This window comes from Triturus cristatus, chromosome 4_1, assembly GCF_964204655.1.
Source record: "Triturus cristatus chromosome 4_1, aTriCri1.1, whole genome shotgun sequence".
Classification (NCBI taxonomy): domain Eukaryota; kingdom Metazoa; phylum Chordata; class Amphibia; order Caudata; family Salamandridae; genus Triturus; species Triturus cristatus.
This window is the reverse complement of record NC_140585.1, coordinates 1239843526-1239915614: the sequence shown is the minus strand read 5'-3', so window position 1 is coordinate 1239915614 and position 72089 is coordinate 1239843526. Positions and strand designations below refer to the sequence as shown.

Sequence of the window (72089 nt, the reverse complement as noted above, 5' to 3'; positions counted from 1 at the left end):
TTACCCAGACACCCTCCTACAGTGTTGCCCCGTCGTTGTAACTTGCCCTGTCCCCCTCCTGCATTGTTGCATAACATTGACCCCTCTTTACCCAGCCTTACTCCCCGTCACTACTTCATGGGCATTACCCCATCATTACTTTGTCCTTCCCTCCCCTGCCCCTGTCGTTGCTTGCCTAATCCTCCCTACTCATTTCCCAATTGTTGCTATGCCCCTCATCCCCATTACCAGAAAAAAATATGCAACATCAAGGCCAGTGCTGGATGCATAAAAACTTTTTTTTCTCTAACATTTAGCCATGCTGCACAGCAGTTACGCTGCTCTACAACTTGGCTAAAGCAAATTGACAAAGCATAGTGAGACCATTTTAGCTTTGTCAATGCCTGATATCAAAATATTTCTACACTCTTCACTTTTCTGGAAGTCAAACCAATGGTAATCTCATGAAGCTATAAAAATACTAAACTGGCATCAGAACAAACTGTAATAGAAGGCACTTAAGGAAAAGTATTCGCCAAATGGTAACTACAGAGACCCAAAAATACCAAAAGGAAAATGAGAAAGAGACCGAATACAGCAGAAAGATTTGGGAGTAAGATCAAAACTGAAATTCCATAGACAGCCACAAAATCTTCAAGTCACATTTGATCTTCAAATGGTTCAAATGGTGATCAGTAGCACTTAGACGAGATGGCCTCAGTATGAGAATCAATTGAATTTGAAAGCGTAAGAGGTGCTAATAAAGGTTGATGGATGCTTTCCCAACCACATGATGAGCATAGTGCTTGGCCAGTAACATGAGGACAGATGTCTGCATCAACTCGTCTTCTTCTAGTCTGAGCTATTGGTGGAAGGATAAATAATGTGAGGATTTCTGATTTTGAACTCATGATTTGGTTAGTAGAACACAAAGACAAACTGAGTGGAAGAAAATTGAGATAAGTAACAATACCAACGATGCCCAGATGGGAACAGTAGGCCCGGGGGACTTAACTTTTGGCCACCAGACCATTAAACGTACTGCACTATCTATCCAAGCTCAACAGCTCTGATCAAATGTCTAATGTTAAGAGACAGATGTCATGTGATAGGGAGCTCGATATTTCATATGTTTACTGTTCTAGTTTATTGTTCATTGTTGACTTGATTTAACAATCGAGGATGCAACAGAATAGAAGCAAAGTTTTGAAAACTGAGATTGCACTACAGCTCAGAGAATGAGAAATATGTCACAAACTTACCACAAACTTGGGGAATTAAGGTAACAAAGAAAGCAGAAAGGACAGTGCAACAATGTAATCAACATGCATCCTAGATAGACCACTATCAATTTTAATGATTTGCTAGAGTAATAACTGAATTATCTCTTACACCTAAATGCCCAAGGTCTTAATTCTCCAGTTGAAGTTAAGGGCCCCTTGAAATGGGTTTGTGTAAAGGGCACAGATATCATACTGTTGCTGGAGACCCACCTTTTAGTGCAATACCGCTTAACAGCAGCCACAAAAACCTGTGATATGGTAGTAAAGGGTTAGTGATACTTATTAGAGAAAGGAACTCTGTGGGAGGCTAAATGACAAACCCTTTACCGTAATAATTATATACTGCCCTTACAACAATAAAAGGGCTTTCTTCTCATAGCTATTTCCCACATTTGCAAGCTTCTCACATACGAACTTTCAGAAGGAGGAGATTTTAATGCAGCGTTAGACTCTCCACTCAATAGGACATCCCAGTTGTGGCAGCCTGTTTATAACCATCAATCTTTAAAAGCAGGGATGGATGACATGAATCTTGCGGACATCTAGTGTAACACACAATCTGGTGACAGAAACTATACATTTATTTCTCTGTTCTTAAGTCCCACTTACAAATAGTCTTCTTCCTTGTTTCCAGAACACTGATTGAGTTGGTCAGAACCTTAGGTGCTGAAACACAGTCCAACCATGCCCATGTATCGATGTTTCATGACATAGCCCTCCTGAACTCCCACAACAATTGAAAATTAATTAAATAGCATTTTGAGGCCTGATACTAAGAAATAAAATCCAGAAAGCATTAGAAAGATATCTAAGAAAAAATGAAACAGAGGAAATATCATGGGAGGTCATATGGGATGCAGCTAAAGTAGCAATGAGAGGTGAATAGCCCATACCACAACCTTCGCAAGACTTGCTAAAGCGAGATGGACAGAATTACAATATGAAATCTCTCGATTTGAGTAGGAACACAAGATCAACACCTTTAGGTGAGTATATAGAGAACTGCGTAGGACTGGAGATAATTATCAGCCTTATTGTCTAAATATGCTACTCACAAGCTGCTCAACACTAGACAGATCTATTAACAAAAGGGGGGTAAGGCTAATACGTTTAAGTTATAACTTTGACAAGCTAGGCCCAGCATTTTCATACCTAAAATCTAAAATAAATAAAGAACAGTCCAAAAAACATACTAAGGAATAATGGAGACATTTGAACTTTTATATGGAGCCATGTGATTCCCAATTACAAGATGAATATTTACAAAAGAAATATTCAGTTCTCTGAAATTCCTGAGGAGATACTAGTCAAATTAGATGAACCGATAAAAGAAATTAGGCAAGTTATTCACATGCTCCCACCAACTAAGCTCTCAGTCCAGACAGCTTCACAAACTTGTTTCACAAAGCATTAAATGAAATAGTAACACTCCCATTAACAAAAACATTTAGCATATTTTTGGAATCGACTCTATAACCCTCAGTATGCTAGAGATTTTCACTTTGAAACTGAAACCAAAGATGGATCCCGAAATCTGTAGTTACTATAGATCCATTGCCCTTCTGCAAAGGGATGTAAAACTAATTATCAAGATTGTCCCAACAAAAATCAAAAACAAATGGGCTCCCTAATTTCACCATATCAAGCAGGCATCATAAAAAGATAGACATACTTTGGATTAAATTAGATAAGCCTGTTATGTCGCCGATTTAGAATAAAAGAGAACAAACCCAATTAGTTCTTCTTTCACTTTACTTCAAGATGATAACATTTACTGGGAGATTTTTTTTAAAGACCTTAACGAATACTGGTCTAGATCACAAGATATGTTCACTCATACTTGCCAAGTTCAACACACCATTTTCCAAACTGAGAGTCAGAGGCCAGATATCAAGTCCAATTACTCTATTCAGGAGGATAAGACAATGGTGCCCATTGTCACTCTTAATATTTGTATTGACTATGGAACCATTCATCTAGAAGGTGATGGCTAACTAGGCAATTAGGAGTTTAAACACAAAGGAAGTGCAAATACAAGTAGCATTGATTGTGAATGGCACCTTATACTTCCTGTCCAACCCTACAACCTCCCTCCCTGCCATGGTGGAAGAGCTACATGTTTTCAACAAAAGTAGAATTTTAATTATAAAACAATCCGAAGGGATGGGAATTGAGAGGTGAAGGATATTAGTAGAAAAGTAATCAACAGCAACGGTTTGATTGTTTGCAAACAGTTATCAATTACTTGGGCATAATGCTCCACCCTACGCCACATGAAGTATATACTAGTAATGTACAACCACTACTAAGCTATTTAAAGATCTGAATACATGGGGAAAACTTGAAATCTCCTGAACTGGAAGTATAAACCCAGTGAAATTAATGTTATGCTTAGACTAATATATTAAACTAGGAATCTACAAATAGTTTTGCCCTTTGGTACCATGATAAATGTTTTATAGAAAGTGTGTCATTTTTTTGTGGGTTAATCAAACACCCTCAAAATTGCTACTTTATTAGATCTCCTAATGCAGGAGGTTAGGAAACCACATTTATAACCAGATATATTTTAGCTACAGAATGGACGTCGGCACTCACTTGGTTCTCATTTCACAGAGAAAAACCATGGTACTGTCTAGAACAAGAGGAATGTAAAACTCCACTGAAACTCCTACTCCGGCTACTACAGCGCACCTATAGCAAACTAGGAGCCCGATGTATTATTCTCATATGCAAACCAGGGATGTCCATTTTGCAGACCAACTGCTATGCAATTGGGAATGCAAATTGCAATGCGAATGGGACACACTCCTCTTTGCGAATTAATTGCCACCCCTGGGGGTTGTTAATTCATTAATAGTTTGAGACTGCAGTTGCAGTAAAAACAAACTGATACATTCATTTCAAACTATCAACTAGGAGAAGGACACCTATTTCATGCCCCCCCTCCCCCCCCCCTATTTTGCGATTTGCAAAGAATAGAAAAAGCCTTGCCTTTTTATGGGTCTGAAAGAATTTTCTGACTCATAAAACAGCTTTTCTACATTAAGGAAACCCCATTTGGAGTCCCAAACCCTGCCTTTGTGCTAATCGCATGGTATGCGGTCGTAAATGGGCTTCGTACTTTGGGCCCTAGACCACCTGCTAACATTCACAAAACTAAGTTTGATTCATTGGAATAGAGCATTTGAATAGAGCAGTCCAGACAAAACAAACCATGACCTATCCATCCCTCTTAGCCTCAGTTATAAGGAACCCAGACTTCGAGCTTAGTATAAGACAGATAGAGGATACTCCACATGGACTGAAAACTCACCCTTCACTTTGGCCTTCTTTTTTGTTCAAGGGGCCCTTAAAACTAGCGAGTGCTGTGCCACTGACTGTCAATTAACCACAAATGTCTTTATAGAGTATCTTGATGGAGCGCTGAACCTGTCTTGCCATTTATCCTGCGAAGATGAACCTTTTATGGGTGCCTGAGAGGTAAAGGGGGATTAACATCCATCAAACTATTTAAATAACAGTGTAACTCATTTGGCCACCAGGAATTGATGTAAAGTTAGTAAGTAAGTAAAGTTGAATGAGTGTTATCACAAATTAAGGGCCCAAAGTAACATATATAAATCTTAAAAACATATTATAACGAAACACAATCACCACAGGTATGCCACAGCGTCAAATGAAATTAAGTTTTGGTGGCATAAAGCATACAAGGAATTCAGTTGTGGCAATATAGAAAACAAGAAATAGGATTTGATGATCAGCCTACAGATTTGTATCCTCCTGTCTATGCATGAATAAATCTAAAGTCACCTAAACTAATCCTAAACTAAAGTTGAAAAACTAGGGAAACCTAGTTTAATCAGAGAAAGCAGGAAGGTGTCAGCATAGTGGAGACTTCAGTAGAAGTTCTCTAGATCGAGGAGTCCAAAGGGGATCTGCTCTAAAGACTAAAGTGTTAACACCAATTAAACCCACAGAACATTCATGATTTCCATGTCATCGACTCCAGAATACAGACTAAATGCAAAACATTCATAAATTAATACATGATTACATGAGAATGAAATTTCAGCAAAGGCAGAATAACTCAAAATGCGCAAGTGTAAATGTGAATGTGAACTGCAATTTCTAACATTATAATGAAGGTATTTTTGTTTTGTACAAACTGTATTGGCTTTTTTCAATCACATACCGTAGGAGAAATTGTTGCAGTTTTTATCTTTCAATACGGACCACAGTGTCTGTTGCTTATATATATCTTGGACAACATTCGTTACAAAGTAATAACTGTGGTATAAATAGTACAAATTTCAATACTCGTGCTGTTTTGGTGCCTATTTGTGCAACATTTGTAACCTTCAATGAAAAGGAACTGCAAACTCCCCTTTCCCCCTCCCCCTGTCACTGGTAGTACCTGTTTTCTAGGAGGGGCATGGGTGATTTCAGTGGTATTGTCTACATCACCCTAATGGAGTCGATAATCACAGAGTCTCTGACACAGTATAGCCTGTAGGAGTGTCCAGGGTGGTACCCCAAGGCATGTAGGGGAAGAAGCAGTAGGTAAGGAGCGTGTATGTGCATCTTTCTACTCGGATGCGCAGTATTATGGCATTATGCCTATTAGTCAAGCTTTCCCAATGACCTACTAAGCCATATGATTAGTTACAGGGCGATAGTGTGAATGCTCAGCTATTCGGAAGATCCAGAGTCTTGAAGCCTTCCAGGAGAGTGCCCCATCCCATCGCTATCGGTACCTTCCGCAATCCCCTGTATTCCTCTCTACAGAGCACCCCGCTTTCTGCCTTTCCCCATTGTAGAACATCGTCTTGCCAAGTCGAGATACTTGGAGGCAATGCTGATTTTCACCATTTCATTATTAAGCGCTTCGCGAGAAGAAGTATTAAGTCCACAAACCTTGTCAGTACGATGTGATTTTTGGGAGCACAGATACAGCCCCAGTAAGCATCTTTCTGTGGTATTCCAGTTGACTTCGCCACCACTCCTCCCAGAGCACTTGTTACTTGTGCCCAGTAGGATGAGAGGGTAGGGCAGGACCACAGCATATGTAACAGATTTGCATCTTGTTTGCGGCACCTGGGACATGATGACGACACTTCGGAGAACACAGCATGTAGCCTGTGTGGTGTAAGGTAGACCCTGTGTAACACCATATATTGTAAAAGTTTTAATCTGGAATTATGTGAGATTTTCCTCGGAAATGCTAAAATGACACTTCAATCCTTGTCCTGTAGTTCCCTCCCTAGGCCTTGTCCCGACTTAGCTTTTAAATGAGTCAGGGGTACTGATAAGTGGGATTGCAGTCCTCAGTATAGCCAGTGCGTTAAGTGTCTGCCGTTGCCTATTAGGTGTACCTAGTGTATATATTCATGTGTGGCAGGCTCTGTGCCCTCAGGGGCCCAGTGTAATTTTACGTATCGCACAATATTTTCATGTGTGAGAAATAGAGAGTCCGAAAGACCTTGTGTGTGCACATAGTCTGTATGGTTCAGCAGCATACCATCCCCAAACAGTGTCCTGAATGATACCTGCCAGCACAAGGAGGAAAAACATTATAATGAAGGTTTTAGAGCACACATTTCTATGAATGACTACTTTCTGAATGAATACACTCCAGCAGTTATTTAGAGCTACTCTTTACACTAATAAGTTTAAGGCACACAGTAGATATATTGTACAAATTCATTTACGTATTGCTCCTTAGTGGCATATAGGGGTGGAGCTTAAATTGTGCGTCTGTAATCCAAACTCAACTTCTACATTGGGCAGTACAGCCATCAATCTCAGAGAGAATTATTAGGGACAAAATCAAAGTTGAAAATATGTTTGCAGAATAGGTAACTGCATGGGTGTTATCGCATATATATATATATATATATATATCAGCAGAACGCTCGCTCTACTTCTCCTTGCTGAGCTGCTGGAAAAAAGCGAGAATGGACCCAATTTGGTGCTTAGTAGATTTTAATATGCAAGCACACCTTCCACCATGACGCGTTTCGGCAGCTCCTCTGCCTTGATCACATGATCACGATATATATATATATGTCATGAGTGATGTAATATGTGATGTCATCAGCAGTGCATTGCGGGGGCGCGAGTTATAGTTAGCTGAACTAACTATAACGGGGGAATTTCTAGGGTTTTGTACGAGGGAAATGTCCAGCTAACTATAACGCCCCTGAAACCTATGTTTTTTTAGGGAATTTCTAAGGTTTTTTAAATGCCAATTCCTAACTATAACGCCACTGAAACCTTTGGTTTTTTCAGAGAATTTCAAAGGTTTTTTAAATGCCAATTCCTAACTTTAACGTGCATGAAATCTATGGTTTTTTCAGTGAATTTCAAAGGTTTTTTAAATGCTAATTCCTATCTATAACTTATCTCTGAAGATATCATGTTTAATGATTTTGATTGGATTTCTATATTTTTCAAATTCAGTGTGTCAATTTCATTAATTATCTTTTTTTAAAATACTTTTTTATCATCATTTTTTAAACTTCTTTTTTCAATTAATTATTTTAAAAATTAAAAAATGTTATTTGAACTTAATGGGTTTCACAAACATATTTTTTTCAAAATCTTTTTTTAACTATATGTTCAAAACTGTATTTTATATATTTTTTTCAATGTTTTTAGATCCGCGCACCCTATGCGCACCGTTCTAGATCCCTACGTGATAGCATCCGCGCATGGTACGAGTTCGGTACGTGTTTAGTGCGCGATCGCAATGCTCAGGTACGCGACTCCCAGCCTATACGCGACACGTTTGATGTACGTAACGCGACGTTTACGCGCTTCCGCGATGCGTCATCTGCGTCTATGACGCGGTGGGTGTGCGGATCCCGCAAAATATTTAACATTTAAAAAAACATATATATATGTATTTCATGTGAACATTAATTGAAGACAAACTCTAAACTAGTCTTAAAACTAATATATTTTTACATCTAATCCTAGATTTCTTTTTAATTGAATTTTGCGGATGCGCGCTGGGTGCGTGCTGCGTAAGCGCAGGGTGCGCGGATCCCATGTGACCTGCAAAAAAAGAGATTTGATTGGTTCATTACACTTCCTCTTCTAACTATTGAAAGACCCCACCCATTTCAATCATTCTTCTTTGACCTTCTTTAGAGCACCATCTCTTTGGAGAGAAGAAGATTTTTTAGACTAAGTTTACACTTAGCTCTAACTTTTTTCAACCAAAAATGGCTTCAGGGCAGCAGGCATCACCTGCATCACCTCTTACTTCTGAGGATGAATTTTTGCCAGAGGCACCACCCAAAAAACATTTTTCTTCAGTGGTGTGGACATTTTTTACTTTTCCCGAGGGGCAGAATAAGACCAATGCCACCTTGGTCACGTGCAAGATTTGCAAAAGAGTCCTATCGAGAGGGGATCCTAATAAGAAATACTCTTGCGGCACAGCAAGTATGATGAAGCACATGAGGACCCTTCATCCGAACAATCTTGCACGAGAAGAGTGCCGACGGATTAGAAACACTCCTGCTCCTGCGCCATCCACCTCATCGCAGCCGAGCACATCAAGAGTGCATCCATCAGTCCAAACCTTGGACATCCGTCCTCAATTTCAATTTTTAAAAGTGCTCTGCACTAACTGCAATAAGACTTTGTGCTATGGTGAGCAGTCGATCGATCTGATCTGCCGCCAGCAAGAAAGTCACATTTGCTAGTTTTTTTTATTGTTCCCTGAAGTTCATTGTTTGGTTTCTCCTGTTTTGTTTTTTGTTTTTGCAGAAAAACCCAAAAAATTTAAAAATTGTTCAGAAGACCCCCAAAAAATTATAAAAGAAGCAAGAAGAAAAAAAAAAGTTCTTGTAAGAACGAACTTTCCAGGTTTAAAAAAAGAGCTACATTTCTTTGTTAGTTTAGATGAATGTATGTGTAGTATGTAATTGACTGAATGAATGCATTAGTAGCGTATGGTGAATGTTTAAGTGCAGAACTATGAGGAAGTGCTGCAGCATCACACAGTAAGCTCTTTAACTGCAGTGTGCTGTAGTACTTCCGAAGCACAGGGATGCAACATATGTACATAAATATGTTGCAAATCTATGCTTCTCTCTGCACGGCTGCTTAAACTGCAGCCATGTGGTGACACAGGCACCCTTGCACCATAGTGCAAGGATATCTATGTCATGTGCTGTTTGTTTTTCTGCAGGAAGACACACCTTCCTGCACAAAAACAATGAGAAAATGCATTTTTCTTCTTCAATGTATGCTGAACATTTCAGCATGCATTGAAGATATAAAAATGTGGAGAAATTAAAACAATTCTCCTTGTTGTGCTTTCCTACACCAATTTTAGAATGGTGCAGCATTCACACTCATATCGAGATTTATGATTTCTGATAAATCTAGACATGTGTCTTGTTCTATGAGTATTAAGTGCAATCATGCACAACAACACTTATAGAACACCCTTTCAACACAAAGTAGTGTGCATGATGAGGTTATATTTACATGGAGTATAAAAAGTGCACAGAGTGCCTTTTCCTCTCTTTGTAAATATAAAAGAGTATCTTGCACAATAACTATGTTACAAAAAGTGACATATTTCCGTTTTTAAATTTCCTTGCGAATGATAGAGCACAGAGTTTTGTCTGCAAAGATGTTCAAAGAAGAATGATTGAAATGATTGTGGTCCTTCAACAGCTAAAAAGGTGAAATATTATGAACCCCTCAAATCTCTTTTTTTGCAGGTCACATGATATCTGATTATGGTCAGATTTCAAAACTACATAAACAGAGTGTTTTTAGAAACATGTTTCAACTTTGTAGCTTCTTGCAGGCCTCTTCATTCTGCATATTGAGACTTAGTTAAACTTACCTTCACAGTAATAGGAATAAAAAATGGTATACATTTTTTTCTGTTTTTCATTCAAATATAAATTCATATAAATTGCTTATTTTAAAATTTGGATCTGTGAAAGAAAAGGAAAAAATAATTATAACATGTAATAATACATTTTATACAACACAGCATAATTGCCACAAAGTAATTTTTTTGCCTTTTTTGCTGTTCTCAGAATATATTAAATTTCACTAAAAATAGTGATTTCAATCGTACTCATCACTTAACAGCGGGCAAAAAAAACACAATCTCAAAGATTGTTAAAAAAAAACAACATGCCATTCTCAAAATACAAATCACAGAAATATAAAATGCACACAGCTAACAAAATGTTTTAACTTTAACTTACAAAAACTGTAAATGATGTCGCTATAAAATATTCACCAAATCTAAAGTTGAATTTTTGGAGGATGCACCACGCCCACAACGTTTTCCATCAGTGATGTGGAAATTTTCTACTTTTCTCGTGGGGCAAACAAAGACCAATACCACCTTTCTCATGCACAAGATTTTCAAAAGAGTTCTGTTACGAGGGGATCCTAACAAAAAATACTCATACTGCACAGCAAGTATGATGAAACACCTAAGGACCCTTCATCCAAACAATCTTGCACGAGAAGAATGCAAACAGATGAGAAACACTCCTGTTGTGTATCTCTAAAAAAGAATCACAAATAAATGTATTTTAATAACTTTTAAAATTCTACTATTCCATTACTGTACAAACACATTTTATATAAATACTGACTAAGAAACTATGGGGCAGATTTATGATAACTGGCGCATCCCTGCATATCAGCAGGGATGTGCCAGTTATTATACGCCACAGCTGCGCCACCATGGATGCGCCGCATTTATAATGCGGCGCACCATGGGGCAAAAACGGCACAGATGCGTGACGCATCTGTGCCGTAAAAGTGGTGCATTGCTGGAGTTGCGTCGCAAGCGCGACGCAGCTCCAGCAATGTTCTGGGGGGCTCTATCTGTACAATGCTGCATCAATCCTTACCCCTGCTTCAAGCAGGCGCAGGGTTTTGACGCAGCATGGGCCTAAAAGTGACTGAGTGAAATCTTGTAGATTTCCCTCAGCCACTTTTAGGAGGCGTTCCTGCGCCGGAACGCCCCCACCTGCCCTGGAACGCCTACATGTGGCGCAGGGCTTTACAACGTGACGCATCTCCCAGATGCGTCACGTTGTAAATACCCCACACCATGGCGCAGGGTTTGCGCCGCTGCTGCGTCACAAAAGTGACGCAACGGCGGCGCAAAAGTGGCGCAAGTGCAACATAAATCTGCCCCCTATGTCCCTGAACCACAAGTGTGACGATGGTTAAAACACTACATGCATAGTGCATACTACTTTGAAGCAGTTCATGCCCTAAAGTCTACCTCACTAAAACTCTACATGCTAACTGACTAAATGATTACAGTACTATAAGGAGACACACTGGGTGAGTGACAGGGTGTTTGCTATAAGAGTATGAATACTAACTAGGGAATGGAAGGTGTGAAACACAACTGTGTAGGTGATTAGAGGACTGCATCCATACTGCATAGGCATTTAAAGCAGTCCATGTGCTAAGGCCTGGCTCACTGCATGACTACTTGGGTACTGACTGAATGATTAGAGTACAGCAAGGAAAGTGCCTAGGTGAATTTATAAGTGCTAGGCTTTTCGCACAGGGAATGGATTAGTACTTGGTACGGAATGGGTCACTAGAGGAGTGCAAAGGCAGTGACAAGAAGTTTGCTGGACTGTATGGATACTGACTAGGAAATTAAAAGTGTGAAAGACAAGTGTCTAGGTGGTTAGAAGACATGCATAGTGCATAGGGGTTTCAAGCAGTCCATGTGCTAAGGCCTGGCTCAGTGCATGAATACTTAGGCACTGACTGAATGATTAGAGTACTGCAAAGATAATATCTTGGTGAATTTATAAATGTTTAAGTTTTCGAACAGTGAATGGATTAGTACATGATGCTGAATGGGTCACTAGAAGACTGCAAAGAGAGTGATAGGGTGTTTCCTGCAAGTGTATGGATACTGACTAGGGAATTGAAGGTGTGAAAGACAATTGTGTAGGTGGTTAGAGGACTGCATGCATAGTTGATAGGGGTTTGAAGCAGTCCATATACTAAGGCCTGGGTCACTGGATGAGTACTTGGGTACTGACTGAATGATTAGAGTACTGCAAGGAGAGTGCCTGGGTGAATTTATTAGGGTTTGGCGCAGTGAATGGATTAGTACATGATGCTGAATGGGTCACTAGAGGAATGCAATGGGAGTGACAGGGTGTTTGCTGGAAGTGAATGGATACTGACTGGGGAATTGAAAGTGTGAAAGACAAGTGTGTAGGTGGTTAGAGGACTGCATGCATAGTGGATAGGGGTTTGAAGAAGTCCATGTGCTAAGACCTGGCTCAGTGCATGAATACTTAGGCAGTGACTGAATCATTAGAGTACTGGAAAGAGAGTGTCTTGGTGAATTTATAAGTGTTTGGGTTTTGGCACAGTGAATGGATTAGTACATGCTGTTGAATGGGTCTCTAGAGGACTGCAAAGGGAGTGACAGGATGTTTCCTGGAAGTGTATGGATACTGACTAGGGAATTGAAGGTGTAAAAGACAAGTGTATAGTATGTTAGAACACTACATGCATACTGCATAGACATGTGAAGCAATCTATTTGGTACTTAGAAACTGACTAAATAATCAGACTACTTCTAGGACAGTGCTTATGTAAAACTTTTAAATTTTCAGTTCTGCCACAGTGAACAGAATAGTACATGGTACTGCACCTTAGTGTCAAACCCTGACTCGTTTTATCAATGCATAAGCAAAGACTAGCTTCTAATGCTACTAAAACTTGACAACATGACAGGTTTTAAAAGAGTTATCTGCTAAAAAATACACGATGTTACCAAATGCTTCTCTCACAGTGGTTCCCAAATGCACACAGACTCACAGTGTGATTCTAGACAACAACCACTATACCTAGGAGTTTACCAAAAATCATTCACTACTGTGGAGGTGGTAAGGGAACTGCACACAATCTTCATATTTCAGGACTGCACTTTTTTGTCAAAGCCTGACTCATTTAATCAAAGCATAAGCAAAGACTGGATTCTAATGCTACTAAAACTTGACAACATGACCGGTTTTAAAACAGTTATCTGTCAGCAAATACACGATGTTACCAAATGCTTCTCTCACAATCCTTACCCAAATGCACACAGACTCACAGTGTGATTTAAGACAATCAACACTATCCTAGGAGTTTACCAAAACTCATTCACTAGTCTAGAAGAGTTAATGGTACTGAACACAATCTACATATTTAAGTACAACACATCAGTGTCACAGCATGACTCATTTAATCAACGCATAAGCAAAGACTAGATTCTAATGCTACTAAAACTTCACAACATGACAGGTTTTTAAAAAGTTATCTGTCAGCAAATACATGATGTCACCAAATGCTTCTCTCACACTGATCCAAAATACACACTAACTCACACTGTGATTCTAGACAAGCACCACTATCCCTAGGAGTTTACCAAAACTCATTCACTACAGTGCAAGTGGTAAGGGAACTGCACACAATCTACATATTTCAGGACTGCACTTTTATGTCAAAGCCTGACTCATTTAATCAAATCATAAGCCATAACCGTCTTCTAATGCTACTAAAACTTCACAACATGACAGGTTAAAACAGTTATCTGTCAGCAAATACACGATGTTAACAAATGCTTCTCTCACAGTGGTTCCCAAATGCAAATGCAAAGATTCTAGACAAACAACACTATCCCTTGCACTATACCAAAACACATTTCTTCATCTAGAAGTAGTACTACATTTTAGTATAGAAACATAACATAACTCATTTCACAAATTCATAAACAATGACTGGTTTCTAATTCTACCAACATATAAAAACAGCACAGTTATCTGTCTGCAAACACATGAAAAACACAAATGCTTATCACAGAATGGTTTCTGCATGCACACACACTGTCAATAAGATTGTAGAGAAAAAAAATACTCCCTACACTTTAGCAGGAGAAATACATTAGTCTGATTAAAATCAAAATAGTCTACATACATCCCCTCACAATTAAATAACTCATCTTTAGAGTTCTTTTGTAGATTAAGAAGTATATCAGTCACTCACCATATTTTCTTTTACAGAATGTCTGCACTGTGTACCTCTCAGCAAAAACAAAGAATGGAAAAGTTTCCCTTTCATTTTCCACACATATACATGTAAACATCAAATCACAATCCTTCACACATAAACTCAAAAGCAAACACACATTTCTATTGGTTAAACATTTCAACCCTTTCCAACTGAAAGACTTTTCAACCCTTCCCCCAATCTGCCTTCTGCCTGTTAGCATAGAAACAGGTCATGGAACACTGCAATAAGCACACAGGTCAGAAGTTCAGCACACAATGTTCCTACACAAGAGAGGAAGTGTGCTTGACTTTTCAACATATCAGCTAATCATATATAATGTTCCTTACAATTTGTTTTTGTTAACCAATAAGAATCATACCTTTAAAAAAACAGAAATATACACCCTACCTTTCAGTGTACAAAGTAGTCATACAACCAATGATTTCTTGTCTTTTTAAATAAAAATTCTGTGGATCCGCGTACCCAACGCGACAGGATGCGCGCATTTTGCCGTTTTTTTTTTAAAGGGGGCCCCAGGGGGTCCTTCTGGGACCCCCTAAGCACCTCTAGAGGGTCAGAGTATTTCCACTCTGCCCCTTTATATGTTTTACACACTTATTCCCCTTGCTTCTTCAGCCTCGCTTCTACTGAGGCAGAAAATGGCCGCCAACAGTTCCTGGTTTCGAATGTAGAGAGACACTCGACAGCCAATTAGCATTCAGCGCGCGATCGGGAGGGTGCGCGCACGCTTTAGGGAGGGTGCGCGTACGGTGCGTGTACGGTCCACGGATCCTCCGCGGCCATAGATATTTATGTACATTTAACTCTAATTTTCTCAGGAACTACTGAACGGATTCACACCATTTATGCAAAAGGCACGAGTCTGAACTGAGGACTACCTCTTTGCCAAATTTGGTGTCATTCCGTTCAGCGGTTCGGGCTGTAGCTGCGACAACAGATCCTATGGGAAATTGCATGGGGAAAAAGTGTTTTGGGACCCCCCTTTTTTCTCAACCCCCGCTTGACGAATCACCACAAAACTTTCAGGGTAGGAGCGGAGCGGAGCTGGCCAAAAGTTTGGAAAATTTCCGAGGATTCGTCAACCGGCGCCAGACTTATTGGGAATAGAATGTTGCAGATTTCCTATGGAAAATAGGTCCTAACTATAACTACCTACTGGCGACCGCCAGTAGGTAATATATATATACATATATATATAAAACCTCAAACAAAATCAGCCCTTACAAGATTTATTCTGCACCACAAAATGCTCAGAAGACCTTGAAACAGCATTAATGGAAAGTTTATGGATTATGAGTTGGCAAGTAGCTAGTAAATAGTGTTTCCGGGCACAATACAAAGTAGATGAATTTAAGGTAATGTTAAGATAGTACCTGGCTACCTTCCAGGATAAGAGCAATGCCTGGTGGCACCAACAGATTTTGGATGGGTTGTGTATAAGGGGGTTCCTATATTCATATGTGATAGAAGTGCGGGCTGGTTCGCAATTTTTTAGAAGAAATTATGGCCGTATTATCAAGGAACGGCAATAACATTATCGCCGCTTTAGTGGCAGGAAACTGACGCTAAAGCGGCGATAATGGGCTTGATAATATGCCCTTGTGAATTCCCATAGAAGCCCAGGTTCTGGTGTGAACCTGGACTTCTTTGGGAATTCACGAGGGCATATTATCAAGCCCATTATCGCCGCTTTAGCGGCAGTTTCCTGCCACTAAAGCGGCGATAATGTTATCGTCATTCCTTGATAATGTGGCCCTATGTTGCATACATAAAGGAAATCGCCAAAGTGCAATCAAGGCCGGACTGGCGTACCAGGCATCGGGCATTTCCAAGAGAGGCTGCAAGGGTGGAGGGGCCAGTTTTGTTAGTGGATGTCAGTTCAGTTCAGTTCATAAGGCTTTATTCGGAGCTTAACACAAAGTCCATAAAAGCACATACATTACATTTTTTTTTTAAAAACCATCATTTAAATACAAACAAAAATGATAGACCCTAAAAAACATCCTTTATGCTACAGGGTCAAACAAGCGATTAAAATACAGTTGAATAACAATTAAAAAATAATACTAGGCCTTGCCTTAATGGCTTGGAGAAGAAATGTAGCAGTAAAAAAGCAGACATCAGGTGGGGGGTTAAATAACAATTTCATGGTGTCTTTAACTGTCCTAACTCCATATTTCTTAAAAACAGGTTTTAAAAAGGCTATACGAAAGTTGCCATAGAGTGGGCAGAACAATAAAAGGTGCATGGTGCTTTGTGCGGTAGTGTAATCACAAGGGCAAGGGCCAATCGGGTGCTTTTTGATACTTGGGAACGCCACTAAATGGTGAACAATCCCAAAACGTAATCTGGTCAGAACGAACCGATGGGAGGGTCTGGTTACGAAGCTCAAATACGGTTGGTAACCTATTGAATCACAACAACTTCCGTAGAGCATACAAGTAGTTAGGTTACTACTGGCCCTCTCACGTCGCTCAGACTTTTGGGTCATAAAAACAGATTTCATCTCGCTTTTGGTCAAACTAGAGGCGACATAACTATCCTCAAATAAGTTAAGACCATAAATCTCCAAAAAACTACTCGTGACAAAATTAACCCATGGAATCTTTAGATGGTTATCAATCGTGAAACAATCCTTAATAATATCTCTATTTAAGGAGGTCTCTTCCTTTACCCAAATTGCACGCCACAACAGAAGTGGTCTAAGGGCGACAGAATCTGAGAGATGTTGGATTCCGAACTCCCTGTGCACCAAATCCGTAGAAACTGAAATGGGCAAACATAATAATCTTTTTAGGAAGAGATTTTCCTCCACTTGTAGACTCCCGGTCAAAACGTGCCCCCAAACACCCGCTCCATAAAGAGCAATTGAAAGACACCTCATCTGGTAGATTTTCAACATATCTCTAAGCCGCTTATCCCCAATTTTTTAAGCGAACGTAAACACCCCGTGGGCACATTTCGCCATTCTAGCCCTAACATGGGTGATTTCACTGGACCAACTACCTGTCTTGGAAAAGGTTATACCTAGGTAGTTAAAAGTGTCAACCGTTTGGACCTTATGCCCTTCGATAAAATAAGAATGCGGTTTTTTACGGCCCTTACCACATTCCATAATGAAGGTTTTTAATTTATTAATCATCAGCTTCCTTTCCTTAATGAACAGAGAAAACCTGTCCATTAGGCGTTGTAGGCCGATAGGGGTCCTAGAAAGAAGAACGGCATCGTCCGCATAAAGTAAAACTGGAACATGAAAATCGAGGATTTTTGGTGCGTCTGCCACAACAGTCTTTAAAACAGAGTCAACCTCATTAATAAAAAGTGTAAAAAGTAGGGGGGCGAGCACACACCCCTGTCTGATACCGCGCCTAATGAGAAACTTTGGGGTGCACTCCCCTCCAGGGCCGTATCGAACACTTGAGCTAAGGTTAGCATATAACCTAGCCAGGAAATAAACAATGCCCTCCGGTGCCCCCATTTCAAGTAATTTCTCCCATAGGATCTTGTGGTTTACCATATCGAAGGCACTGCTTAAATCTGCAAAGCAAAGAAAAAGGGAGCCTTTCTTGGCCTTCGTATATTTCCCTATGAGTAGTTCTAGGTTGAGGCACTGTTCTACTGTCCCTCGTCCCTTCCTAAAACCGTATTGGGAATTTGCCAAAATGTTATTCGATTCGGCCCATTCTTCTAATCTGACAAGAAGCACCCGGCTCATAATTTTCACGGAGGAATCTAGAAGGGAGATTGGACGGTAATTCTTAGCATCCCTTCTCTCCCCCTTCTTATAAATAGGAATAATAATAGATTCCTCCCAGGTATGCGGGACACCGTAACAAACAGCTGCATTAAATACTTTGGTTAATAACGGGCCCCATATCTCAGGTTCTTTTTTATAGACATCTATGGGCACCCCATCAGGTCCCTGGGCCTTCCCTCCTTTACTAGCAGAGATGCAATCCTGAACTTCAGATGAGGATATATCTAAGGGAATGATTGGCCAGACACCTCCCCCTGCATCCAAAGGTATAGCTGAATCAAAGATCAAAGAAAAGTGAGAGACCCAACTTTCCGCGCTGACGTTTGCCGTCAGTACAGGCATCTCCTCGTTCTTTAAGAAGGGACAATTGACTGTCGCCCAAAATAGGGAGGAATCAGATGTTTCAGCAGCCTGATCTAGCTTGTCCCATGCCTCTTGTCGTAGTTCAGCCTTTCTATTAGTAACTGCAGCCTGGTAGGTGGCTCTAAGCTCCCTAATCAGGATTTTGTCCCTTGGTTTGACTGCCAGAGCCTCTTTAAGGCCCTTGAGGGCGATGGTGCTAGCATGGTCGAACCACCCCCTTTGCCGGCATGACTTACCCTTAAGAGGCTTGGTAAGTTTAGCTTCTATACTGAGATTAATATTAATAAACTTGTGCATGATTACATCAGTTAATTCTCTGCTCTCTAAAATAGCAACAATTTCGTTAACGCAATTAGTAATAATGGAGTTGGACAGGATATCCGCCTTATCCCCCTTCCACCTGATTCTGGTTCCGTTGGGTCGATGTGGTTCGATATTAACTACTATATTTGGTTTAGGGCCATATTTTGCCTTCCAGAGGACGGCCTCCATAGTCAGGCAGTTGTGATCACTGATTAGATTATCAACTACCAGGGGGACTGTACACCATGGGTTAAGGCTAGAAGAAATACAAATAAAGTCAATAACGGTATTAGCATTTCGGCCCGTGAAAGTAGGGAGGGTTTCGCAAATGGCGCCTTTCATATTTCCCAACATCTCCATGTCATAAGTCATCATAATTTCGTTTAATGAATCACCATAGGGATTATGGGGAAAATGAGGGACGCCCTCCCCCCATAAATTTACAAAACCACAGACCCTATTTGCAGAAAATGGGCAAGCAGAAGTATTAAAATCCCCTAGCCAAATAAAATCAAAGACAGTATCATTTCCCGAAACAATGTTTGCCAGAGCAGACTCTAAAGCGAACACTACCTGTTGCCTAGTATTATCGAATACATTATTATAAAAATTGATTAAAAGGATATTTCTATCCGGCTCCTGACAAAGCCATAGAATCTGGGAATGGGCCCCAATCAGAACATGTTTCTTTACAGTAAGTGGTACTTCCACTGAGATCAGTGTCAAAAGCCCACCCTTAGCTCTTCCCGAGTTGGAAGCCACAGCCGGCAGTTGGTAAGAAACAAAACCATTATAATTGATGGGGTCCAGACTCCAGGAATCCTGAAAACATATTATGTTAAAAAGATTGATAAAATCAAACCAACCTAAACAAGCGTCCTTATGTGAGAGTCCCGCAACATTCCAGCAGGCAATTGAGCACGGGCCACAGATAGCTGGAGTGGTGAGCTTATTTAGTACTGTCCAATCCCTATCATCGGAGACCTGTCTTTCGGACTCACAATCCACTGGGGAATCAATAAGGCTACCACAAGTACCAATAATATTGATAGGCTCGACAAGATCAGGTACCCCGGGGACCATACTACGCCTCCCCTTTCCCAGGGAAGCGTCCTCGATCCCTATATCAGCTAAAGGGGATACCAGTCAGTCGTTACAATCAAGCCCACTCAGGGGCTGGAATCTGTTGAACGTAGGGATAGTGGGGCCAGCACACAAGTTTGGGTCTCTAAGCCTCCACCGGTGACACTCAGCATCAGATTGGGTAACAAGGTCTCTATAAAAGTACCCAAGGGGGCGTAAAGAGATACCTTGGTCACTTGTAGGGAGAGATGCAGCTTTAATCAACACAGTGGAGGTAAGTTGTGGGTTTCGAAAATTAATGACAATACAGTCTCCCTCACAAGTCTTACGAGATTTGCCAACCCAATTGGTTCTTCTAGTGCTTAAGATATCCCTTGATAGGGCTACAGGGAAGCCACACTGTCGGTGAAGCCAGTCCACAGTCTTATTCTTTAATGACGAGTGGGATTCACCAAAGCCATAATTACTACCGGACTCTCTAACAGGGGGAACATTTGTCAAGACTGCCACGAAAGGTGCACATGTCGGTGGCAAATCCGGTTGAGGGCTACTAAGACTGTTAGTATTTACATTGGGGCCCATCTGCTTCCCTGGTGCTAAATCAAAGGGTGGTTTAATGAGACCCGGCCGCTGGGGGGGAGTATTGGGGACAGCAGATGGTACTTCACCGACATTCCCAGGACAAAAATTAGAGTTTCTACTACCGGCCGTTAATGGGATTGAGTTAGAAGTAATTGGGATTACCTCTACAGGTCCTTGTTCATTAACATTAGTTTTGGCTCCTGTACCAGCCTTAATAAATGAGTCCAATAAACCTCCCAGTCTGGCTACTTCATCTGTGATTGTAGCGAGTTTAGTCAAAAGGGGTTTAACCAATAAATCAAACTTGACATCTATGGCGTTAATCAGGAAATCAAGTTGCTCATTATCTAGAGTGATCTTAGTACCATCCAATGATGCTAATTGATCTCGTTGAATATTGGATAGTAAGGGGTCAGCTCTCTTAGTGGGGCGGTTCCCCCCTCGTTTAGGCTGGATAATTTTGCTATAATTCCTACATGAGCGTAATAATCTTTGTGGCCTAGGGGCCGTCAAGTAAGGAGTAGGTGAAACAGCTTGGCCAGATTCCGGGTCATTAGAGGGCCGGGGGTATCACTAACCACGCTTGTGATGTCCGTTGGAACACCCAGAATCGAACAATCCATAGGATCTGGAGATGTACTAACATCTTGATTGATACTAGACTGGGGGACCAATCGGTTAAGCGGGGGGGGACTCGTGCATTGTGACCCTGACCATCCTAAAGATTTCCTACGTTCATGGTTGATTTTGTCAACCATCTTGACCAGTTAATTATCCAGAGTAGTGGACACAACTGCAGGTTTAGCTTTAGACATTATGGCTGGGCCTGGCCGGTACCAAATCCTCACAGCAAACTGATACCGCAGAAAGCGAGACACTATTGACTTTCTCTGAGTGTAGCTGCCTATCCCAATTAATTAGTCACATAGTACTGCCAAACACCTTATTAACCGATCCTGATAACAATACTGTCTGGTCGGGTCCAAAAGCAAAATAAGCGAATTATTAACATGCAATAGACCAGTATGCGGCCCTCTCCTTCCCCCTCCTGTCCCGGACTGTCACAGACTGTCCGCCCTTTGTCCGGGCTTCGTCCTTCGCGTCCCGCACGCGTACCGCGTAGCGGTTATCGGTGAGACTTTAATAAGATGAGTGGGCGGGGAAGCACAGGTGTTGCGCCGCAGGGGCTGGTGGGGGACTGAGTCCCGTTAGGCTTCCTTTCCTTTCCCCTCTCTCCTCGATGGCGGCAATATGGGCCCCTCCTGGGGCGGCAAGCTACAGGCAACAAACAGCGTCCTGAGGTGAGGATACGAAGCGGGACCCGCGGCAGCGGGTTCCGCGAGCTGTTATAAGCCTTCTCTGCAGTAGATGGGTGGGGAAGCACAGGTGTTGCGCCGCAGGGGCTGGTGGGGGACTGAGTCCCGTTAGGCTTCCTTTCCTTTCCCCTCTGCCCTCAATGGCGGCAATATGGGCCCCTCCTGGGGCGGCAAGCTACAGGCAACAAACAGCGTCCTGAGGTGAGGATACGAAGCGGGATGTCAATTTTGTAGCAGTGCAGCAGTTTTAAAAGCACTGTAAAGTTCCTTGTATATTCAGTAGTTTTCAGGCAACAATAAAAGTGTCAAGTTAACTCTGGCTATTAACGTACCTACTGGAGAAATATGGGAGTTTTGATTAGTGGCAGTTTCATCTAAGGTAGCGCAGAGGGTCAATATGCCTGCTGCAAAGAAGTGCACCATGCATATCAAAGAGCAATATGTTATGTGCATACCTCAGTGGGTTACTGCTTTTGTCAGAGAGAATATGTTGTTACTGTATAGTTCATAAATTACAATCCTAATCTAGCACAGTGATCTATGAACTGCTTTCAAAGAGCTGCATGCAAGCTGCATGGTACAGTTTAGAAATTTATGTTTTTCCCAGTCTTTCATTATCCTGATGTTGCTAAAAAAAGTTGGCTTGGGTATAAATAAATTCGTATTACTAAAGTCAACCCTAACCACGGTGTTATGTTCTGAATCCCGAGTTTGTGCTTTTCCAGACCAAGCACTCTTAAAAAGTGCCTACCAGTATGGACGGCATGTGAATCCTATACCTTGTAGTCCCCTTTGCCTTATGTAACATTTTCTATACACTGATTTACACATGTATGTTTCCTTCTCTCTGTATGCATGTGTGCACTGTCTGTGTGCTGTAGGGGGGCTGGTCTGATAACATTTGCCAGGGCTGCTTCGGGTTCCGAGTACGGCACTGAGTGCATTTACCAGTGGAACCGCAGACAGTACTGATGGGCGATGTTGACTGAGAAGGCCTCTTTCCCACCTTTTAAGTAAACATATATTGCATTTATTGCTGTCAGCAAAACATTTCCTCATGAATGGAGTGTTCCTAATCCACCCACAATTAAACGTATCTGAAAGTCTGTAACTGAACAGCTCACAACAATATTATAAAACAAGGTCGTACGATTTCTTTCCAAACACATGTTATGAGACAGGCCTCCCCCTACATCCAAACAGCTGGCGTGTCAAATCAGACTAGCACCATTCACCTTACCTCACCATTCACCTTACACTGCTCCACTGTGATAGACAGAGCATATAAAGAAGGGTGGGTACTCTGAAACTGCCACTGTGAAAAGCATGGTCGGCAATCGTTACTCAATGTTGGTACTATATAGAGTAGCACGGGGAAGAATATTGCAGATCACACATACACGGTAGAATGCACCGGAATAGCCGGAAGTGTTGGTATAGCGATGCTTCTGTTTGTAACTTCGCAATCTACTTACTGTATTGCTGTTGCTTACCTACGAAGAAAAAATAAACACAATTGTTTAAAAAAGGTGAGCAGACGCGAAGCTGGCAGGGGTGGAGATGTCTCGGGGTTATATGGTGTTGATGGAGAGACACTCTGAGACAGGATGTATTTGCGGGCAGGTAAGAGTTGGCTAATTGAAAGTCTCAATCATGTGCTGACAGGGGACTGCGGATATCACGTAGGGCTGTTCATGTAAGGTCGCTGCTTCCAAGGCGCTTAAAGCACACTTGTGCGGAGTCCAGGTGCTGTTGCAAGCAGAAATAGAAAGAAGGCAGGCCGGGAGGGAACAGAGGGAAAATGTTCGAACTCTGCGGGCAGGGGATGTCTCCGAGGGCATAGAAATGCAGGCAGGGGACGGGCGTATTTATCATAAGATGGGTGTATTCGAGGCTAGACTAGAGAGACGGTGCCTGGGCACATGATGTCTGGGAGAGTAATAAAGATCTGGAATAAAAATAAAATGCCTCTTGTCTTGTTTCACGAAGGCGTTGGCAGAGGATTGTTGTGCGGGTGGGGGGAGAGGGGGTTGTCAGGTGATTTCACACAGGGAACCAAGGGGTGCTGGTTGGTGGCTAGTGGGGAGCTGTCTCGAGGCAGAATGTCTCGAATGGCTGGCGGGTACTGGCTGCTGGCAGAGGGGTTTTCCGAGGAGTGTGGAGAGCTGCCATGGGCACTCTGAAGGAAGGGCGTCTGTGTGTGAGGTTAGGGAGTACTGGGATGGTAGTGCAGATTTCTGTAAGATAATAACTAGAACGGGACAGTGAGTGCCTCTGAGGGCAACGACGTGTGTTTTGAGGACAGGAGATGCCTGCCTGGGACAAAGGCTGTCTCAGAAGGCTGGCCGTTTCTGGCTGGTGCTAAGCAGATGACGTCTCAGAGCTCGTCTGCTGTCGGCCGTGTGACTCGGCATGATTTATTGGATAAAGGCGGCCATTGTTGGTGTGCATTTAGCTCGAGGTCAGGCGAGATTTGCTGGGCGGGCCTGGCCTGACTTAGTGCCCACCGAATAGCTGTATGTAGATGGCTGTTTTATATATTGATACCGTACATGGGGACAGTTGTATTAAAAGAATGAAAGAAGCGGTTTTGAACTGTGAACAGACTTTTTGTGACCAGTCTTCAATTTTTTGAGACAACGACATTTCTAATTATAAGTTGAACAGCAAAATGTCAGTCACTGGGGGTCGCAGAAGACCTGCTTGATTAATATTACTTAGGCAAGTCTGCTTTCCCTGAAGTGTTCCAAAATAGATTTTTTTAAAGTAATAACAGTTCTTTTATGGACTGAGCTGCCTTTCATTTTATTTATTATCTTTATTTCGGTTTGAAAGACCATAAAAGTACAAAAATACAACCAGCATAAATAAATACTTAAAATACTCAATAAAAGTCACTACTAAAACAGCTCAGCATATGAAATACAGTAACAACTCTAAAATTATTTTTAAAAAACTGAAGAAACACCTCCCTACGCTACAATACAAAATTCTTTGTAGAAAAAATTGCCCTGAGACATAGACAAAATAGACCCTGGGACGAAATAATACAAATATCACCACTATACAGCCATATTTTTCCCTATAAAATAAAATGCTCAGTAAATAAGAGGCTTGAAGTCACTCTCTGCAGAGTCTGTCTTGTTAAACAGACTATCCTAAAAAATGACTGAAGCTGCACTGGTTAGGTTTGGCGTAAAAGCCATAATCAAAGTACCTTAGCATCTAGTCTATGTCTGGATTTGGCATTTACCCCAAATGAATGTAATATTTTATATTCAAGTTACCCAAATTCCAAAAGGAGACTCACAAAAGCCTTCATAAGAAATAAGTCCCTTACAGGCACATATTATCTGAGGAGCAAAAACGAATAAAGGGTCCCTCGCAGGGGGGCGGGAGAGGATATACATAATTATCAAAACCTTTTGCGTACACACCAAATAGCAGAGATACCTCAAGACAGCAAAAACAATTGGTTGATGTGTATCATACTTCAAGAATCTAAGAGCAGTTTGGCAACCCAAAGTCCCTAGGTTTCTACACATCTGAAAAAGCCCTTTAAATCTGGATTTTTTATAAACTGGACAGATAAATAGGACATGGACCGCAATTTACTTTTCTGCTCCACAAGATGGGCAGTTCTGATTCAAACCCCCTCTCCAATTATTGGTGAAGGAACACGGTGGAAGAGATCCATGCCTAAATTGAATATAAAGTTTTCTAGCTAAAACTGGCTGTATTTCATCTGAAAACACCTTTGGACTATTGGTATCCTTGATCCCAATGAATCTACCTGTCAAAGTACCCAGGGTCGCACTCCTCAACAAGGAAGATAAATTATCTTCCTTAAAGCACTTCACATGGTCCTTACTGGATGTTGAAAAACATGCTACTGCCGGGTTGCACCATAGACCCTTTTTACTGATAATAGTTAGGGTATCCCTAATATAAGTAAGCTATGATAGCCTTTTTGCCCCAGGTAGCCCTAGTATCTCCTCCAATGCAAGTCTACAAGATATCAGCTCTGTGGTAACCCAAACTCTTTTACAAAAGAGGAAAGGTCTAAGGCCAATTCCCTCGGAGATTGGTCAAACTCCTGTGTCTAAATAAAGCGGGACTACTGGAGTACTAGAGGGGGACTCACTAGCTGCCTGATGAAGTTGTTCTCAATCAACACAATGTCTTTGACAGGTTTATGCCCCCAAAGTTCAGCACCATAGGCTCTCAAGGCTTGGGTTTTATAAATCTCAACAGAGGGACTGATAGGCTTATAGAAAGACCCCTGTGCACCCTGGCAAGACCACTTGTGATTTGAGCTAGTTTCAAGCTTCGTTTAGCAATGTGGAATGACCAATTTATGTGCTTGTTGAGGGTTAGCCCTAGATAGTAAAAAATAGATACCCTCTCAAGGGGGATTCTGTTCAGGGAGTGAATGGAGCGTAAAGAATCTGGTGGATTGAAGACCAGAAACATAGTCTTTGTAGCGTTGATTTCTAACCTCTTGATTTGCAGAAAGCATTGAAGCAATATAAAGACCTTTTCATGCCCATGTGAGATTTAGGGAGAAGAAGAGTGTTGTCAGCAAACAACAGCACCAGCACTTTGGTGGAGACTATCTTAGGTGCATCATTATCAATGACCCCATTTAGTGAATCCACCAACCCATTGATATACAAGCAAAATAAAATCGGGGCCAGCACACAGCCCTGGCGAACTCTCCTATCAACCGGAAATGGTTAAGAGACCTTCCCCAGTTTTCCACAGCGAACCTGCGCAAAGTTCTACTCATGTAGTCTCCAGATGATATGACAAAAATAGAGAGGAACCATCATTACCGACCAAAGCTTGTCTATCGGTACTAAGTCAAAAGGTGACTTTAGATCCACAAATACTAAATAAAGGCTGCCACCCTCCAACATAACAGTTTTCCAGTACAGTAGTTGGAGCCTAAAAACTTAATCAACATTGGATGCCCGTTTCCTACTTGGAATGGGCTGAGGACATTGTGATCCTCCATCCACTTTTGAAGTCATTCCAGTACTACCTGTAAATAAACGTTTTGCATCACGTCTATCAAACTGATAGGTCTGTAGCTCTCTGGTAGCAAAAGGGGAACTTATTTATACACAGGTATCATTTCTGCCCCAGCACATGATCATGGGATGGGCATACCCTCCATTATGGCATTGAAGATCTCTTGCAGATAAGAAGTCTAAACCTCTGGTTCAGAGAGATAGAGATCCATAGAGATGTTATCAATGCAAGGTGCATTGAGGGGGGCTATATTACAGATGGCACTATGCACTTCTGGAAGAGTTATCACAGGGTATTCCTTCTGGTCATACAAGAGCAATTCACTACTGGATTGTTCTACCGCAGTGCTCACCTGTTCTTCTTGTACCTTCAAGCACATCATACAAAGACTCATTCCACTCTTGGGCTGCAATGTTAGGCTCAGATTCAGTACTGCCCTCAGAGTTACAGAATGTGACTAAATTCTAAAAAGCTGTTGTATCTTTATGTGTTAAATCCTGGAGAAGTGAATTCCATTTGACCTGGTCCCAATCTTTTTTCGCCAGACTAATGGCATTCCTGTGTGTAGCCCTTTCAAATTGGATCAGGACTCTATCCTTAGACTTCAATGCTTCTATTATGGCTGATTTTGCTTCTCTACATTGCGTATTGTACCATGAGGGAATATTCCGCCTATGACCTTTATTCTGTACTTCAATAAAGAATAGGTCCTTTAGGGGCATATCATCAAGGACCGGTGATAATTATCGCTAAGCGCACTTAGTGCTAGGATAATTATCGCTGGGTAACGTGGAATTTTATCGCTGAGATAGCGTGCTATTAGCAACGCTTATCTCAAAAGCGATAAAATTCCAAGCGCTAACTGCCTAATGTGAGATTATCACTGGAAATCCAGTTTGTCAGTTCTGTACATGACTTTCCACGCCAGAAGTGTAGAGCCATGCAAGACACTGACCACTGGTGCACAAAACTAGGGGCCTGAAAGAAAGTCCTAAACCCTAGAAGTCAGTTCGCAGAACGAGAAGGATGGGTGGGGCGGTAAGGAATCTATAACTAACCTATGTTTCTTACAGATATATCATTACCAAGTGTAAGTAACTGGTTCATCTGAAAGAAACCGTTAGTTATAGATTCCTTACCTTAGAATAGATACCCCAGCAATACCAACCCTGGAGGTGAGTCTGCAAACCAAGTTCAACACCAGAAAGTCCTGGAGAACAGAACGGCCAAAGAAGCCGTCTCCCTGAACTTGGCTGTCTAGGAAGTAGTGTTTGGTGAACGTGTTCAGCGATGCCCACGTAGCTGCTTGATAGATGTCATTTAGGGGGGCTCCTCGTCCCAAAGCAGTAGTAGCTGCCGTCGCCCTGTTGGAATGGGCGCCCAGCCCCACTGGAGGCTCCTTCTTTGCCAAACAGTTGCAGGCTTTGATGCACAGAACGACCCACCTGGATATGGTCTGTTTGTGCACGGCCCGACCTTTCTTAGCGCCCACATAACCAACAAAGAGCTGGTCGGCCACCCGGAATTGACTGGTGAGATCCAAGTAGAAGGAAAGCGCATGTTTTGGATCCAGCCGGTGGAGCCTCTCTTCCTCTTTTTGAGGATGCGGAGGCGGAAAGAAGGTGGGCAAAGTGATGGTTTGGCCAATGTGGAAAGAATTAACCACCTTGGGAAGAAAGGAAGGTCTAGTTCTAAGGACAACCTTGTCCGGATAGACAGCCAGAAAGGGAGGCTTGGAAGAAAGAGCTTGTAGTTCACTCACCCTGCGTGCAGAGGTGATGGCTACCAGAAAGGCAGTTTTCAAAGTAAGAAGTCCAAGAGGATAGTTATGTAGCGGCTCAAAGGAAACGCACATGAGGTAGGTAAGAACCAAGTTCAAGTCCCACTGAGGCATTACGAAGGGAACAGGAGGAAAAAGATAAGTAATGCCCTTAAGGAATCTATTTAGAACAGGGGACTTGAAAAGAGAAGGCTGATCAGGAAGCCTAAGGAAAGCTGAAATGGCCGAGAGGTAGTCCTTCAGAGTGCCCAGAGCATAGCCCTGCTGGGCCAAAGAAAGGAAGAAGAAGAGAACCACAAAAAGAGGGGCGGAAAGAGGATCCACTGCCTTTGCTGTGCACCATGCTACAAATTTGTTCCATCTGCAGGCATATACCGTATTAGTGGTGGGACGCCTGGCTGCCAAGATAACATTACAGTCTTCGGGAGGCAGGTCAAACAACGTCAACTGCCGCCGCTCAATCTCTATGCAAGGAGGTGGAGGTTGGACAGATTCGGGTGGAGGACCGTCCCCTGCTGCTGCGACAGAAGATCCTCCCGAAGAGGCTGTTTGATCAGAGGATCGATGGCCATGTTGAGCACCTCGGGATACCAGACTCTTGGAGCCCAATCCGGAGCCACAAGAATAACTTGGGCCCGGTCGCGATTGATCTTCTTCAGCACTCTGGGCAGAAGTGGTTTAGGCAGAAAGGCGTATAGAAGACCGCAACTCCACTTGTGACAAAAAGCGTCACCTAGCGAGTGCCGCCTTAAAAATGCCAACGCGCAGAACTGCTGACATTGCGCATTCTCTTCAGTGGCGAATAGATCTAACCAAGGCTCTCACCACTGCTGAAAGAGACCTTGCACACCTCCGAGTGAAGAGGCCATTTGTGATCCATCATGCACCTGCGGCTGAGTTCGTCTGCCCTGGTGTTCAGGGAACCTGCCAGGTGTTGGACCAACCAGGGATATGCCCTGATGTTCCAACCATGTCCAGAGGCAGAGGGCCTCTTGAAATAGGGCCCATGACCCTACCCCGCCTTGTTTGTTGCAGTACCACATGGCAGTGGTGTTGTCAGTGAAAACCTGCACCACTCTTTCCCGGACAGAGGGAAGGAATGCTTTGAGTGCAAGACAAATCGCAAGAAGCTCCAGAAGGTTGATGTGGAGCCCGGACTCTGCCGGAAACCAGAGGCCTCTGATCTCCGCCTCCCCCATGTGACCGCCTAATCCCAGAAGTGATGCATCAGTCACCATCGTGAACTCTGGTTGGGGAAGGGAGAGGGATCTGCCGCCGACCCAATCCTGGTTTGTGAGCCACCACTGCAATTGGTGTGCTGTATCCTCCGAGATCTGGATGCAATCAGACAGATTCCCCTGATGTTGTGCCCACTGGAATTTCAGGTCTCACTGCAGAACCCGCATATGCCAACTGGCTTCGTCCACCAGCAGGATGCAAGAGGCAATCAGACCCAGCAGCCTGAGGGTCATCCTGACCGAAACCTGGGACAGAGGCTGAAAGATCGGAATCATAGCCCAAATATCACAGACTCGCTGTTCGGGAGGATAAACCCAAAACTGCGTCGTGTCCAGAACCACTCTGATGAAGAGGAGCTTCTGAGAGGGCGTCAGGTGTGACTTTGGCACGTTGATGGAGAACCCCAGTGAATGCAGGAGGTCGGCCGTAGTCTGGAGGTGGGAGACAACAGGTTGGGGCGAGCTGGCCTTCAACAGCCAGTCGTCGAGATAAGGGTTGACTGAACCCCTGATCTGCGCAGATGAGCTGCGACCACCGCCATCACTTTCCTGAACACCCGAGGGGCGCTGGTAAGGTCAAAGGGGAGCATGGTAAACTATAAGTGCTCGTGGCCTACTGTGAACCGCATGTAAAGCCGGTGGGCCGGCAGGACGGGGATGTGAAAGTAAGCGTTCTGCAAGTCCAACGCTACCATCCAGTCTCCATGGTCGACATTTTGAACTTCTCCTTCCAGGGGAAGGGGTTGACGTTTTTGAGCTCCAAGATAGGACGCAGGCCTTTGTCCTTCTTGGGCACCAGAAAGTAGTGGGAATAGCAACAACGCGACCGACGCCGGTCCGACTCTGTGTCTACCTCGAGGTGGAGGCAGGGGTAGACGTCGGCTGGAGACACAGCCGACGGTGGTTGCAGATGTGGTGCCAGTGGAATCCGCGCCGGGGAAGCGTAACAAGGTCGATTGGTGCCAATCGAGATCCAGGCCTGGATCCAAGGGGACCGTGCGGCGTCGAGGCCAAAGCCGCTGGCGTCGAAGGCCCAGGGCCTTTAACCGAGTCTGCGGGCCCGAAGGCACGCCGGCGGAGTCGGGCCACCCAAAGATGGCATGCATCTCTTTGTAAAACTGACGAAGCTGGGCAGGGGCCGCTCCCGGGTCCAGGGAAGGGGGGAAACCCGGAGTCGACCCTACGGGCTCTGCATGCCGAGCCGTGGGAGGGTCCCCACCCGCATTCCTCGTCGCGTCGGCCGAAGGACAGGGAGCAGTTGAAGAGCGACAATGCTTCTTCAACTTCTTCTTGTGCTTCGACTTACCTGACTCCGAGTGCGAAGACTTTGAGAAAAAATGCTGTTGGCTCCGTGACCGGTCCCTCGACCTCCTATGCGACCGAGACCTTGAGCGACGCGGAGCCGACTGCCGGGACTCGAGTAGCTTTCGGAACCGCTCCCGCAAAGACTTCGGGCCATGGTTCGGCAGTCGGAGCACGAATTGGGGTCGTGGTCGCGCTCCAGGCAGTAGAGGCACACGCAGTGCGGATCCGTCACTAATATCAGTTGGTTACAGGAACCGCAAGCCTTGAAGCCGAGCATCCCCCGTGCACCAGGAGTCGATGGACTCAAAAAACGAAGTCGCCAAAAGTCGAAAAAGTCGAAATAAAGTAACTGGAGGTACCGCTCTCTCCGGATCTACGTTTGCTGGCGTGGAATAAGAAAGAACTGACGTCTGCATGCGAGGGCAGCATGTATGTAGCTACTGTGACATCATCCCGGTGACCTCGATGCCTACGACGAACGCCACCTTCCGAGACGTACCCGGATACTGAAGACGAAAAACTTTCCAGATCCAGTCTGACGTCTGGGGGTAATTCTAAGGTAAGGAATCTATAACTATCTGTTTCTTTCAGATGCTCCACTACAGGGGATTTGTGGCTAGTGCTTATAGGTCTTCAGTAGACATTAATCAAAACTACAGTTACTTTAGAGGTAAAGGTTAGTGTAACACACAAGATATCATCCGACAGTCTACTCCTCCAATCAACAATGGCTAACTTCATAAAAGCCTAAAAGCCAGGGTGCCGGACTTCCTCCTTGGACCACGTTTGCTAAAATAACACAACATCATTTTGATCAATAAAGACCCCCCAATCACTGGAGTCCATTTTACTTCTTAAACTAGCAATATTCCAGGATGCCACCTTAAGTAGTTTTAGATTTTCCAGAGATCCTTGTGAAGTCTTGTAAGAATCCTCACCATTGCATTTGCACCTGGGTCAGTCCCCCCATTTCGGTACAAATTGGTATACACCCATGATCTTCTACCCCATGAGTCAGCTCCCCCATTTCAATGCACATTGCATTGCACCCTTTTTCTTCCACCCCACGTGTCACTCCTTCCCTAATCTCCAAAGATTTACCTAGGGGAGAGGACTTACGGTGTGAACAATAGAGATCTAGGTAGGCCTGGCAACTGCTAGTATTCCCTCAACTACCCACCATAGGTTCTGACCCTGCTCCCTCTGTTGTGTCCTCTTTCTTGAAATTCCTCCTCATGGTAGGCCTAAATAAACTGGGCAAATTCTGTTTTGGGGAGAAAGGGGTGCAGATGATTCCATGGTCCCATGCCCCTCCACCCTGGTGAATTCCGTCTTGGGCCATTGGAATCCTGATCACACCACTCCCAGTATGTCAATCCACCGTCTCAAGTACATCAAATCTGTTGGCGACTGGTATTGCATAGGAGAGGGAGCCCTGCATCTGTTGGGAAATGGATGTCCAGCTTTAAAATAGGGTTCTGGAAACTCTGGGGATGTGGCCGTTGTTCTCCTTGTGGTGGTCTATAGAAGTAGTCAAGAGGTAGAAGCATAATGGCTGAACCCTGGTATTGCCTAGATAAATCAGCTAGCAAAAGGTCTTGGACCTGCTTTGGACTCCAAAAGTTGGTGACAACACAATCCCCATGACTGTCTTTAGGACCCTTCTCAATCCAACTCACCATGTGTGTCATAAGGATATCATCTGCCCTATCATGGGGCTAGCACCTATATCTTGAGAGCCAATGCAAACAGTTGTTGGTTATCTTCTTTTGGGTTTGCCTCAGATTAATTTGCAACTCAGGGACCCCTGTAAAAAGTACAACATAGGGCCATGAGGTAGGGGGCAAGTTAATGATTGGGAGTTTCTTCATTACAGACCTTGGACCCTCCCTCCAATCACCCACAGCATCCCTTACTTCACTGCCCTTGCCAATGCCTAATGGCAGGTGTGCCCTCAAATATGGACCACTTACCCCTGCCAGTCCACTTTCGGTGAAGGCCCCTGTGGGCTTATCCAAGGAAACCAACTCAATTTGGCATATTGAACCCACTCTACCCTTAGAGCCCCTGTGAGCCTTATTATCGGCCTCCCCACATAATTGGCCCAACTTATCCAGTCGAGCAATCAATGGGCTAAGTTCTTCACGGAGAATGGTTTTGACCTTCTCTAAGATGTCCCTTATTAAACATGATGCTCATAATGGTTGGGCCACAACCCCAGAATCACTGTTAGCACAGTCATGAGTTGTATCGCCAGGGATACAACAAGAATCAGCCACAACTTCACTTGTGCCTTTAGCAGGCTTTTGGGGCCAACATAAGGTGATCTCTCTTTTGCAGCCCGGCTGGACTTGACAGATCTTACCTTGTTTTGGGGACAGTCAATAGCTGGGACCCTTTGTAAGCCTTCAGGTCCCTAATGATCCTGGGTAATATGGTTCCTACAGGCGAACTGGTCGGAGCTACATGAGGGGGCAGACTGTGACCCCAGTGATGGTCAATGTGGATCCATAGACTAAGACAGTTGTCTCTTGGTTAGTTCAATCTTGGCAGCCACTGACTGACAGACTGAAGAACTTAGAAAGCGCACCTATGCCGAGGCGTCTTGGCGCTGGGTGAGTGTGGTCCAAGCAGCTAGATGATATTAAGAACTTAAAAAAGCCAGGTCTTTATCTGCTTCCTGAATAAGGCCCTGTTAGCTTGTAACCTGATTGCCACGGGGAGGGAGTTCCATAGGATGGATGCTTGATAAGAGAAACCCTTTCCTCCCCATCTAGCTCTTTTTATTTTAGGAACACATACCAATCCTGTATTGGCGGACCTGAGACAGCATTGGGGCTGGTATATAGAAAATAGGAATTGAATATCCACAGCCCCTCCTCCGTATATAGCCTTATGCAATAGGCATAAGGACTTGAAGTTCACTCTCTGACGGATTGGTAGCCAGTGTAACTGCTTAATCACCGCTGACGTGGGGTGGTGTTTTGGTAGGTCAAGCAGTACCCGAGCCGCAGCATTCTGAAGCGACTGAAGTTTTGTAATCTGTCCTTTGACAACCCCTAAATACAGGGCATTACAATAGTCGACTCTGGACAAAACCAAAGCTCCGACCACTGTTTTCCTAAGTGTTCTGCTTGGGTTGTCGGATCAGATAGAACCCGCTCAACAGAGCCTCTCTAACCCAAATCAGAACGTTACCCCCTCCCTAGGGCCTATTTACAAGAACACATATATATATATGCATGTACCACCTAAGGACAGGGAATTCCTATTATATGGATATATATATATATATATATATATATATATATATATATAGCAGCCTCGCGGTCTCAGACAGACCCAGGACTTCCTGCCCAGACGGCAGCCCCAGCCTCGCGGTCTCAAACAGACCCAGGACTTCCTACCCAGACGGCAGCCTCAGCCTCGCGGTCTCAGACAGACCCAGGACTTCCTACCCAGACGGCAGCCTCAGCCTCGCGGTCTCAGACAGACCCAGGACTTCCTACCCAGACGGCAGCCTCAGCCTCGCGGTCTCAGACAGACCCAGGACTTCCTACCCAGACGGCAGCCTCAGCCTCGCGGTCTCAGACAGACCCAGGACTTCCTACCCAGACGGCAGCCTCAGCCTCGCGGTCTCAGACAGACCCAGGACTTCCTACCCAGACGGCAGCCTCAGCCTCGCGGTCTCAGACAGACCCAGGACTTCCTACCCAGACGGCAGCCTCAGCCTCGCGGTCTCAGACAGACCCAGGACTTCCTACCCAGACGGCAGCCTCAGCCTCGCGGTCTCAGACAGACCCAGGACTTCCTACCCAGACGGCAGCCTCAGCCTCGCGGTCTCAGACAGACCCAGGACTTCCTACCCAGACGGCAGCCTCAGCCTCGCGGTCTCAGACAGACCCAGGACTTCCTACCCAGACGGCAGCCTTAGCACGAGCTCATCCTATTATTACCATAATACACGACAGGGGAATCAGGGTTACTATGTATCAGATCACACAAAGACCACTAGTTGAGCACAACCTGTTCTTCAGTTCGAGGGGCTCCTTCCTCCCTCATTCAGTTACCACTTACCTGATCAGGATTAACATCTGTTCATGTTAAGTAACATCTGACTAGAAGAATAGGCTACCCTCTTATACAAGAACACACAACACATGTTGACTCACTACAAACTGAATACTTTATTTAGTCACTACATACACGCTCACAGAATACATATCATATACCACCTGCAAAGGAAAGTGAAAGATTAAGTTGTACACTCTAATAAAAAGGGGTTGACGTCACCTTGGTCGTATGTAGCCTGCACTCAATGGTCATCTAGGTTTCCTTCCCGTCTGCGCCTCGGCTTCGCCTGGAAGTCACACCTCTGCAGTCACAGATCTACTCCCTTCTCTTTTCTCCGAGTCACTGGGACCTCTTCCTCATTGGCTACTCTCTTCTCTTTGGCTGCTGTGTTAGAAGAATATCTGTCTCTCGGTTTTCCTCCACCTTCAAGTTTGTCATCTGTCTTCCCTGGAATAAATGGTAGCTTTACTGCTAACGGCCAGGTGCCGCCTACGGACTAAAAGCAAGTGCCAGTATCTGCCTCAGGCTTTCACTAATATAGAGGTGCATTTTCTCATGGAAAATTCCAGCCCGTAACCTGCCGCCCACCAAATTCTTGTACCTCCCCGTGCCAAGGACACTTTCCCAGCCGGCCGGCCTGATGTAGCGTCTTCGGCACGAAGAAAAATACAATCCTTCGATAAGGGCCGGTCTGAACCGGTTCTCTCCAAGCGAATAACACCTCATAACTAAAACATCCCCTGTAACCTAGAAACATCTCAAGCTGCTGGAGCAGAAAGAAAGATGGAGTCTCCCCCGTTTGAGGCCTACCAGGCCTGAATTCAACACGGCTCCATGAAATACCCTCACTACAGGGCAGGTTATCCCTAAGACTAACGAATCTATCCCCTAGGATATGTGTGCAAGCCCTAATCTATGGGGAAGAACACAGGATCATGTCGAAGTGCCTAGTAAATAGACTTCATTCACTACTCTAACCCTTAGGCTTGAATGGTAATAGACTGAAGTCACCCTAATCACCCATCAACACAATAGGGCCGGGAAAATCGAGCAGTACATTTCACCCTTGACTTCAGTCCATTATACATTCATTAAACCGAACTAACATCCGTAGAGGAATAATATGAAACAAAACTAACTGACCTATGTCTAGTACCAAGTGTGCAGAATTGAAGTAGTGAAGGGATACACTGAATAAAACAACAAATAGAGATCAAAACAGCGATGGTAAGTAGAATACCTCCTAATATTCGACGTAATAGATACAGGTCAGGTAACCAATTAAAGAGCCAGTCAAACCAGCCCTGGTCAATGTGTTTTCTCACTTCCTCCGTCAAATCATGTAACCTGTCAATGTGGGCACGAATAGATTGTGTATGATCAGACAAGTTAAAACAACAAAGACCCTCAAAGTCAGAGCAGTCATGTCCATGTTTAAGCAAAAGATAATCAATGGCCGCTCTATTTTGCAAGATGGCTCTACGTTCACCCTGGGCGTCTAACAGCATGTCAGATAGGACTGTAGAAGTATGATTAATAGATTTTACCATCCAGCAGGCCATTTTCTCAATAGATTTAGCATTATAAACCGCCAAAGCAGGAACACCAATAATTGAAATAGCCAAGCTAAGGTATTCAGACTTGGAATACAAATGCAAAGATGAGTCACAATCCTCCTGTAACATCACTGTATCTCGAATCACACGAGAATTGGCATTTGGATGTGACGAGAACATTAGTAAACTGAGTCTTGTAATAGCACAGGGGCCACCGGAAATATTCGCGGGGACATATGGCCAAGAAGTATTACCACATGAGAAAAGCCATCCGGCAGGTAGCAACATCGTGCGATAATGACTAGGGGTAACTACCAAACTCTTGCAAGTCATATTGTTCATAACCGAAGCACATGTTTTCGGTGTCCTTTGAAAGCACAAAGTTCGCTCATGAAAGGTGAAGGAAGTAGCACCTTTCAATTTCAGCTGTAGACATTCAGAGATTGCACTAGGATTACATGTAAGAAAAAAGCATATATCACCTTGTGTGATATTATAGGTAACTATTTGGGATTGGATGGGGGGTATCCCGTCCGGAAGTTCCGTACATAAGGGGCAATACGTGTGGGTGGCAAAATCGCCCAGAAGAACATTGGGGCGAGCCTTCGAAATGTTGAAAATATTAGTTAGGGTTTCCAGTGAAGCAGGGACAGCAACCAGACAGGTCGCTAGGATATCATGTACGGATCTCATCGGCGTCAAACAAAAGTGAGGGGCATCGGTCACCCTTTTCGCCAGTAGTGTCCAAAAGTTCGATGACGAATCCCACGCAGCAAAGGAACGCGACACTCGGGCGCGTAGCTCATCCGGGGTTGACGGGAGTCCTCCTCCCTCGTCGAACCAACCCGAAAATAGTCCTGCGACGACACATCCTGCAGCAACAGTCCAAAGAATGATCTGAAAGAGAATCAAATGCAGGCATTAATCATTCTCGTAAGTAACATTTGTCAGCCGGGACTGCTTCCCAGCTATCTTTCCCTGGTCTCATAACTAAAATGGTATTATCATGACCGGTGGCGATGACCTCTGCCTGTTCAGGGGGAGTCTTAGGCGACTGCACCCAAACCCTGGCCCCAGGGTTATCTGTGGAGCCAAAACCTTTCTGGCCTCGTACAGTTAGCAAAGTTGGGGCAGTGCCTTTTACCATCCCACCACTGAAGACAGGCATTATCAGTAATTGAGCCACTCGGTCAGTTCGATGGATCAGCAAATCAGCCTCACTGCTATTTAGCAGGAGCACCTTGATCTCTCCCTGATAATCGCTGTCAATGACCCCTCCAAGTACCTGAATGCCTTTTACGGCCAGCCCCGATCTAGGGGCGATTAATCCAAAATTCCCGGGTGGTATATGAACACCAACACCGGTCGCGATGATGACCCGATCTTTACCTTTTAGAACGGTGTCATCCATGGCATGCAAGTCTAAACCTGCCGACCCTGGGGTCGCTCTACATGGAGCCAAAGCTCCGGGAGTAATCTCCCAGTACATCACAGTCTCTCTGATTTCATTTGGCTGAGCATTAACATTCGGAGGGAACAAACGCATAAGTGGAGATTCAGCATTTAGAAAAGGGCGATTATTCAAAATTAATAGTGCTTGAGACAAAAAGTCTCGCCAATTCTTATATTTGTCATCAGTTAGTTTACGCAGCTGCCCCTTCAGCAGACCATTCATTCTCTCCACAAGACCTGAGGCCTGTGGATAGTACGGGACATGGAACACCCAGTCAATATTGTTTTCCACACAGAATTCCTGTACCAATCTTCCACGAAAATGGGATGCATTATCAGATTGAATTTGGAATGGCACACCATAATACATGATAACCAATTCCAACGTTTTAATGGTATTCAATTGGGTAGCTTGCTAACAGGGAAGGGTTACCAACAAGCCACTGTATGTATCAACAATTGTGCAAACATATTGACAATTCCTGCTTATGGGAAGTGGACCAATGTAATCAATTTGCCAAATTTGAGCGGGCAGTTTCCCGCGATGTAAATGACCTTTAACAATTTGGGGCACTTTGCGCTGTCTGATATGCTGACAAATGGGACAATGTAAAATAACATTCTTGATCAAATCCAAGGGAATATAAATTCCTCGATCAGCAGCCCACCTGCTAGTGGCTTTCTCTCCAAAATGTCCTGCCTTCTGGTGGGCCCATTTCGCCAATCCCGCCATATCAGAATTTTGCCTGTCCACCACTGCCTCAGCAATTTTAGATTTCTCATCTGCAATGTTATGAAAAAATTTGTCAAGAGAATCTATAGGGGTGTGAGCATCCACATGGAAGATTGTAACAGTACTCTGTGGGAGCATTTCCCAAATCTCCTGCCATAATTCTTTTCCCCACAATTCTTTTGAATGCAATTCCCAATTATGAGAATGCCAAGTCGGTAACCAAACTGCCAATCCATTGGCAGTAGACCAAGAGTCAGTGAAAATATGACATGTGCCGGGTAATTCTTGTTTCAGGACTTGATAAACAGCATACAATTCAGCGAATTGGCTGCTCTTACCTTCACCAGTTGTGCTCAGCAGTTTCTGCGTGACCGGATTATAGGACACCGCTTTCCAGTGCCGTTTCGGCCCTATGAACCTTGCTGAACCATCCGTAAACCAGACATGGTTCCTGTCCTCTACGGACAAATCATCAAAGGGTCTACCCCACTTGACAGGAGACTCCTGTACTAAAGGTACGGAACATACACTCTCAGTCTCAGTCGATGGCGCTCGCGCCACCTGCTCATGCAAAGATGCAACTCCTTTCTGTCCCACACGTGCCCTGTCTTGTATATACCATTTCCATTTAATCACACTCGCCTCCTGAGCGTGTCCAATGCGGTGAGTTTTTGGCGAACTCATAACCCACTGCATAATAGGAATCTCAGGTCGCAAAACTATATCATGTCCCAAAGTCAATTGCTCGGTATCCACCAGAGCCCAATAACATGCAAGTAATTGTTTCTCAAAGGGTGTATAACGCTCACTAGCATCAGGTAACTTTTTGGTCCAGAAACCTAACGGCACTCTACTTCTGCCTTGCTTCTGCCACAAGCTCCAATTCGCATAAAGGCCCTGTACAGACACATTTAAATCTACCTCCCCATCACGTACGGGCCATAAATCCAAAGCATGTTGAATTGCCTCTTTTGCTAGGTCGAACGCATCTTGCTGTGGTGTATCCCAATCAAACGCATTCTTTTTACGGGTGACACGGTACAAGGGGGCCAATATTTGACTCAAATGAGGAATATGCTGACGCCAAAAACCAAATAAACCAATGAAGCTTTGGGCTTCCTTCCTATTCCTTGGAACTGCAAAATCAAGAATCTTCTGTTTAACCTGAGGGATCACTTCACGGTGCCCTTCATGCCAATTAATACCCAAAAATTTCACAGCCTGGGACGGGCCTTGTAGTTTATCCGGATTGATTTCCCAACCTTTCTCACGCAGGCACTCAATGACTCTGTCCAATTGGATCTGAACTTCCTCTTGTGTTTCGCCTTGGATCAAAACATCATCAATATAATGACACATCTGAACCTGTGGATGAACTGGTACGTCAGCCAAATGCTCTGCCACCAGCCGGTGACATATAGTAGGGCTATGCACATAGCCCTGAGGAAGACTCCTAAACGTCATTTGACGCCCATTCCACGTAAAACTGAACTGTTCCTGACACTCAGGGGCAATCGGGATCGAAAAGAAAGCATTAGCAATATCTATTGACGCATACCATGTACCCGGATGTTTTTGGATTCTTTCAATTAGAGTAATAACATCCGGTACTGCAACAGTCAAAGAGGGTGTGTGTTTGTTCAATTCTCGATAATCAACAGTCATACGCCAAGAATTATCACTCTTACGTACAGGCCAAACAGGATTATTCCAAGCAGAAGTAACTGGGGCTATAACACCTGCATCCACCAACTCCTGAATAGTGGTACTAATCTCCTCATGACCACCCGGAATACGATACTGCTTCTGACAGACCACTTTTGTCGCTTGAGGAACTGTTATGGGGGGCATTCGTAAACGACCAACCCGTATAGGCCTGGACGATATATAATGCGTAGTTCCAAATTGGTAACATCCATCATCTAGATGCAAAGTCATTCCTTTCAAAATATCTATTCCAATTATGAATTCCAAGAGAGGCACCACTAGTACAGAGTATTCTTTTCTAGGGATTCTACCTATTCTCATTTCAAGTAATGTTTGAATTGCGGGAGTTTCCTTTCCACCTAATCCGGTAATTGTAAAAGGCTGACCTTTAAACTTCTTTGATTTACCATGAATAAGAGTGGCCTCCGCTCCTGTATCTACCAATGCTCGGGCCCTTTGGATATTACGATGTCTCCAATAAATTTCAATATCTACATAGGGTCTATTATCTCTGTGAGCCCATCTGTGTACTGGAGCTTGACCTATTTCCTAGTCATGTTTACCGCATTCTGTGTACCAGGATAAATCAGGATAAAGACTCTCACGTTTCTTAGGTATAGGTGCCTCCTGTTCATATCCATTCCCAGTACGAAATGGATTCGTGTCAGCAGCAGTACAGTGCTGGTTTCGATCGGCCAGATTATGACGATCCTCTCTCCTCCTCAACTCAGGGGATTGATCCCTATCATCTCTACGTCTGTTGTAAATATAATCATTTTTTCCCCTCTCCCTTTCCTCTTCTCTCTCTCTGTCTCTCTCTCGACGGGGGGACATATCACGTACATAACGTCGGTCATCACGACGAACAGAGCGCCCACGGCGGTCATCATCACCGCTACCGTCAGAACCACCGCGATCACACTCAGACATCCGAACACGCCGGGCACCCTCCTTCCGATCCAAGCCACGTTTGCGAAACAACTCCCACAAACGAGCAGTTGTCTCACCGTCAATGTCCTCCCTCCGCACACCATCAGCCAAAAGACCAGAAAAGATATCACGTCTAGTAAGCTTATTGTCACCAGGAGTACGAGTGTCAGGCCGGGACTGACGTTCAGGTTTAAACCACTCGCCTAACTCACCGAGTTGGCGTACCGACTCCAGTACTGTAGATAACACATTACCAGTTTGATTAATCAATAAAGTCATCATGACCTGCTTATAAGCAACAGGGGAAGAACGAATAATACGATTCCGCACAGAAGATGTCAATGAACCATCAAGCAACCTGTCAGCAGTGCCTAGAAAAATCGCCGTTTTCATCACCTCTTCTTTGAGACGTTGTGCAGCGTCGCGCAAAGTATACCACTGTTTGTCATTCACAGGCCAATCAGACTCAGTAGGGTACTTTATATTACAACCCTCAGTTGCCAATTGAAGTAAAGAAATTTGACCACCACCATTATAGTTACGAAAATGATCCTGTACAGTAGAATCCGAGCTCAAGGAACAAAACTTCAAACAATCACCATTATCCAACATAATGCCAGCAGCGCCCAGTTCATAAAGGCGCACCATCCATGTGAGTAATGTCTCACCAGCTCGCTGCCGAAATCGCTGCAAAATATCACTAATTTCCTGTTGGGTAAAGTCCTCTAAAGAGTCTAAAGAAATACCCTGCGGAGCAGCAGGAGACTGCTGCAATTTCCGACGAAAAACTGGATGCACCGAGATCGCGGGGTGAGCATCACAAGGAGCTCGACCAGTACACGTAGAGGAACAATCAGCGGAAGAAGCATCAACCCCGCTCGAAGGACGAGCGCAATCACGGGGTGCACCATCAGGGGTGCGAGAAGCAGGCTTACAATCATGGCGGGAGCGGGAGGACTCACATTTAACAGATTCCTCACCCGAGGAACAAGAATCGCTCGAGTTCCAGATATTACCATCCCATTCATCAGGATTCCAATCCAGTCCGGCATTCGCCACGACCAGGCGCACCTTTCGCGTCGAAACCCGGCCGCGCCGATGTTTATATTTATAACGGGCAATTCGCACAGCCGCCCTCTCGGCAATAGTCTGATAAGTCTCAAGTTTGTCAGTAAGCAACTTATTTTGACACCGCAATAAAGTATGAGAATTCTGAATCTCAACAAAGTGCGCTTCCACATCCTTAAAAGAGATCTGTAGCTTCAACAACCTCTCATGCAAAATTCTGTACGCAGACAGGACAATCCAACCTCTGCGCCCTAAAATAGGAATCTCCTCACCCTTCGAGATGGGTGCCTTCTGTAAACAAGTAATCACATTAGCCGGCTCCGCCAGCTCCAAAGAAGAATTCCAATTCTCACTCAAACCAGTAGAATCAGCCCACTCCCGGGCTAAGGCTTCATAAGGCGTTGAATCCCATCCGGGAATATCAATGGGCAACTTAAAAGTAGATTTTGACTTTTTAGAAAACATTGTGGAAAAGAAGAAAAAAAAAAAGGAAAAGAGAAAAAAAAAAAAAACTATACACACAATTATACCACAAATAATATACAAAGAAAACCACGCACACGCCGAAAGCAAACACGAGACAACACGACGCACACAGGTTTCGAAAACGGTTCGTGACGCCAAATGTTCTGCTTGGGTTGTCGGATCAGATAGAACCCGCTCAACAGAGCCTCTCTAACCCAAATCAGAACGTTACCCCCTCCCTAGGGCCTATTTACAAGAACACATATATATATATGCATGTACCACCTAAGGACAGGGAATTCCTATTATATGGATATATATATATATATATATATATATATATATATATATAGCAGCCTCGCGGTCTCAGACAGACCCAGGACTTCCTGCCCAGACGGCAGCCCCAGCCTCGCGGTCTCAAACAGACCCAGGACTTCCTACCCAGACGGCAGCCTCAGCCTCGCGGTCTCAGACAGACCCAGGACTTCCTACCCAGACGGCAGCCTCAGCCTCGCGGTCTCAGACAGACCCAGGACTTCCTGCCCAGACGGCAGCCCCAGCCTCGCGGTCTCAAACAGACCCAGGACTTCCTACCCAGACGGCAGCCTCAGCCTCGCGGTCTCAGACAGACCCAGGACTTCCTACCCAGACGGCAGCCTCAGCCTCGCGGTCTCAGACAGACCCAGGACTTCCTACCCAGACGGCAGCCTCAGCCTCGCGGTCTCAGACAGACCCAGGACTTCCTACCCAGACGGCAGCCTCAGCCTCGCGGTCTCAGACAGACCCAGGACTTCCTACCCAGACGGCAGCCTCAGCCTCGCGGTCTCAGACAGACCCAGGACTTCCTACCCAGACGGCAGCCTCAGCCTCGCGGTCTCAGACAGACCCAGGACTTCCTACCCAGACGGCAGCCTCAGCCTCGCGGTCTCAGACAGACCCAGGACTTCCTACCCAGACGGCAGCCTCAGCCTCGCGGTCTCAGACAGACCCAGGACTTCCTACCCAGACGGCAGCCTCAGCCTCGCGGTCTCAGACAGACCCAGGACTTCCTACCCAGACGGCAGCCTTAGCACGAGCTCATCCTATTATTACCATAATACACGACAGGGGAATCAGGGTTACTATGTATCAGATCACACAAAGACCACTAGTTGAGCACAACCTGTTCTTCAGTTCGAGGGGCTCCTTCCTCCCTCATTCAGTTACCACTTACCTGATCAGGATTAACATCTGTTCATGTTAAGTAACATCTGACTAGAAGAATAGGCTACCCTCTTATACAAGAACACACAACACATGTTGACTCACTACAAACTGAATACTTTATTTAGTCACTACATACACGCTCACAGAATACATATCATATACCACCTGCAAAGGAAAGTGAAAGATTAAGTTGTACACTCTAATAAAAAGGGGTTGACGTCACCTTGGTCGTATGTAGCCTGCACTCAATGGTCATCTAGGTTTCCTTCCCGTCTGCGCCTCGGCTTCGCCTGGAAGTCACACCTCTGCAGTCACAGATCTACTCCCTTCTCTTTTCTCCGAGTCACTGGGACCTCTTCCTCATTGGCTACTCTCTTCTCTTTGGCTGCTGTGTTAGAAGAATATCTGTCTCTCGGTTTTCCTCCACCTTCAAGTTTGTCATCTGTCTTCCCTGGAATAAATGGTAGCTTTACTGCTAACGGCCAGGTGCCGCCTACGGACTAAAAGCAAGTGCCAGTATCTGCCTCAGGCTTTCACTAATATAGAGGTGCATTTTCTCATGGAAAATTCCAGCCCGTAACCTGCCGCCCACCAAATTCTTGTACCTCCCCGTGCCAAGGACACTTTCCCAGCCGGCCGGCCTGATGTAGCGTCTTCGGCACGAAGAAAAATACAATCCTTCGATAAGGGCCGGTCTGAACCGGTTCTCTCCAAGCGAATAACACCTCATAACTAAAACATCCCCTGTAACCTAGAAACATCTCAAGCTGCTGGAGCAGAAAGAAAGATGGAGTCTCCCCCGTTTGAGGCCTACCAGGCCTGAATTCAACACGGCTCCATGAAATACCCTCACTACAGGGCAGGTTATCCCTAAGACTAACGAATCTATCCCCTAGGATATGTGTGCAAGCCCTAATCTATGGGGAAGAACACAGGATCATGTCGAAGTGCCTAGTAAATAGACTTCATTCACTACTCTAACCCTTAGGCTTGAATGGTAATAGACTGAAGTCACCCTAATCACCCATCAACACAATAGGGCCGGGAAAATCGAGCAGTACACTAAGTGACAAAGGAATAAATGGCAAGATTTTGCGAAGGACTTTTAGTGTGAAGAAACATGCAGAGGAAACTTGATTTATTTGTGAGGCAAGTTTAAGATCCTGATCAAGCACAAAGCCAAGGTTCCTGGCCTTGGGCATGGGGACTGGGCAGTCGCCAGCTTCAGGAGACCACCAAGCCTGGCTACATATTGATGGTAGCCACCACACCAATAGCTCTCTGCACCATCCTATCAATTGAGGAAGGCTTGGGAGATGACATAGGGGACTGGGCCCTCCCTTGACAATTCCGCTTCCCCATATTGGCTGTCAAACAAGTGAGTTGCTTCACACCTTGAGCACCGGAACAACTATCAGAGGAAGCTACAACTATGCGAGCCCAACTCAGAACAATATGGCCCCTCGATGCCTGGCGAAAAAATTGATAGGGGGGACAAAAAGATAGAATGACTCACTCTGCCAAGACTTGTGTTCGAGAGGGCCAATGGAAGATGAAAGGGAGGTGGCCCAGCCCAGCTTCTTCCGGCTGCAGATGAGCGCAGACAGGCCCGCCTTTGGCCTGGTCTTCATCCGGGCCACGCCCGGTGTGACCCATGCGCATCCCGTGCAACGGTTGGCTGCAAAGTGACTTAAGCACCTTCGACCGTGGGAAATGCAGCGGCGGCCCTTCTTGCCACTAATGCTGCTGGGAACAAGGAACAAGGGAACCCTACTCACAAGGAGCCCAGGGCGATTAAAGTGTTTAGCAAAAGAACAATGGCTCCTGTGGACTAATAAGAGCTTATTTTTTAATAATAAAGCCTGCGAAATGGCAATATTCAGAGTTAAGTTGATGTCAAAAAGAGAGCAAGCTGAATACACCATGGATTTTGATTGGTAGAGACAATTATTTATGCAGTGAGTTGAAAGACACAACAAAACATATATGGTATTTCAAAAAGAAAGAATTAGCACACTTAGTTTCAAAATAATCGTTAAACATTATTAAGGGGTGTCCCAGTGAAGTTTTGGAACCTAAAATAATGGTGACATATTTCGTGACATATGTACAAGGTTTCCTTTAAAACATAAAAACGACCATTAGGAGGTATACATTGTGTAAATCCGCACTTTATACAATGAGAAGTGCTGTGTAATGGTTCGCTTTTGTTAACAGTCGACGGCGTTTCGACCCTGTGTGCAATATAGGGTCTCTTCAGGACCTAAAAGTGTAGGGACACCTAAAAGAAAATGGAGGGATACCATCAGTATGTGGCTATGAAAAACAGCTAAGCCTGTCAAGGGAAGGAGCAGTATGTGTGAAGTACCAGAAGGATGATCTGCAAAGCCTAGTGGGAAGGAGTGTCACCGTGAGTACAGTGAAGGAAAATACTCACAGGGGACCCAGCCGGGCGCTGTGTGGTTGGGGCAATGAAACAGGTTACAATAAGACATAACCACGATGTAACTAACATATCTACACTCGATGAGGCAGAAAGGGAACTGGACTTACCCCGTGTGAGGGTAGTGGTAGGCAGTCAGAACTTAAGGATGGCACAGCTGGGAAAACCGCAGCAATTCAGAAGGCAGTAATGCGAGAGCTGTGTAAAAAAAACATACAGCTTGTTGATATGCATATAATAATGCGTACAAAAGAATGGGCGAGAATATTGGTACAGACTTACCCGAAGGGGTGTGTCTGAGCGCTGGAGATAGGGGAGCAGGGCCGAACACTGTGTGTGTCCGTAGCATGAGGGGCTCTGGCTCCGTCTAATTATTTGTATAATTGGCATCCATCAGTAGCGAAGATCTAAAATAATAACAAATAACTGGTATGCTGGAATCTGAGCGTGCCTCGACTTAGTAATTAAAAGGAGTAACCATGGTTAGCTGTGGGTGTGGTGACGTCTCTTACCTAGCGATGCCTGGATATCAGTGAGCCTGCTCCCGGGATACTTCAAAGCTGAAGGGCGTGTGTCTCTCTGCTCGGTGCAATGACAGTGAGCTGCCAGCTGGTTATGGGTATTTAAGGAATCTGTTCCCACCCGGGGACGGTCGAATGGTCGAAGAGACAAGGCTGTGGAAAACAGTCTACCGATTCGGTCCAACCGTAGAGAGGAACAAAAGACTAGTGGTGGCGTGACAGACGCAGTGGCACCAGGACGGTGTATTGCCTGCCGAGAGTAAAGTGATACTCGAGTGGAAATAAATAGATAGGTACATGTATGAATTGTCACAAATTGAAGTGGGGGTGGTCCACGGGCATGTGTCTGTCCCAGTGACACGTGTAGTGTTAATATGATCAATGTGTTAATGATTCAATATTGCACATAATCACGAACATGGACCTGCACGTGTGCTTATATATTAGTGCATGGATGTCAAATATGGTACCGATCATGCAGTCATTTTTTGTAAATCATAGATGCACTTAATCTTAATAAATCGCTTTTGTGTGTTCACACATATCAATGCATATGTTTTACATCTGCTGACAATTGCTGGGTCACTTTAGGTGTGCGGTGGACCAATATCAACAATATACAGATATAACAATCCACTATGTGGTACACAACTGGATAACAGTTACTTCATTGAGCGAAACGTTGCGCGCTGTATGCAATTAACCGTATGGCCTACAAAGGTGACAAAGAGAAGCAGTAAATAAATCACAGTGAATAATAACGTGCTGGTATTCAGCAGTGGCGAAGAAGTCCAATGAGTATCCGGTTAATGCATGCACTATTGCAATAGTAGTCTATTATTTGTATTCATACAGTAGGAATGTATTCATTACAGTGGTCAGTTGCTAAGTGTAGTAACAAATCAGCGCCACTCTTCGGCAGAGTTTAGCTCTTGGATGATGGAGTTAGTACGTTCTATCCAACGACATTCTAGTCGTTGTAGTATTTGTGTCAGATCCCCTCCTCTTTCTGGAATGGAGGCTTTGTCTATGACTTGCCATCTTATATCATCTGCTGTGTGATTTTTGCTGATAAAGTGATTTACCAATGGGGCGTTGATTACTGAATGTCTGATTTGGCTGCAATGTTGTCCTATTCGAGCTTTTGCAGGTTGTTGGGTTTGCCCAATGTAGGGCAAGCCATAAGGACATTTTATGCAGTATACAACATTTCTCGTATTGCAGTTGGCAAAGAATTCAAGTGTGTGTTGGACGTTTGCGTCTTCAAATGTCTTGGTATTGAAGGTGAAGGCGCATGAGACACAGTTACCACATTCGAAATGTCCCTTGACCTCTGGTAGGCCCCAGGTGGACTGCAATGATCTCGTTGTTTGTGGTGGGTTTTCCAATGAAGACCGGATAAGGTGGTCTTTAATGTTTTTGCCACGTTTGAATGCAAACATGGGTGCTTCGATACTGGAATCTATACTCTCGATGATGTGCCAGTTCTTTGTGATTAATTTGCGGACTTGGTTGGCATGTATACCAAACGTAGTAAAACAGATAAGCCTGTTGATTGCACTCTTTTCTTTTGGGACTAATAACGTTTCTCTGGGGCAGAACCAGGCCCCTTTAAGAGATTTCTTCACTAGCCTATTGGGATACCTTCTGCCCAACAATTTTTCTTTCAGTGTATTACCTTCTCTCATGTAATCCTCTTTTTTTGCACAATTACGGCGCAGACGGAGAAACTGCCCGAAGGCTAGATAGTCTCTGAGTGCCCGAGGGTGGTGACTTCTGTAGGAGAGTAGTGTGTTTCTTTCGGTAGGTTTTCTATGCAGAGAGGTGTATAGCACCCCATCTTCATGTTGTATGTTCAAATCCAGGAAGGCTATACTGGATTTATGTATCGATGAGGAGAAAGTGATGTGTTTCTGTAGCGTATTCAAATATGTGACAAAGTCATTGAAGTCGGACTCATTTCCTGACCACATGAGGAAAATGTCATCTATGTACCGCTTCCAGCACTTTATACTCGAGCAGTACATGTTTGTGTTATTAAGGGCAAATTCGTGTTCCACATGATTCATGTATATATTTGCCATATTTGGAGCAAAAATTGCTCCCATACTGGTCCCGGAACATTGTTGATAGTAACTGCTTTCTGAGACAAAATAGTTATGTGTCAGGGCGATTTGCAGAAGTGAAATGATGAAGTTAGTGGGTACTTGGGTTGGTCTTGGTCTGGTGTCTAAAAGGTTTTATATCAGCTGAATGCTCTCTACTTGTGGTATATTGGTGTAGAGCGAGGCAATGTCAAGTGTTGCTAGCCAATTTGTCTCGATGTTGTAGGGTCTTTCTTCTACGAGGTTGATCATGTGCATGGAATCTCTTACATATGTTTCTTGCAGTGGGACATAGTCTTTGATGAAGAAATTTATATATTTGCCAATAGGTTCTAAGATTGAACCACACCCTGAGAGTATCGGGTGTCCAGGGGATTTGTGGTGCTCTTATGAATCTTCGGGATAGTATATAGAACCGGAGTCCTTGGGTGTTCTGCATTAAGAAATTCAAATTCTTTTCTGTTGAGAAAGCCCTGTTCCATTCCTTCTGTAGTTATTCTCAAAATGTCTTTTGTTATTACAGCTAGTGGGTTAGAGTCTAGTTTTTAGGTCTCGCCTAGGCAGCGCGCATTCGCTGTTTAGGAGGGCCTTTAGCCATCGGTCTGCTCATTTTGAAGCACACTCGTGCTTGTGGCCGCATCCACCTTGCGGGAGCGAGCAGCGGCGCGCATGCTAATTGGCCGCTGCTCGCTCCTGCAAGGCGGATGCCGCCACAAGCAGGAGTGTGCTTTAAAACAGCTGCTGCTTGTTTCTAAAATCTCCAACTTCCTTGTTCTAAAAGGTTGGCTTGTATGCTCTTACGTAGGGACCGCAGGCTCCAACATATAAGTATATTTATCGCAAGTCACCATGTAGTTCCATTTCCTTCTAAAAGAATTAGACCGTGATCGTGCTGCTATGCTCATGGAAGTCCTTCGTGATTCCCAATAGCCTTATATTTTAAAACAAACTGAGCTTATATTTAATTATGACTGGGTCGTTTAAACGCACAAAACTTTCATCAAATGGGAAAACCTCTGTCGGCGTTAAGTAGAATTGCAGTCTTTAGTCTTCCAGAAATCCCCCGAGAGGCCATCGCAAATAAACATCGGCAAAGCCACCATACCCATAATGCATCGCTTTCAAGCAAATACTCGCTACTACATCAAAAAACACATTGTGAATCTACGAAACATTAATTTTGTTTTTGCCCTGTAAACTATGTGCTAACATAAACGGCATTTCCTGATCTCGATTGTCACTATAAAAGTTGGCGCCCTAATTGTCTTATGGTAAACATTAATCAGCACTCTCCTGAAAGGCAGCAGTTGATATGGTTTTCTAGTGTTTTTTTTTGTAATAAGCATTTCTTTGCCCAGTCTCTCGACTCAGTTGCACCTTGTGTGGCTGTGACGACAGACCTCAGGGAAAGGTTTGTACATTTTTGGAGGATCTCTCTATTTTTTTAATAGAGAGGTCTCGCTACAATGTCCTAAGAGAAGATAAAAGTCAATTCTTTTATAATAAGCAAGGATATAGGATAGATAGCGTTACATTATCGCAATGTTAAAATATATTGCAGCGTAAATTGGTTATGCTCGTTGTACCCGTATCCGATAATTCCGAATAAGAAATCCAACATTTAATCACCTGATGCATGTTATCCTCTACTCTTCGGTTACAGTCGAAGCTCCATTTTATTTGACTATTCTTCTTTACCCCCTCCCATCCAAGAAGGCCTGAGCTCTTGCTCGACACAAGCAGACAAAAGCAACAGAGCTTCGAGCTGAGGAACCGACAAAGTGATTCAGTTCTGTTTAATATGCCCTCAGCTGTGACTATATGAGCCGAAAGCCGGTGACTCATAGTTAGGGACACTGGTTTTATGCGATTCAGCATCTTGATTTGCATGCTTATAGATTTGTAAAATAATTCATCATCTGCTGCATAATATGCAGAATTTAACTCCCAAAAATGTTTTGTACCTCAAATAGATCAAAAGTTAGAAAAACCATGCCCTTTGCAAAGGTTAACTGGTCATCTTTCATTTGCATAACTATGTATTTGGTTGGTAAACTATTATTAAATCTTTGCCCAGGCAGTACTATCATGTGTAACAAGCATTGGCAAGGTATTCAGTCTCGGCAATGCAAGACATATTTGTTTTGTCAATGTGTTTCAGCATTGTATGGCCAGATGGTAAGTGTTCACCAGGCAGATGCAGCACCCAAGCACCCACAGCAGAAGCACCATTACTCCTTTGTGTAACAACAGGCATACATGAATAATGCATCCCAAATTAAATTTACCATTTGATAGCCAATAGGTCTCTTCTTTGGGACCTTATAAGTGTTTAGCCATGCAACAGTTGATGTTGTTGCACCAAGGATATTGTACTGTATAACTAAACACTTATAAGGTACCAAAGGCGAGGCCTATTGGCAATGCCAATGCATGTTTATAATGTTTTACTTCTCCTATTTGTTTCCTGGTCTCTATGTTGTAGTCCTTCCGATCTTGGACAACAATTCCACCCCCTTTGTCTGTTGGTTTCAGTATGATGGATCTGTCAGTTTTGAGACTCTCTAGAGCTTTTCATTCTTCTAGGCTGATATTGTACGGTATGTAATGGTTGTATGGCATGTAATGGTTGTTGCTTTTCAAGATATGTTAGTTACGTTTTGTTTATTCACTTTATTTCGGCCACTAGGGCCATAAAAGTGCGAGGACAATAAAACAAATAATGTACACTTGTAGTTAAAAATGTGGATAGCTCACAATCATCTTCTTGTACAGAGATCATCCCACAGAAGAGAAAAAAAAAACACACACACAATGCATAAAAGTTACAGCAGGGATATAAAATGATAAATGAAACTGTCTTCAACCCGTTAAAAACAGAATAAAAGCAACCATCCGAAGATAAGCTGTGATCTAAAATTTTTACAAAGGATAAAAATATAGGACTGAGGTGCAAAGCCCAAAGCATTAGTACACAGTTACTCGACCTGCGCAAATTCAATGCATTTGTTCTTCCCCATGGGATCTACTTTAGACAAGCCGCCGGATATGCCATATGCAATTTAAGAATCGTGATACAGCAAAGACAATTGTTGGACAGGTGTCATACTTTAAAACTCTGTAGGCCTCTATGCAGCGCACAAAGCTCAAATTCTTGCATAGTTGGATTAACCAACGCTTGCGCGGCAGCCGATAGGCAGGACAGAGGAGCAGAACATGTAGTTCAGACTCTTCCTTATAGTTACATGCAGGGCATTCACCCGTTTGCTCTTTCACCCATTTGCTGGTATACGCTAATAGTGGAAGAGTCCCTAGTCTGAATTGTACATACAATTTCCTGGCCAATGTTGGTTGAATGGAATCCAGAAAACTTTCCTTGCTGTATACATCTTTTACAGCAGAAATACTGCTGTCAAAACGACCACGTGAGGCACTTTCTTGTATGGACATTAGTTTAGCTAGTCTATAGCATTTAACTAGTTCCAACCTAGAAATCGTGGGACATGATGTCTCGGGTCTTCTCCAGAGGTCCGACTTGCCTAACTTAGAGGCAAGGTCCCTTATGTGACAAAGCCATGGAATTTTCTTGATGGTACAGATGGCTAAGAGCTCATTTAGCTCGGCTCTGTAGACAGACAGCTCTGGGGTCACCCATAACCTCCGCCAGAAAGTTAAGGGTCTCAGGACAATCTCTTCATCAAGTGGCCTAATACCCAGGTCCATGCGAAGGGGTGTAAGGGGGGTACTACGGGGTAGGCCCATGAGCTGACGCATTAAGTTGTTCTCCACCTTCATTAAGTTGGTGGTAGGGCAATGCCCCCGCAACTCCACCCCATATAATGAGGCACCCCTTCCTTGTGTTTTATAGATTTTCACCACAGGGGCGGCTGGTTTAAAAACAGAGGTTCTGTGCAATTTCATTATACTGCTCACTGTCTGGATTAGCCTGAGTCTTACTTTGTCCAACTGTGGTCCCCATTCAAAATGCTCTGACAGGCTAACTCCCAGATAATCAAATATCTTCACCCTTTCCAGAGGAGTGCCGTGTAAAGAAGGGTTTGGAAGGCTCGTGTTGGGAGGGTTGAAGACCAAATATTTATTTTTTGTTAAGTTGATCTCCAGCCCTCGTAGCTTACAAAAATTGGCGAAGCCATCAAGAGTGCGCTGGATACCCATTGGTGTTTTTGAAAGTAGCAGGGTATCATCTGCAAACATCAGCACAGGGACCTTCCCGGAGACTAGCTTGGGGGCGTCATTGTCCTCTATTTTTTTAAGATGGTCAATAAGACCATTGATAAAAAGATAAAATAAAGTATGGGCTAAAACACATCCCTGCAGTACCACCTTTTGGACAGGAAAACGGGAAGTAAGTTCCCCATATTTTCCGCATTGTACTTGTGCAAAATGTTCCAAGTGGAGCCTCTCTATAACATTTAGAAGATAGGGAGGGATCCCAAGGTAGCTCAAAACCTTCCAGTGTTTCTCCCGGGGTACAAGGTCGTAAGCCGACTTCAGATCAACAAATATTAGATAGAGGCTGCCACCCTCTATAGTCACCGTTTTCCAGAAGAGTAGTTGTAGTCTGAATATCTGGTCTACGGTTGACATATTTGTTCTGAAGCCGGCCTGGTATGGACTTAATATTTGTTCTTCTTCCAGCCAACCCTGAAGGTGGTCCAGAAGCACCCGGCCGAAGAGTTTTTGGTTGATATCAATCAAGCTGATCAGCCTGTAGTTGGAGGGTGAGAGGGGACGGCCTTTTTTAAATATGTGAACTATCTCAGCCCCGCGCCAGGTATCGGGGGGATCCATGCCCTTCAGGACGGCGTTAAATAGGGCACACAAGTATGGGACCCATATTTTGGGTTCTTCACGAAAGAGGTCCCCCGGTAATTTGTCTAGACCTGGCGCTTTTTTACGGTGGAACTTGTTAATAGCGTTTCCCACTTCAGTCATGGTAATCTCCATGTCCCCCACCTGGTGGAACTCCGGTGCCATACTGGAACTAACGATTTTAACAGGCCCACAATTCCTGGAGGAGTAAATGACCCAAAGTGAGTCTCCCATGCTTCAGGCGCTATATTGGGCTCAATGGCCGATCTCCCTTCCCTGTCGCCCGAGCTCAATATTGCCCAAAACGTTTTCAGATCTTTATCATTCAGGGCAATCCTGAGAGTTTCCTAACTCTCTAGTTCCCAGGTTTTTTTTTCCTGCTGGGTGGTCTGTTTGTACCTGACCCTAGAAAGTTTAATTTGTGGCCTGTCCTTCGCCTTCACCGCATCCAGAAGATCCCGCTTGGCCTTACGACACTTATCATTGAACCAAGCGCATTTGTTTCGGCTATTTTCCCTAATGCGCACAACCGGGAAAGCTACATCCACCAGTTTTGAGGTAAGCTCTGCGTGTATTTTCCCTGCCTTGTCTAGGACCCTCCACCTGTGCTGCCTCCCACATTTTAGTTATGAATGGAATTGCTAGCTGATAGACTTTAGCCAGCTTGAAGGAAGACTGTTGTATGTGGCCCCATCTGACATTTCTTCTATTGTTTGTCACTATTATTGCACTGGTCGCATTTAAAGAGACAGCAGGAGGTTTAGAGATGCCAAGGTCCCATGGTTTTAAAATCAGAATCAGGGCATTATGATCACTATCCTGCCTCTCTCTGATATAAAAGTCAAGAGCCTTATCCCAAAGTCTTGTTTCCACCATGATGTAGTCAATTAGGGAGGCTTGACCTACTCTGTTAAATGTAGACTGCCCTGGCTGGTCGGATTTAGTCCGGCCATTACATGCCCTTAACGATAGCGCTAGAGTGAGTGAGTTAAGCTGCATGGCCAATAGAGACCATACTTTAATGGGAGTGGTCAGGGGGTCGGGGATAGACCAGTAAAGATCTTCTTCCATTGGGACAGAGTGAGATGGATCGATGAGGAGTTCAAAGTGGCAGTTAAAATCACCCCCTACAATCAGCCCTATCCCTGAATCCAAGGTTGGGATGAAATGTCCCAAATGGGCAATGGTGGCAGATTCTTGGCTGTTGTTAACAGGAAGAGAATACATGTTAATTAGGGCAATTTTCGTCTTTTTGGGAAAGGAGAGCAGGACATACTGGATGTCATTTGTGGATGTTGTCATCTGCTCCGCTCTACAGCCGAGGTGGGTACCCACCCAGATAAATAAGCCGCCAGAGTTTCTCCCCCCCTCCCCATGGTTGCTAGGTTATTGAATGAGGCAAAACCCACCCGCTGAAATTCTTCCCTTGCACAGGTCTCCTGGAAGATACAGATATCATGTTTGTCGACAAAATCACCCCATTCGGGGCAGGGCAGTTTGTTTTTAAGACCTGCCAAGTTCCATGATAGTATCCTCATCCTGTTGTCATACCCACTTTCCCCACTCACAACCTCAGAGGCACTAGCACTCTGTGATGGAGAGGCACCTGAGTGGACCGCACAACACCAATCTGGTTCCTTCCTCGGTTAACTTTCTCTGCTTGTGTCACCCAGTACGGTGGGGGATATAACATCAGGGACCCCACTTGATATATTTCTACCTCCTTCCGGAGCAGTCCACTGAGGGGGGCTTAAACTACTACCCCTAGTAGTTTGTTTCGGGCCGCACCCCACTATGCTAGTGGGGTTGTTTCCTACCGTTTGTGAGTCCCCACTCTTAGATGGTACCTCCCCCATCAAGCTACCTCCTCCAGAGTGTTGTATCTGTTGTTCACTGGGATGTTAAATGGGGGAAGCCTATTGTGGGCAACCCAGCTTCCCTCGTGTGGGGGCCCTAGGCCAATTACTGGAATTAAGGGAGGTACACAGCTTCTTAAGTATGTTTGCTGTTTTAAATAGAAAAAGTCCAAGGGTCGCAGGCTCATACCTGTTGGAACGTTATGGCGGTTAAGGGTGGTTTTAAATAGGTTGGTAACAGTGTTCGGGTTTTTGAAATTGATAACTACACACTCACCCGAATCGCTTTTTCTACGATTTCCTACCCACCCTACTCTTTGAACTATTATGATCTCCCCTGCTCTGGCATAGTCTCAATGCTTATATCTTGCGAGCCAGAACTGGCATTTGTTTCTCAACTCGAGTTGGCTTTCCTTTATATTGAGTTCGATGGGTGGGACACCTGTCAGGATAGCTACATACGGGGAGCAAACAGGAGGAAGATTTATATTGGGCAGGTTTGAACTTGAACAAGCGTTCCTCCCCTCACTATATTCTTGTACTGGTTGTCTACTCGCTTTTCTATTGGTGGCTTGGGTTTGGGGGCTAGGTATGTCTCGATGCCTGGGAGGGGATCACCTGTTTTTAGCTCTGGGCTCAAAGCTAGCACTCCTGCCTCTCTGGTGCCTATGAACACTCTGGTTCCCTATCTCACGGCTAGTCGAGGGACCCTTATGTGCATGCATCTCCAACCCAGGTGGAGGTATTAGACCCACACTATCCACCTGGCAACCTATATCAATCCCTCTTATAGACTTGCAGGTGGAGTGGTTTTTTTTTTTTGTTAAAATTTTTATTAGAAACCGTTGGTACACAATAAAAGACAGACAAGGGCCTACAACCACCAGGGCCAGCCGCTATAGAGCCCGAGGGCCCGCAGTGCAACGCCACAAATTCAAATGATCCAGAGGCAAGGCTCCCGGCATTTCGTGGGCACATGTAACAGGCCGTGGCCATAGGCCAGGAGCATTCGGAATAAACAGTTTCATTTTTTATTAAATATAAAACACACTCAAGGCAATGAGAGTCTGAAATAGCAGCGTGCTCTTCCCAGGACGGGGAAAAACGTTGAGTGTCCAAAGCAGGTCTTGTCTGGAAGCAGTAGAGGGGGGCTACGGGAGAACAAAGCATGGAACACACCTCACACCATCCCGCGGAATGCGTGGCTAGGGGGACAAAGCAGTATCGATCTCTAATGGCAGAGACGGGGTGCAGATACGTCCTCGATATAAATTCCATGGACCCCATACAGGTGGAGTGGTTTTGTGGGTCAATTGGTCTGACCTCCCCTGCTGCCAACCCTCTCTCTAGTTTATCTAGATGACTGATAAGGGGGGCTAGTTCTTCTATGATAGTGGCCCTCAGGATATTCTGCAAATGTGCCATTAGATTCAGGGCCCACGACGGATAGGTCTTGTCTGTGCTAACTGATTGCGGTCTACCCGAGGTATGTTCTTGCTCTTCACCCCCCCATCTGAGCTGGCTATATTGCCCTCGCGAAATGTATTTTTTTTAGCTCCAACCTCAGATGTTTGTTTGCACTTTCCATTCTTGGGGATACTCGTAGTGTTTCTACTTTTGCGCAATGCTTTCTTGTGAGGAACAACCACAGGAGATGGCAGGGGATGAACGTCTGGCTTGGTTTGGGGCGTATTTGGCAGCATGATCAAATCAGATGGAGGAATAAATAGATCGGGGTAAGTGATAGCCGCCTTTCCGTTAATTCAGTTTTGGAGTCCACCACCCCTATGGCCCTCTGCAACATTTTGTCTATTGATGTTGGAGGGAGTAAGGATGTACTTGCAGTTTTAGCTCTAACTGGGCCTGCCCCCCTCCCCATTTTTCTGACTACGGCCAATCTAGCACCCCGGCTCACTCCACACTGATTTTCAACGTCACTCGTCTATCGAATAGCACCTGTGGTCCGTTAACAACTGAAGAAAAAGGCCAAAAGTCACAAAACTAAAGCAAGAGTGCTAACCACCCCGAAACCACCCCCACTATAACATGACCAGCCCGTTTTCAGTTTGATTAGGATGTCAATGCAGTCTACTATTCCTTCAGACTCCACAGTTCGCAGTGTGGGCGCCTTCTGATGACAATAGTATCTCAATAGGGTGGGCTAGGTGCTGTAACGGTGAGAAGGGGCACAAAAGATGATAAAAGTCTTACTCGCTGGTGTTTCTAGAACATGAGTCACAGCAGCCAAGGGGGTTGGCCCTGCCCTGCCTCTTCCTGTCGATGACGGGCGCAGGACGTGCTCGCCCTTGGCCCGGGCTTCGCCCGCGCGCTGCCTGCGCGCGTCCCACGCTGCGGGTGGTGAGTCCACCGGGGTGTGACGATAGTCCAGGGAAATGCGGGTGTATGGCAAAATGACCCTGAGACTGCGGTCCCACCAGGGCTGGAACCTGTTTTATTTTCCCAACCACACAGCGCCCGGCTGGGTCCCCTGTGAGTATTTTCCTTCACTGTACTCACGGCGACACTCCTTCCACACTAGGCTTTACAGATCATCCTTCTGGTACTTCACACATACTGCTCCTTCCCTTGACAGGCTTAGCTGTTTTTCATAGCGCCATACTGATGGTATCCCTCCATTTTCTTTTAGGTGTCTCTACACTTTTTGGTCCTGAAGAGACCCTATATTGCACACAGGGTCGAAACGCCATAGACTGTTAATAAAAGCGAACCATTATAGAGCACTTCTCATTGTATAAAGTGCGGATTTACACAATGTATACCTCCTAATGGTCGTTTTTATGTTTTAGAGAAAACCTTGTACATATGTCACGAAATATGTCACCATTATTTTAGGTTCCAAAACTTCACTAGGACACCCCTCACTAATGTTTAACGATTATTTTGAAACTAAGTGTGCTAATTCTTTCTTTTTGAAATACCATATATGTATTGTTGTGTCTTTCAACTCACTGCATAAATAATTGTCTATACCAATCAAAATCCATGGTGTGTTTGGCTTGCTCTCTTTTTGACATCAACTAATGCCGCTGGGGCTTGAGGTCCTGCCCCGCTGCCTCCGGTGATCGTCCCACGCAGCGGGTGGCCACAAACTGACTTAAGCACCTCCTTGCATGGGAAATGAGGCGGCAGACCTCCTTGCTGCTAATGCTGCTGGGGCTTGTGGTCCTGCTCCACTATGTCCAGTGATCGATCCACGTAGCTGGTGACCGCAGACTGACTTAAGCGCCTCCTGGTGCGGTAAATGCGGCAGCGGCCCTACTTGCTGCAATTGCTGCTGGGGCTTGTGCTCCTGCACACTGCCTCGGGCGCTGCTTTAAAAAAATCTATCTTAGAATACAATTACAAGGATTGTGGTCTGCTGTCCCTTGCAGGCTACCATCCATATAATTGCAGCCAATCATAGGGGGTCGCAAATTGCGACTTGTCTAATGAATCTTGATTAGACAGGTCGTTCTGCAACCTTTTGCCATTCTTCATTTTGTGAACCGACCCATTAGTAAAAAATGTATTTTACAAAATATGATTCCATCTGTATCGGCGCGCAGAATGTGACCATTTTTTGCAAACGGAATAATAGTACCTCTGGTGCTTTCATCTTTGTGATCCGTAACCACCTCCTTTGAGGTGTCAGTAACTGATAGGTCCCAAACCATTCATGCAGGCCACTGCAACCCGCTGTTATGAGGAGAAGCTCCTTTCACGCTCCCTCTTAATTAAGATTCAAAATTGATTGCTAGATCCTTTTTGCAAGTCTGGAAGGCTTGTCTGACTCGCAAAATGGGCTAGGTACATAGAAAAATGTCTTTTGCGGTTGCAAACCCTCTGATACTGTAAATTGCAGGGTTTGGGACTGCAAAAGGGCCTCGAGCATCTTGCCTCTGGTGCTAAGAATAAAATACAAATGTGATACCTTTAACGCAAAACAACCACATTACAAGACAGATGTCTCTGAAGGGTGCTATGCTTTGATTTATTTTAGACTCCTCTCCAAGCCTGGTCTTTTAGGATGGTTCTCTGTCTGCCTCTTTCGTATCTCAGCTCTGCCTTTCATTTACCTTCATTTGCTTTTCCCCTCTGCCTCCTTTCCACATTCTGTATTCCCCGCCTTGCCCACACTTTCCCTTTTTACAGCCCCTCTTCCCTAAAGTGTCTCTCTTTCCTCCTCTTTCTGTTTCAAGGCATCCATGTCATACAGGTTAGTAGACTAACTCTCTGGAGGGTGAACAACCTTTACAACACAACTATTACAACGCACTACACTTACAAGAAAATTTTTACAATGCAACATCCACTACAACGCATTCCATTACATCGCATGACACTACAACGCATGTTTAAAAACTACCTTTACAATGCATTCCATTACATCGCATACTACCTTTACAACGCATACCATTACAACGCAATCCAACACTTACCCTACTGTTGCACCCCCTGGAGTTAGAATAGTAATTTTTACCCCTATACTATCCAATACTTACCTTAAATGCAATTTAATATTATGCGTTGTAATGGTATGCGTTGTAAAGGTAGTATGCGATGTAATGGAATGCGTTGTAAAGGTAGTGTTTAAAAATGCGTTGTAGTGTCATGCTATGTAATGGAATGCGTTGTAGTGGATGTTGCGTTGTAAAAAATGCGTTGTAATTGCATGCGTTGTAAAAGTGTGCGTTGTAACGACATACATCCCTCTGGAGTGACAGTAGATATATTACTGCTGGCTCAAATGCTCAGATCTTGGATATTTTGTGGAGTACTGGGATTGGAAAAAAGACTCCTAGAAACCATAAACTGGGAGTCAAGGTAGAATAGCAGTTAAATTCTACATTTATTTTTTTAAAACTCTGCAACGAAGAAATTGGCAACAATGATAAATGTTATATTAAATATCATTATCATCATCATCAACTTTACAGACCATAAAAGTACAATGTTCACGTCAACTCATACACTCCAATTCCTGTGACTGGATGGACATAAAGTGCAACTGCAATTTTAATAAATACATTTATCTAGTTATTTGATATTAAATATGTTCTGACTTACCTAATTGGTCACGAAGAGATTGAATTTTGAAATATCTTATGGGGGTAGAAGTCTGCTGTATAGATCTTTGTGTTGAATAATAATAATGATGATAACTGGTGGATAAAGCACTTCTTAGAAAGATTGTTTTGTCTAATGACATTTTTGACTCATAAATTAGCTTAGAGAATTTAATGTGACAGGTGCAAAGTACATCGTATAACATTCAGATCAAATGTTTGTATTTTATATAAATAGGGAAGTAGGTTACTGCTTTTAACACAAATATCCTTCTGTTATTTGCAGTTCGTATGTTGCAATCCTTTTAATATAGCACAATGAGCTATGAACCAGCATCAAGGAACTGCATGCAAACTGCAAGGTATGAGTTTAGAATCTTGTTGATTTTTTTTTCACGACCTGTCATTGTTCTAAGTTACCTATTAATGGTTCCTTTGGGATGTAATAAAATCCTATTAGCACAAACAATCCAACCACTGCTTTACATTTTAAATCCAGACTTTGTGTTTCTACCAACCATGCATTCTTAACATATATTGCCCACATGTGTTGATGATATGTGTCTCTTACACCTTGTGACCCTCATTTTCTTAAATAACATTTCTTGTACATTGATACTGACACTTGTATCAATTATTGTCTGTACATGTGTGTGTAATGTAAAGCGCTCTAACACTCTAAATTGGTATGAGTACAGTTATAAAATAATTAAATACAAATAAATTAACTGCCATTCTGACAGTGCATGTGCATCTCTAACATACAGGGGTTAAACAAAGTCAAAAACCTGACTCCAAATCGTAGTTTCTTTTAAGTAGTTCTATCAAGCTGTATGCCTTGGTTTCCCACCATTGTATTGGCATTTAGGTCTTACTTAGGCTCCAGATAGCTCCCACCCAGGATTATACTCAAACAAAAGAAGGGCTAATGAATATATCCTGCAGTCAGCAAATTACACTGGAACAAATTCATCATATTTCACTTGGTCCAGCCCTGGTTTCAGATCTGACTCACTAATGGCTACCTGATCTGCCATCCTGCAGTCTCTCCATCATTCCCTGCACTGGTCTTGAGTGACAGCTTGCTCTGTTACGGCTGACCAAGTTGCTCAAGTATGTTCCTCTCAGGGTTGTAGATTCTCATGGTGCCTGCAGAACAGTCATTCAGACTTGAAGGTTTAACGTGAGGGCTCGCTCTATGCCCAGGCTTTCTGTCTCTAGTATGAAGTGGTTTGGTTACAGCTAGCCAAGTGAGTCTTGCGTGTCAATCTGTTATGACGTCTGGCTTAGTTGATCACTCTGGTTGGACATCAGGTCTAGTTGATCAGTTTTGTATTGTAGTATTTAGACAGGTCGTCACACACTTTGTCTGCCTACTTCGAGAACACTTGATCACTCACTATTGTCTGTGCTACCCATTCTCTGGCAATCTGGAATGAAAGCTTGCCCTGTGACTCCTGTCTGCAAGGCCTAGTCTGTTTGGAGTGACCAATGATGGAGCAGGGGAAAATACAAGAATTTTTGTACCCCTTCGAAGTTAATGACCTCATAATTCTAAAAATACTAACTATTTGAATGCATTAACTAATCAACAAATGCACCTTAATTAGACACTACACGCGGGAAACTAACTGGCATTGCAAAAATCTAATTTATTTACAAATTTGAAGTTAAATTAACATAGGTTTGTGATTCGTGTTGAAAGTATACGTAAATTGCATGTATTTTGAATGTAGTAAAATTATATTGTGGCAAAGAATGCAGATGGTAAGTAAAATGGCTTTAAATGTCGCTTATGCTAGGCAACATCTAAAACGGGTCATTAGAATGGTGGGTGGTAAACAGAAGGGCTTATTTTCTATGTCTAATTTCTGCTATGTTGTCTTCATATTAGTTCTGTTCGGGCCTGCTAGGCCTCGCTGGAAAAATGGCCGCTGTCGAGAGACGTGATTGCATAGGCAGAATAAAGATGGCCCCCGTGCATGAGCAGAATGGAAGTTCCAGTCACGAGCTTGTGGCCTATGCCCGGAGTGAGAGATGTCAAGGCCATTCTGGCCTAAAACAAGAAGATGCGCCAAAAGTTTAGCATGAATGCCTTGGAACGGATGGGAGATTCGAACTCCAGAAGATGAACAAGTCAAAACTATCAGAATCTGTTGAAAATATATTAACAAAGTTAAAAAGAACTTTTGGACTTGATGAATCACCAGATTTGTATGAATGGATTATTTGCAGAACTGGTTCAGGCAAGGAGGACTATGAGGTGACCATCACCACCCCTCCAATGGACCAATCAGAATGAATGTAGACCCTAAAAGGTTTCAATTTTGGGTTTAGCAAGTTAGTGAAAGGGTATAAAAGAGTTGTGCTTACAATGACGTGGTTGCACTCGCTTATTCTACATTGATCTATTCAACACGACACGCTGTCTGTTGAGACGATTTTCTTCTGATGCTGAAAAGACTCTGACAAACTTTGGAATTCGAAAGTTGATGGGGAAAAGGAACGAGACCGTTGCGGGATTCTATCCTGGGAGGGAATATGTCCGAGGAGGTTAGAGGGACAGTTGGTCATCTTTGGGAACCTATCCTGTGATCTTCGATTCATGTTCTGGTGAATCATTCTCGTCATCGCCCTAAGGCCAAGGGTAATGAGTATTTTCCGTTTCCTATTCAATCTTGACTTAAATGCTTATGAAAATAATGTCTAGAATGTTTGCTTAATAAAACTTTACTCATTCAATTTATTCAATGAATCTAGATAAAATGTTCATGCTAACTCAAAACTGAGTCTGTGGTTATTAGAATTAAAGTTATGATCAATAATTGGTAAAAGGTTTCAATTGTGATTGAGCTGGACTTAATCACCATCAACTGATTCCTACTAGTTGGTCCATCGACCCAAATAGCGAAGTACCTTGATGTTTAGAACCGACAATTTCAGAGTCAAATGTATAAAATGTATATAGTTATGATTTAGGTAAAAAGATTAACAAGGTATAAGTTTTGCAGCTCGTCTGCTTATCACTAATCCTGAAAACTGAGTGAGTGTGTGTTTCGGTGTTATGGGCCCCACAAGTGAACAAGAGGTATAAGGTTTTTTTTTTTCTGGGTTGGTGTTATAAGGAAAAGTTTTATAATAGCCGCGCTGCATCACCAACCATTCTCTTTGTGACTGCTGCCTGTGTTGCACATTCTCTGGCAGTTGGAGTGACAGCTTGATCTGTGGCTGTTGCTTGGTTTGTTGAGGTTTCAGCTGCCTAAAGTGACAATGCGCTCTATAACTGCTGGTGCAAGGACCCATTCCATTACTAACTAGAGAGACATTGGGCCATATGTAGGTAACATACTATTTACCGATTCATAAATACCGAATTTTACCGAATCGGTATTTATGAATCGGTGAATAGTATGTAGGTAAACATTCGGTAAAATTTACCGAATCGGTAAAATTCGGTAAATGAATACCGAATCCACAATACCGGCCGGAATCATGAATCGGTATTTACCGAATCGGTAAATACCGAGGTGGTATTTACCGAGGTGGTATTTACCGAATCGGTAAATACCGAATCGGAGTTTACCGAATCGGTAATTCAAATATACATCACTTGATGAATCAGCCAATCCTGTGCAAGGCCAACCCCACCCAACCAGGAAGTGGCCACACCCAGGCAGGTGCACACAATCAACAGACTCTGGAGAGGCTGGTAGTGCAGAGCAGAGCAAGGGAGCCAGTGCCTGATTGTGAACCTCAAACTGACAATGTCCAGCCAGGAGACAGAGAGAGATGGAGGGGAAAGGAGGAGAAAACAAAAATTCAGCCCAAAGGAACTGCAGGTACTAGTGGAGGAGGTGGTCAAGCAGCACCAGAAGCTGTTTGGGAAGCAGTCCCTGCAAGTGCCTGAGTCGGAGAAAAGGAAGATCTGGCTGGGAATCCAGGCGCAGGTCAATGCAATTGGAGTGACCCCCCGGGACATAGACGTGCTGAAGAAGCGGTGGTACGACCTACGTATCGTCACAAAGAGGAAGATGGGGGAACTGCAGAAAGAGGCCAGCCGGACAGGAGAGGGAAGGAACAGGGCACCTGCCCTGACAGAACTTGAGGAGCTAGTGGAGACAACAATTGAGCCCGAGAGTGTCGTGGGCATTGGGGATGCAGACAGCTCTGCCAGAGCCGCCACCAAACAAGGTAAGACGCATGCACAGCAATGTGGCCCCCCCTACCCCTATCCCAACTCCCCAAATGGGCAATGAGAATCCCACTCCAGTACAGGTGTTAGTGCATACTAGCAATGCATTATGGGAGATGTAGTCCCTGAAACCCCAAACATGAGACGAATAGCACAGAACAACAAGGCATGTTACACACATTAGCGAGAAGCAGGCAGAGGACAATGAGAGAGTGTTTCAGAAATGTATTGTGATGCTAGCAATGCTGTGCTTCAGGTACACTTAGCTGATGTTGCATTTCTGTCCACAGGCGATACTTTGCGCAGAACTGCACATGAGAAGGGAGAGAGGGCACACCGGAAGGACAGCTCTGAGAAGGCCACCACAAGTTCTGGGCAGGGATCAGCACCACAGCCAGCCTCACCGCCACAGCCAGCCTCACCACCACAGCCAGTATCGCCACCCCAGCCAGCATCGCCACTCCTGCTGGAGCCACCGGCATCATCACCACCTGCATTGCTCAGGTCGAGGAGGCGTGCTGCTGCCAGGTTGAATGTATCGGAGTCCTCGTCTGAAGACTCGAGGGGGGCGGAAACGTCCACTGTGCCCCTGGATGTTAGCCATGCCAGTGTGCCCTCCGCCTCTGAGGGAGCACACACAGGTGCCAGACGTCGCCGCAGGGCTCGGGTGCAAAGTCCACCTCCACAAGGTGAGAGCCATGGAGTCTTCTCAGGGCTTGAGGCCACCATGGTCAAAATACAGCGCCTACAAGCAAAGGCAATGATGTCGGTACAGCGCCAAATGCGGGGCCTCAATGACACTTTTGTAAATATTGACAGGGGCATCAGCGCTATGGCTGAGGGAATGGGTGAGATGGCTGCGGGCATGCGGGACATGTCCCAGTCCGTCATGCTGCTGTGCTCGAAGCTTGATGAGGACAGGGCAGCACGGCGCCGGGAACGTCAGAGGAGAGACCATCACCGGCTGGCAACTGCCACTTCGCTGCTCTGCAGGCGCTCGGTGGCAATGCAGGAGGGCCTTGCGCACTGCAGCTTTGACGTGTCAAGGGGGATGGTGAGGGTCACCAGTGCACTAGAAGTGCTGCTCACCAGCCAGTCTGCCACAACTGGTGCTGTGGATGCTGGGGACAGCGAAGAAACCACCAGCAGGAGCAGCATTACCCCCCCTGTCCCAGACACATGGAGGAGCAGCAGGCGGCATGGGGCTGGCACCGGTCCCACAGCCAGTGAGAACGCACACTCAATTGCATCCCGCACTGGAGTGCGTGGGTGCAGACACTAATGCTGAACACAATAGCATGAGAAAATTGGGTGAAGTAACCCTTGACTCACAAATAGTGATTGCACAATATTGATGGGACAGGTTTTCCTTTGTGTTGTGGCGTAGTGCCGCATGATTAAACTACGTCATGGCATCCAACTACTGGCTGTGTCCCCTTACTTAATCAGAAATAGTTGCATGTGATCTCTGCCCGTCTCTCTCTCCCATCTGTTGCTGTTGCCACTCCTGCTGCGTTGGCCTCTGGCTGTGCAGACTCATCATCACTGTCCTCACAATCAGTTATTTCCACCTCTGTACCTCTCTTCGTGGCAAGGTTGTGCAGCATTGCACAAGTGGCAATGATCTTGCAGCAGATGATGGGTGTGTACTGGCGTGCGCCTCCGCTTTTGTGGAGGCAGCGGAACCTGCTTTTCAATAGTCCAAACGTGCGCTCCACAACGTTGCGTGTTGATTTGTGTGCCACATTATATCGTCTTTCACTCAGGGTTGATGGGTGTAGGTAGGGAGTGAGGATGAATGACCGCACGGCATATGCACTATCGCCTAGGTGAGTAAGAGAGTAGCATTAGTCACATGCCTCAATACACAATCATTTGCAATCAGTATTAGGGAGCGTCACAGTGTATTACCTAGCAGGTATCCTTCTCCAAATTCTCCGGCAACCAGGCGTGTGTAGATCCCACTGTTCTGGAAGATGTAGGAGTCGTGGGTGCTCCCAGGAAACTTAGCCACGATATCAGTGAGTATGTTGCCTGCATCGCAGATTACCTGCACATTTATGGAGTGGGTGGACTTTCTGTTCCTGTAGATGTGCTCAGTGGCTGCTGGTGGGCAGATTGGAATGTGTGTGCCATCAATACAGCCTATGACATGCGGGAACTGTGCCATCTGGTAAAAGTCTGTCTTGGTTTTCTGCAGTTCAGCCTGTGTGTTTGGGAAGCTGATGTAGTGTTGCATTCTCTGCATCATGGCATCCAGGAACTTCCTGAAGAAACGGGACAGGCAACTCTGGGATACCCCGCCTACCGCAGCTATCACCCCCTGGTAACTGCCAGATTCAAGTAGATGTAGGCTACAGAGAACCTGCACATGTGGTGGTATGGCATGCGCCCTTGTTGTTGGCTGGTCCAGGAGTGGGTTCAGGTCCCTTATCAGGTCCATGATGGTTTGTGAGAGTAGCCTGTACCTTTCATGTATCTCAGCCTCAGTCTGTTGAAAGAGTGTGATGCGCTGTCTGCAAATGCGTTCCTCCCGTCTCAAAATCCTCAGACCTGCTGCCTGTAGACGTAGCCGCCTTGCAATCACATACAGAGCAGCCATGGTGTCCACGCTGTTGCATTTTGGGATTGCTTATATGCACTGTTGCTGATTACCACCTGCTTTCAATCTGTGTTAATTACCGACTCTTAAATACCGAATTTCATGGATTTCTTAAATACCGAATTTACCTACATCTCTTTTCTCGTTTTACCACTTCATATTTACCGAATCGGAAAATATGTATTCGGTAAATATGAATCGGTAGTTTAGAATTCGGTAAATATGAATCGGTATTTACCGATTCATATTTACCGAAACCTTCTTTTTTGCCTCCTACATCTCAATTGACTAAATACAGGTCGGTAACGGGATATTTACCGAATTTCGTCCGTTACCGACCGGTATTTAGCTACCTACATATGGCCCATTATGTATTACTAACTCAGTTGCTTGGTCTCTGTGGACCGACAAAGGTGACAATTCACTGTTATTTCTGGATCAATGCCTAGAATCAGGCTCTGTGGAATAACAACTCATTCTGTGACTCCGGCCTGACTTGCTCTGAGTTAAGATGTCTGGAATGACTGCTTGCAATTTTTCTGGCTTGGCTGGTCACTGATTGTCTGGTCTGACAGCTCACTCAATTACTGTTGTCTCAAATGTCGACACTGACTGTCGGTAGGTAGAGCAGACTTGTTGCTGCAGGTCCAGTTTTTAATTCTATGGCTACCTGGAGTGACAGAAGTGGTGTCTCTAGAAGTGATTTTTATAGCGGGCAAACACTGGCCATATAAAAAAACTGGTGGGACCACCTGCAAGGGCTAAAAGAAATGGGTGTGTGCGTGCGCACGTGTGTATGTGTGCAAATAAATAAATATATATATATATATATATATATATATATATATATATATATATATATATATATATATATATATATATATATATATATATGTATATATACATATATATATATTCACAGAAAAAACCATAGGTTTCAGGCACGTTATAGTTAGGAATTAGCATTTAAAAAACCTCAGAAATTCACTCAAAAAACCATAGGTTTCAGGGGTGTTATAGTTAGCTGGACTTTTCACTTGTACAAAACCATTGAAATTCCCCCCTTATAGTTAGTTCAGCTAACTATAACTCGCGCGCCCGCAATGCACTGCTGATGACGTCACATATTACATCACTCATGACATGGTCAGTGACATCACTCATGACATCACTGATGACATCTCAAATGACATCACTGATGACATCACTGATGACATCATCCAGTGAATGTGTGTTTTTCTGAAAATTAAATATGTTTTATATATGTATATCTCAAGGTCGATGGAAGAATAAATGGGTATTTAAGTGTCTAAATGGATTATTTGTTTTTGAAAAATTGATTGTGTAACTGACTAAGTGTATCATAGTGAATACATGGCTTAGTGAGTAATGTTTAAATATGTAAATATCTGTATCAGTCTCTCACTTTGTGTATAAGTGGCTGCATGGGTTGGTGAGTAGCTACATGGGTGTCTATATAGGTTATTAGTTGGTTTTTTGAGTATCAGTCTGAGTGTCTGCATGGTTCGGTGGGGGGTATTACGTAGTGCTTAGTTGCATGAATGAGTGACTCACTGTTTGTATGTGTTGAAGACAGCATGTGTGCAGGACTGTATGGATGGATGAGTGTGTCGATGGGTGTGTTAGTGAGTGAATGACTGTCTCAATAGTGTCTTTATGAGTAACTACATATGTTTTAAACTAGTATATGTGTCTATTGGTGTATATAAGTGAGTATATGTGAGAGTGAGAGATTGAAAGAGTTCCTGTATGAATAAGTATGTGTTTCTATAAGTGATTGTTTAAAAGACTAAGTATGTGTAAGTTTCCGTAGAAGTAAGTGTGGTGGTGTGTGTATAACTGTATATGCAAGTAAATGTATGTTTGATTCTTTATTAGCATGAGTGACTATGTGTGTGAGTAACTCTATGGATGAGTGGCATTGTGTAACAGGATGTATAGGTGTATGAGTACATATGATGAGTGAGTTCATGTATGAGTGACTGTATAGGACTGTTGGTGAATGAGTGGATGTGTATGTGGATCTTAGAATTACTGAAGAGGTTGTTGTAACTGGTATTGATATGTCCATTGTTTTGAAAATTGTAGTCTCTATTTTTGAATGTGTGTATCAAAGGTTATATTAGGGTGAGAGGAGGTCTGCCACTCTATCACAACTCTGTGTTGCATTCCACTAGCTAGTGCATATGCTATGACACTCTCTAGCCCATGTGCACTGTAACACCACCCCGTGAATATGTCATGCCACACTTGTCTTCGCACGGGTTATATTGCCCCATCTAACGTGCCTTCCTCGATGCCTATGTTATAACGCACAGTGCTATGCCATACATATTACAATCTGGGATCCATATCTTTGTCACAGTGCATATGCAACGTTACACTCCCCAGCACATATTTTATATTACAACTTTAGAGACTAGTTAGGTTACACAACACTGCCCTGTGCATATTACACTCCAAGGCGCATATCGCATAGCACGCGCTAGTGCCTGTGCTATCTCGCGCTCTCCAATGAATCTGTCACTGCGCACAATGTATTGCATATTATATTTCACGCCCAGTTCATCTTATATCACACTTTTTGGTGCATAGTTTATACCATACACTATATCTCGTTTTCATTTTCAATCGTGCTCTCAGGACTATGTTCTATATAACACTGTGTTCACCTACCCTTTTCACGGGCATTACATTTTGCGATAGGGGGTGGAGGGTCAGGGGGTGTTTCTGCCAAGTGAGCCCGGAGTCACAGTCACAAACGTCCTCTTCTTCCTGAATAAAAGTGAGATTATGCTGCATACTTGTTCATATTTTAAGTAGTTCGCACAGACACACGTTTTAAAAACAATAAAGCTCCTAATACCCGCTTTCTCTGAACAGTTAGCTTGCTGCCCCATCCCCCTCCTCCCTATCCTCTGTTGTGTGAATCCATGGACTAGCCTCCTCCCTCCTGCCATGCATGGTCTGATGTGCTGCCACTGCACTCAATTTAGTATGATGTACCAGTCCACTCCTCCTGCCCTCCATTGCCCAATTCTATCCCATCATTGACCTCCTGCTTAAACTCTGTGCTTAGCTTGCTGCCCCTATTCTCCTTCCCCCTGCTCTCCGATGTCTTTGTGCATGCCCCTGCTCCATCCTTTTTGCCCACCATGTTCCATGGACCTGCCACTCCTATCTACTCTGAGTGTTCTGTTGAGCTGCCACTCCCCTCCCACCTGCCTAGCATTGTCATATGACTGTAACCTGTCCCTGCCACCTCCACCCTGCCTGTCCACATGCCATGCCCCTATCCTCTTCCTCCTGTCCACATGGTCCATTGTACTGCCACACCCTTCTGCCCTCCCTGGTCTGTTGTGCTGCAACTGCTCCTCCTGCCTGCCCCGTGCGGTCTGTTGTGAGGCCCCTTCCCCTGAACTTTCTTGTCTGTGCACAGGTCCTGACGGTCCCTTCTATCCTCCATTGTCCTTTGTGCATGCCCCTGCACCCTCCTTCTTGTCCATCATAGCCATTGTGCTGCCACTAACCCTCCCACTTGCCATGCATGGTCTTCTGTGCTGAAATGGCCCCTCCCACCTTCCCTGTGTGGTCAGTTAGCTGCCCCTGACCCCCTCCCACCTTCCCTCCATGGTCTGTGTGTATGCCATCACAGTCTCACTGTTGCTCTTCATGGTGTGTCTTGCTTCTAGTGCCCATCCTGCCTGACCTCCATGGCTATCTTGCTGCTCCTGCCCTGCCCCCTTGCCCCCAGCCCTCTGTTTACATGTACAGACCCCTACTCCCTCCCTCCTGGCTTGTCTGTTCCATTGTAATGCCCCTGATCCATCCCTCCTGCCCTTTATGGTCTGTTATGCTGCAGCTTTCTCTCCTGTCTGTCCATTATGGTCAGCTAGCTACCATTGCCTCTTGCCCCTCTGTTCTCTGTTGTCCATGTGCATGGTCCTGTCCCCTCCCTCTTGCTTTCTATGGATTGTTGTGCTGCACTCCCGTCCCGCATGCCCTGTGTGGTGTATTGTGCTGCTGCAAACCCTGATGCCTGCCCTGCAGGGTCAGTTTGGTGCACCTCTCCATGTCCCTCCTGTCCATTTTGACCTTGGTAAGAGGAAGATTTTGAAAAAAAGCTGGGGTATTGATTTTC

General features: G+C 44.4%; 1 long non-coding RNA gene across 1 annotated transcript; it reads left to right on the top strand.

Annotated features, from left to right (window-relative positions):
• Positions 1-23316: 23316 nt before the first annotated feature.
• On the top strand, positions 23317-63252 carry LOC146856495 (uncharacterized). The gene is made up of 3 exons (XR_014980955.1): positions 23317-23384; positions 61420-61495; positions 63028-63252. It is a non-coding gene; the product is annotated as an uncharacterized LOC146856495 (long non-coding RNA).
• Positions 63253-72089: the final 8837 nt, after the last annotated feature.